At 44.8% G+C, this 72,089-nt stretch overlaps 4 non-coding genes across 4 annotated transcripts; 3 read left to right on the top strand and 1 right to left on the bottom strand.

Annotated features, from left to right (window-relative positions):
- Positions 1-55,225: 55,225 nt before the first annotated feature.
- TRNAT-UGU (transfer RNA threonine (anticodon UGU)) lies at positions 55,226-55,298 on the bottom strand. The gene has a single exon. It is a non-coding gene; the product is annotated as a tRNA-Thr (tRNA).
- A 5,510-nt stretch (positions 55,299-60,808) lies between these two features.
- On the top strand, positions 60,809-60,880 carry TRNAA-CGC (transfer RNA alanine (anticodon CGC)). Its single transcript has one exon. It is a non-coding gene; the product is annotated as a tRNA-Ala (tRNA).
- Positions 60,881-63,887: 3,007 nt separating this feature from the next.
- Positions 63,888-63,969, top strand: TRNAS-GCU (transfer RNA serine (anticodon GCU)). Its single transcript has one exon. It is a non-coding gene; the product is annotated as a tRNA-Ser (tRNA).
- A 1,354-nt stretch (positions 63,970-65,323) lies between these two features.
- On the top strand, positions 65,324-65,395 carry TRNAW-CCA (transfer RNA tryptophan (anticodon CCA)). Its single transcript has one exon. It is a non-coding gene; the product is annotated as a tRNA-Trp (tRNA).
- Positions 65,396-72,089: the final 6,694 nt, after the last annotated feature.

Raw genomic sequence — 72,089 nt, 5'->3', positions numbered from 1 at the left:
ATGATCTGCTAACAGCTAAATCAAATGGTCACTACTCCATGCTAATTCTCTTGGATCTCTCTGCAGCATTCGACACTGTGGATCATCAGCTCCTCCTCACTATGCTCCGTTCCATTGGCCTCAAGGATACCGTTCTCTCCTGGTTCTCCTCCTATCTCTCCGACCGCTCCTTTACTGTATCTTTTGCCAGTTCCTCCTCCTCTCATCTTCCCCTTACTGTTGGGGTCCCCCAAGGATCGGTTCTAGGCCCCCTCCTCTTCTCCTTGTACACTGCCCCTATTGGTCAAACAATCAGTAGATTTGGTTTCCAGTACCATCTCTATGCTGATGACACCCAATTATATGCTTCTTCTCCTGACATCACGCCAGCCTTTCTAGAAAACACCGGCGATTGTCTAAACGATGTGTCTAACATCATGTCCTCACTATATCTGAAACTGAACCTGTCAAAGACTGAACTCCTGGTGGTTCCTCCCTCTACTAATGTACCTATACCCGACATTGCCATTTCCGTGTGTGGTTCCACTATTACTCCCCAGCAACATGCCCGCTGTCTTGGGGTCATACTTGATTCCGAGCTTTCCTTTGCCCCCCACATTCGATCACTGGCTCGCTCTTGTCATCTGCACCTCAAAAACATTTCTAGAATTCGACCTTTTCTTACCTTTGACTCTGCAAAAACTCTTACTGTTTCTCTTATTCATTCTCGTCTCGACTATTGTAACTCTCTTCTAATCGGTCTCCCTCTTACCAAACTCTCCCCTCTCCAATCTGTCTTGAATGCTGCAGCCAGGATCATATTCCTCACCAATCGTTACACCGATGCCTCTACCTTGTGCCAGTCATTACACTGGCTACCCATCCACTCCAGAATTCAGTATAAACTTATTACCCTCACTCACAAAGCCCTCCATGGCTCAGCACCACCCTACATCTCCTCCCTTGTTTCAGTATACCACCCTACCCGCGCCCTCCGTTCTGCTGATGACCTGAGGTTAGCATCCTCAATAGTCAGAACCTCCCACTCCCGTCTCCAAGACTTTACACGTGCCGCGCCAATTCTTTGGAATGCACTTCCCAGGTCAATACGATTAGTCCCCAATCCCCACAATTTTAAGCGTGTCCTGAAAACGCATTTATTCAGACTGGCCTATCGCCTCAACACATTAACCTAATCTATCCCTGTGTGGCAGAGCCAAAAGTCTTACCATAACCAGGTTCCCCGCATCATTCTCCCACATGCTTTATGCATCCATTAGCCCTCTGTGTCCGTACTGTCACACACCTAACATTATGGCTGGTCCATACAATCAGGGCAACTGTTACCACCCACCTTTCGTGTCTCCCTCTTTCCTCATAGACTGTAAGCTTGCGAGCAGGGCCCTCATTCCTCTTGGTATCTGTTATAATCTACTGTATGCGATTATTGTTATGCTGTAATGTCTATTGTCTGTACAAATCCCCTCTGAAATGTAAAGTGCTGCGGAATATGTCGGCGCTATAAAAATAAAATTTATTATTATTATTATGTATATGGTAACGTGCGGGTGTCTGTGTACATGGTGATGTTTCTGCCTCTGTGGTGACGTGTGTATGTGTGGATCCATGTATATGGTAACGTGCGTGTCTGTGTACATGGTGATGTTTGTGCCTCTGTGGTGACCTGTGCATGTATGGATCCATGTATATGGTAAAGTGCGGGTGTCTGTGTGTGTGGTGATGTTTGTGCCTCTGTGGTGACCTGTGTATGTGTGGATCCATGTATATGGTAACGTGCGGGTGTCTGTGTATGTGGTGATGTTTGTTCCTCTGTGGTGACCTGTGCATGTATGGATCCATGTATATGGTAACGTGCGTGTGTCTGTGTACATGGTGATGTTTGTGCCTCTGTGGTGACCTGTGTATGTATGGATCCATGTATATGGTAACGTACGTGTGTCTGTGTACATGGTGATGTTTGTACCTCTGTGATGACCTGTGTATTTGGGGATCCATGTATATGGTAACGTGCGTGTGTCTGTGTACATGGTAATGTTTGTGCCTCTGTGGTGACCTGTGTATGTGTGGATCCATGTATATGGTAACGTGTGTGTGTCTGTGTATGTGGTGATGTTTGTGCCTCTGTGGTGACCTGTGTATGTGTGGATCCATGTATATGGTAACGTGCGGGTGTCTGTATACATGGTGATGTTTGTGCCTCTGTGGTGAAGTGTGTATGTGTGCATCCTTGTATATGGTAACGTGTGTGTGTCTGTGTATGTGGTGATGTTTGTGCCTCTGTGGTGACCTGTGTATGTGTGGATCCATGTATATGGTAACGTGTGTGTGTCTGTGTATGTGGTGATCTTTGTGCCTCTGTGGTGACCTGTGTATGTGTGGATCCATGTATATGGTAACGTGCGGGTGTCTGTATACATGGTGATGTTTGTGCCTCTATGGTGACCTGTGTATGTGTGGATCCATGTATATGGTAACGTGCGTGTGTCTGTGTATGTGGTGATGTTTGTGCCTCTGTGGTGACATGTGTATGTGTGGATCCATGTATATGGTAATGTGTGTGTGTCTGTGTATGTGGTGATCTTTGTGCCTCTGTGGTGACCTGTGTATGTGTGGATCCATGTATATGGTAATGTGCGGGTGTCTGAGTACATGGTGATGTTTCTGCCTCTGTGGTGACGTGTGTATGTGTGGATCCATGTATATGGTAACGTGCGTGTCTGTGTACATGGTGATGTTTGTGCCTCTGTGGTGACCTGTGTATGTGTGGATCCATGTATATGGTAACGTGCGTGTCTGTGTACATGGTGATCTTTGTGCCTTTGTGGTGACCTGTGTATGTGTGGATCCATGTATATGGTAACGTGTGTGTGTCTGTGTATGTGGTGATCTTTGTGCCTCTGTGGTGACCTGTGTATGTGTGGATCCATGTATATGGTAACGTGCGGGTGTCTGAGTACATGGTGATGTTTCTGCCTCTGTGGTGACGTGTGTATGTGTGGATCCATGTATATGGTAACGTGCGTGTCTGTGTACATGGTGATGTTTGTGCCTCTGTGGTGACCTGTGCATGTATGGATCCATGTATATGGTAAAGTGCGGGTGTCTGTGTGTGTGGTGATGTTTGTGCCTCTGTGGTGACCTGTGTATGTGTGGATCCATGTATATGGTAACGTGTGTGTGTCTGTGTATGTGGTGATCTTTGTGCCGCTGTGGTGACCTGTGTATGTGTGGATCCATGTATATGGTAACGTGCGGGTGTCTGTGTACATGGTGATGTTTCGGCCTCTGTGGTGACCTGTGCATGTATGGATCCATGTATATGGTAAAGTGCGGGTGTCTGTGTGTGTGGTGATGTTTGTGCCTCTGTGGTGACCTGTGTATGTGTGGATCCATGTATATGGTAACGTGTGGGTGTCTGTGTATGTGGTGATGTTTGTGCCTCTGTGGTGACCTGTGCATGTATGGATCCATGTATATGGTAACGTTCGGGTGTCTGTGTACATGGTGATGTTTGTGCCTCTGTGGTGACCTGTGTATGTGTGGATCCATGTATATGGTAACGTGCGTGTGTCTGTGTACATGGTGATGTTTGTGCCTCTGTGGTGACCTGTGTATGTGTGGATCCATGTATATGGTAACGTGCGTGTGTCTGTGTACATGGTGATGTTTGTGCCTCTGTGGTGACGTGTGTATGTGTGGATCCATGTATATGGTAACGTGCCTGTGTCTGTGTACGTGGTAATGTTTGTGCCTCTGTGGTGACCTGTGTATGTGTGGATCCGTGTATATGGTAACGTGCGGGTGTCTGTGTATGTGGTGATGTTTGTGCCTCTGTGGTGACGTGTGTATGTGTGGATCCATGTATATGGTAACGTGCCTGTGTCTGTGTACGTGGTAATGTTTGTGCCTCTGTGGTGACCTGTGTATGTGTGGATCCATGTATATGGTAACGTGTGTGTGTCTGTGTGTGTGGTGATGTTTGTGCCTCTGTGGTGACCTGTGTATGTGTGGATCCATGTATATGGTAACTGTAAAATAATGCATATCCTGTAAAATATTCAGGACTAGTTACCAGATAAAAATATAGTGGTTTATTTGGATTCTTCCATCAAAGAAAGGTTATTACAGAAAAACAGGTGAATAAAAATAAGTGAAAGAGATATTGTCCATTGTTCATAGCAAAGCAGCATGTATTCTTCTTTCTCTCCGGGATCTCACATGGCAAATGGCGTCTGTCTCTCAGTTCGGCTTCTTCGTAGTAAAGTAACATACCAGCTGTTATGTCATGTCATGGCCCAGAACAGATGACATCTTCGTGTCTGTCTCTCATGATGGTGAGGGAAGAAGAGCGACCTCTACAGTTAGCCATGAATTATATACGTCTCCTAAAGCACGTGGTCTCTACATATATGGAGCTGTCTTTCTACCATGAGCCAAGCTTAAAAATAGCCTATGTCGTGTAAACTAAAGCAATGTACAGAACTGAGTCTTATAAGAAATTAACGGATTATTAATATTTAACAATTCCCCCTTTTGAGGGAGACAGACATTAATTGGAACCCTCAAAATATAACAAGATCTTCTTTCTTCTTTTCTTCTTCTTTGACAAAATAATTTAATATCAATCATAATAATAATATCAGATTACCGTTATAAGTACTCAATGACACAATTGATGTGAATTCATGTTATGGTAAGCCGTGAACAATATTCATATAAAATATGTATAATTATACTTCCCTAAGTCTAAATTGAAGCATCTCAGGTCCAGTCATCATCATCTGATGTCATCTGGTCTTCATTTTGATGTCTTCTGTGTTCTTCTTGGTTCTTTTAAAAACACAGTTTTTCTCTAGCATATAGATGTTGTAGAAATCGTGTTGTGTATAAAATCAAAGTTCATAAATTCAAATGTTAATACGAAAACAAAGTCTATGCAGCTTTAATATCTGTGCAGTGTCACATTTTAAAAACCTGGGCTTACATTGGCTCGCCTTGGATATTCTGGAATCCTCCATCGGTACTGGTCTTTGAACAGGTGTGACGTCTTTGGTCAGCAAAGCAAGGGTTAAAATGACTCTTCCTTGCTAAACATAGCACCATAACCAGTCCTTGTCCTAATGCACAGGACATATGTCAGGGTTGTAGCTTCCTGACAATTACCTTATTGTTCACCAGCTTTACATGGAAGCTTTACAGGTGATTGAAAACTTCTGGAACTTGATAAGAACGAGATAACACAGTTCACATCAGCATCGTAAGATCATCGTCCTCTGGTTGTCAGGTTAGACACTTTAATTGTGACTGTCAGTGGTGGATACTGCACTTGTAATTAACACAGTCTTACTGAGAAGTCATAGCTTTGTTACCTTCTGGGACTTCTGGATCGTGGCATTCTTCTTCTTGCAACTGATAAGAATCAATTTTAATATGAAAAGTCTTTATTAACGTAATTTCAGTATCTTGCTTGAAGTCTTCATTCCCTAGTCTATACCAAATCCGGTAATTTTCCTATCCTATAATATCACAGCGTACCATAGCAATCAGTAATATCCATATAATTATTATCAGAATTTGTACCATATATAGATTTCAATGTTTGAAATATTAAACCAATAATAAGTGATAATACATTATTATCCATATTTTTTCATGTGATAGAACATTTTTATGTCATAGGTGTAATTACCTTTTTCAACCCATAGGTGTCACTGTGTTTTATGTAACCAGTGTTTTCATCTTTATTAATAAGGAATATATTTATTATACTAATAATATGTAGGAATGTAAAGCCATGAACCAAAATAAGAATATATGAGTGAGCGAATGAATGAATAAAAGAATTGTTGCATATAACTCAGAAGTGAAACATTTCCTTAGTAATAGAACCATATAATTGCTATATTTAATGAAGCAATATTCTCAGTAGATATTACTTTACTAAATATTGGTGAAAGAATTAAAAATAATGAAAAATAAGAATAAAAATAAAAATAAGAATAAGGCCTTTATGTTGATGCAGAGTAGTTATGTCTTCAGTAACATATACCCTTAATATTTCCATGATCTGGATTATTTCATAGTTGTCATAAACTTGTGTTACCAAAATATTCAAATTATGCAACTTTGCATATAATATTCCTCTTACTGTAAAGAAATGACTCTTTATAATACTTATTATTATACCCAATACTTATACCATTGTACCTTATTAATATTTTTTTCCTATTAAAATGTGTGAAGAAGAGGTATTAATCAAATGTGATGATGTAGTCAGGATCAAAAACATATTTTCCCCCTTTAATACCAAAAAATATTGTTCTATGAAATAATTCATTTATCAAAACCAAAATTAAAAATAATTAATGTATAAATTATGTGAATTTATACTTGCTTATACCATTATTTGTCTGAAGATGTGTAACCATCAAAATTAATTTGAATATCATAAAATTATCCTTTGGAAAAATTAATTTGCATAAACCATTTTGATGTGCGATTGCACTTTGCACTTATCCACTATTAACTAAATCAAGAAATAATAATTACTATAGAAATATAGGAATATATGTTGTATAGATAATATTTCATTATGTATCTTAATATTCTAATAATTTAACTGATCTGCATATTTCTCCTAAAGATAAAAGCTTTTGGGGTTTTTTTTTTTTCTTTTTCTTTCTCTCATGCATTCAGGATCCTGAGGCCTCACAAACATATCACATTACTCGCTCAGCAGCTGCTCATACACTCAGTCACTGTCACTCAGACTGTGTCACATATTTAAGTTTAAACCAAATACCTCACATACGAAGGTGTGATGAATACACGTGTTTTAACCCAAATTATCCTAATTATCAATGCATTGTAAACTATTTAAATTTAGTCTTAATATTTCTTTGAATATTCCCCAAATACACATGACATAAATATATGTATAGCTATACTTGACATTTAGGCCTGGAAAAAAATTCCATTGCTTTGCAAAAGCTGAGACCCCTTTAAAAATTCTTTCCCTAAGGAACAGGGACATAGTATACTGGTCTGGTATACTTATTAGAACAAGGTACAAATTCCACCTGCTGTGGTTGTCATTCGAACCATGCAGGAAAAGCACACACACACACATTTTAAAATGCAATCAGTTATTTCCTTTTAAGGGTTAGATATATAAAATCATGCAATTATTGCAACTTCCTGTGTAAATAAAGGCATAAATCCTTGTAAGAGAATTTTTCCCGATTAAGTCCTGCTTTGAAATGAAAATTCTAAGGAAACATAAAAGATAAGGTTAATATCATATTCATAATTCTAAGTATTATTACTGATGTAGATTTTAATTTTCATAAAAAAATACAGTTCTACTATTTCTACTTCTACAAACACTCTATATATACAGTATGAATATGTATATATCCACAAACCATAAAACTACAGGATTATAACCTATAAAATAATTACATATAACTCACTAATTGTATAACACTGTTACACAAAATATATATATATAATTACTTTTTCTAGCCAATTCCTACACCCATACTTATTTCTCTGCAAAAAATATCCTGAAAGGTTCTTGCCATTTTAAAGCTGATAGATTCTTGGAGCAGAGTATTCAGTTTACAGGCCATGATGTCACTCACCACCTGTTTCTGTCTGTCAAATTCGGCCATCTTTGTTACAGGAAGAAGATCAGAACTCATCATTTTTCTTAACTCAATTTGTGTCTTTTCGGTGATCTTTTGCATCATTCCATAGGACTTGTAACAAACATGTGATTTCCTTTGTTCTTCATATATTTGTTGATTTTGAGGAAAACTCATTTTAGAAGGTTTTGCTAATGCAGGCTTCTGATAAGATTTTACTCTGACTGTCTTCACAAAATTAGCACAATTTACTTTCCTTTCACGATTCTCGTGTTTTCTGGCAAAATCAAGGGATTGCGCACATTCAAACAAAAAATCTTTTTGTGACGCAATAACACGAGATGCAGGATTTAAAAACCAAAATTTGCTTACAAAACTCCTTATGAGGGACGGTGTTTTGACATTCTCCATGACCGTTCTATACAAGCGTTCATATATGGACATAAACGTAAAAATACATTCCTTCCGACCAATCCTTAATTTTTGAAGAATATCAATATCTGGATGATTTTCATTTGATGAACAAAAAATGAGAATTTTTAATCTGTCCTCATCAGTTAAATTCTCATGTGTTTCACCAGATAACTTTAAAGATAACCTCCTGGAAAAGGTTACAGGGATCCACATTTTGAACAACTGATTCTTCTCCTCGTTAGATAAATCAAATTTATCAACACAACTTTCAAAAACCTCAGAGTTTCTACAAACATCTATTTTGTTTTCATATGCAGGTATTATTTTGCATATCTTAAGCAAAATTTTTCTTACTTTCTTTTGGGTTTGGGCCTGTGAGTCGTCTATTTTTAGTGGTACGTCTTTCCCTTGTACGTCCTCTACGTCAGTTCTGAAGTCTCCTCCTACTTCTCCATCTTGTTCCACGTCTGCAAGGTCACCTTCAATGGCTGCTGCTACTTGTAACTGTTTCTCCACATTACAGTAAATCTCGGGAATATCACTATCCTCTACACAATCATTTTTAGATTTCTCTGACACAGATCTATGAAATATATCTACCATCTGTAGAATATTTTTTAATCTCTCTCTTTCTCTATTGAAAAACTTAGAATCTAACCTCTGATTCTCGAGTTCACACTCGGCATATAAACTTAACCATAAAACTTCTGAATTAGAATTGTCTACAGACTTAAATTTCAATTTACTCTGCTTAGCAAGACAATTAATGACATCCATTTTATCTTACCTTGAAATGTCTCATCTTGTTCCTTTGATGGACAACGCTGGGTTCCTGTTGTCTTCACACGTCTGGCTTACGTCTGGTACTTTTGGCACTTGTAGTACTTCTCAATCTATCTGGTAATTCTTACTTCTAGGTTCTGTGTGATTCTTGTAAGTAGTGGAATTCCCGATAACTTGCACATATGATTTGACGTTAGCAAAGTCCAATCCCCCTTTTGGGCAAGTGGAGGGAAATCCGCAAAAAAGTACAAAAATGCAGATCTGGCTGGCTCTCCAATGTAAAATAATGCATATCCTGTAAAATATTCAGGACTAGTTACCAGATAAAAATATAGTGGTTTATTTGGATTCTTCCATCAAAGAAAGGTTATTACAGAAAAACAGGTGAATAAAAATAAGTGAAAGAGATATTGTCCATTGTTCATAGCAAAGCAGCATGTATTCTTCTTTCTCTCCGGGATCTCACATGGCAAATGGCGTCTGTCTCTCAGTTCGGCTTCTTCGTAGTAAAGTAACATACCAGCTGTTATGTCATGTCATGGCCCAGAACAGATGACATCTTCGTGTCTGTCTCTCATGATGGTGAGGGAAGAAGAGCGACCTCTACAGTTAGCCATGAATTATATACGTCTCCTAAAGCACGTGGTCTCTACATATATGGAGCTGTCTTTCTACCATGAGCCAAGCTTAAAAATAGCCTATGTCGTGTAAACTAAAGCAATGTACAGAACTGAGTCTTATAAGAAATTAACGGATTATTAATATTTAACAGTAACGTGCGGGTGTCTGTATACATGGTGATGTTTGTGTCTCTGTGGTGACGTGTGTATGTGTGCATCCTTGTATATGGTAACGTGTGTGTGTCTGTGTATGTGGTGATGTTTGTGCCTCTGTGGTGACCTGTGTATGTGTGGATCCATGTATATGGTAACGTGTGTGTGTCTGTGTATGTGGTGATGTTTGTGCCTCTGTGGTGACCTGTGTATGTGTGGATCCATGTATATGGTAACGTGCATGTCTGTGTACATGGTGATGTTTGTGCCTCTGTGGTGACCTGTGTGTGGATCCATGTATATGGTAACGTGTGTGTGTCTGTGTATGTGGTGATGTTTGTGCCTCTGTGGTGACCTGTGTATGTGTGGATCCATGTATATGGTAACGTGCGGGTGTCTGTGTTCATGGTGATGTTTCTGCCTCTGTGGTGACCTGTGTATGTGTGGATCCATGTATATGGTAACGTGCGTGTCTGTGTACATGGTGATGTTTGTGCCTCTGTGGTGACCTGTGTATGTATGGATCCATGTATATGGTAACGTGCGGGTGTCTGTGTGTGTGGTGGTGTTTGTGCCTCTGTGGTGACCTGTGTATGTGTGGATCCATGTATATGGTAACGTGCGGGTGTCTGTGTATGTGGTGATGTTTGTGCCTCTGTGGTGACCTGTGCATGTATGGATCCATGTATATGGTAACGTGCGGGTGTCTGTGTACATGGTGATGTTTGTGCCTCTGTGGTGACCTGTGTATGTGTGGATCCATGTATATGGTAACGTGCGTGTGTCTGTGTACATGGTAATGTTTGTGCCTCTGTGGTGACCTGTGTATGTGTGGAACCATGTATATGGTAACGTGCGTGTCTGTGTATGTGGTGATGTTTGTGCCTCTTTGGTGACATGTGTATGTGTGGATCCATGTATATGGTAATGTGCGGGTGTCTGTGTATGTGGTGATGTTTGTGCCTCTGTGGTGACGTGTGTATGTGTGGATCCATGTATATGGTAACGTGCCTGTGTCTGTGTACGTGGTAATGTTTGTGCCTCTGTGGTGACCTGTGTATGTGTGGATCCATGTATATGGTAACATGTGTGTGTCTGTGTATGTGGTGATGTTTGTGCCTCTGTGGTGACCTGTGTATGTGTGGATCCATGTATATGGTAACGTGCGGGTGTCTGTATACATGGTGATGTTTGTGCCTCTGTGGTGACGTGTGTAAGTGTGGATCCATGTATTTGGTAACGTGTGTTTGTCTGTGTATGTGGTGATGTTTGTGCCTCTGTGGTGACCTGTGTAAGTGTGGATCCATGTATTTGGTAACGTGTGTGTGTCTGTGTATGTGGTGATCTTTGTGCCTCTGTGGTGACCTGTGTATGTGTGGATCCATGTATATGGTAACGTGCGGGTTTCTGTATACATGGTGATGTTTGTGCTTCTGTGGTGACCTGTGTATGTGTGGATCCATGTATATGGTAACGTGCGTGTGTCTGTGTACATGGTAATGTTTGTGCCTCTGTGGTGACCTGTGTATGTGTGGATCCATGTATATGGTAAAGTGCATGTCTGTGTACATGGTAATTTTTGTGCCTCTGTGGTGACCTGTGTATGTGTGTATCCATGTATATGGTAACGTGCATGTGTCTGTGTACATGGTGATGTTTGTGCCTCTGTGGTGACATGTGTATGTGTGGATCCATGTATATGGTAACGTGCGTGTGTCTGTGTACATGGTAATGTTTGTATGTTTGTACCTCTGTGGTGACCTGTGTATGTGTGGATCCATGTATATGGTAACGTGCCTGTGTCTGTATACATGGTAATGTTTGTGCCTCTGTGGTGACCTGTGTATGTGTGGATCCATGTATATGGTAACGTGCGGGTGTCTGTGTATGTGGTGATGTTTGTGCCTCTCTGGTGACATGTGTATGTGTGGATCCATGTATATGGTAACTTGCATGTGACTATGTACATGGTAATGTTTGTGCCTCTGTGGTGACCTGTGTATGTGTGGATCCATGTATATGGTAACGTGCGTGTGTCTGTGTATGTGGTGATGTTTGTGCCTCTCTGGTGACATGTGTATGTGTGGATCCATGTATATGGTAACTTGCATGTGACTATGTACATGGTAATGTTTGTGCCTCTGTGGTGACCTGTGTATGTGTGGATCCATGTATATGGTAACGTGCGTGTGTCTGTGTACATGGTAATGTTTGTGCCTCTGTGGTGACCTGTGTATGTATGGATCCATGTATATGGTAACGTGCGTGTCTGTGTACATGGTGATGTTTGTGCCTCTGTGGTGACCTGTGTATGTGGATCCATGTATATGGTAACGTGCGTGTCTGTGTACATGGTGATGTTTGTGCCTCTGTGGTGACCTGTGTATGTGTGAATCCATGTATATGGTAACGTGCGTGTGTCTGTGTACATGGTAATGTTTGTGCCTCTGTGGTGACCTGTGTATGTATGGATCCATGTATATGGTAACGTGCGGGTGTCTGTGTATGTGGTGATGTTTGTGCCTCTGTGGTGACCTGTGTATGTGTGGATCCATGTATATGGTAACGTGCGTGTGTCTGTGTACATGGTAATGTTTGTGCCTCTGTGGTGACCTGTGTATGTGTGGATCCATGTATATGGTAACGTGCATGTCTGTGTACATGGTAATTTTTGTGCCTCTGTGGTGACCTGTGTATGTGTGGATCCATGTATATGGTGACGTGTGTGTGACTATGTGCATGGTAATGTTTGTGCCTCTGTGGTGACCTGTGTATGTGTGGATCCATGTATATGGTAACGTGCGGGTGTCTGTGTATGTGGTGATGTTTGTGCCTCTGTGGTGACCTGTGTATGTGTGGATCCATGTATATGGTAACGTGCGTGTGTCTGTGTACATGGTAATGTTTGTGCCTCTGTGGTGACCTGTGTATGTGTGGATCCATGTATATGGTAACGTGCGTGTGTCTGTGTATGTGGTGATGTTAGTGCCTCTGTGTTGACCTGTGTATGTGTGGATCCATGTATATGGTAACGTGTGTGTGTCTGTGTATGTGGTGATCTTTGTGCCTCTGTGGTGACCTGTGTATGTGTGGATCCATGTATATGGTAACGTGAGGGTATCTGTAAAAATGGTGATGTTTGTGCTTCTGTGGTGACCTGTGTATGTGTGGATCCATGTATATGGTAACGTGTGTGTGTCTGTGTACATGGTAATGTTTGTGCCTCTGTGGTGACCTGTGTATGTGTGGATCCATGTATATGGTAGCGTGCATGTCTGTGTACATGGTAATTTTTGTGCCTCTGTGGTGACCTGTGTATGTGTGGATCCATGTATATGGTAACGTGCATGTGTCTGTGTACATGGTGATGTTTGTTCCTCTGTGGTGACCTGTGTATGTGTGGATCCATGTATATGGTAATGTGCGTGTGTCTGTGTACATGGTAATGTTTGTGCCTCTGTGGTGACCTGTGTATGTGTGGATCCATGTATATGGTAATGTGCGTGTGTCTGTGTACATGGTGATGTTTGTGCCTCTGTGGTGACCTGTGTATGTGTGGATCCATGTATATGGTAACGTGCGGGTGTCTGTATACATGGTGATGTTTGTGCCTCTGTGGTGACCTGTGTATGTGTGGATCCATGTATATGGTAACGTGCGGGTGTCTGTGTATGTGGTGATGTTTGTGCCTCTGTGGTGACCTGTGTATGTGTGGATCTATGTATATGGTAACGTGCCTGTGTCTGTGTACATGGTAATGTTTGTGCCTCTGTGGTGACCTGTGTATGTATGGATCCATGTATATGGTAACGTGCGGGTGTCTGTGTATGTGGTGATGTTTGTGCCTCTCTGGTGACATGTGTATGTGTGGATCCATGTATATGGTAACGTGTGTGTGACTATGTGCATGGTAATGTTTGTGCCTCTGTGGTGACCTGTGTATGTGTGGATCCATGTATATGGTAACGTGCGTGTGTCTGTGTACATGGTAATGTTTGTTCCTCTGTGGTAACCTGTGTATGTGTGGATCCATGTATATGGTAATGTGCGGGTGTCTGTGTACATGGTAATTTTTGTTCCTCTCTGGTGACATGTGTATGTGTGGATCCATGTATATGGTAACGTGCATGTGTCTGTGTACATGGTGATGTTTGTTCCTCTGTGGTAACCTGTGTATGTGTGGATCCATGTATATGGTAATGTGCGTGTGTCTGTGTACATGGTAATGTTTGTGCCTCTGTGGTGACCTGTGTATGTGTGGATCCATGTATATGGTAACGTGCGGGTGTCTGTGTACATGGTAATGTTTGTGCCTCTGTGGTGACCTGTGTATGTGTGGATCCATGTATATGGTAATGTGCATGTCTGTGTACATGGTAATTTTTGTGCCTCTGTGGTGACCTGTGTATGTGTGGATCCATGTATATGGTAACGTGCATGTGTCTGTGTACATGGTGATGTTTGTTCCTCTGTGGTGACCTGTGTATTTGGGGATCCATGTATATGGTAACGTGCGGGTGTCTGTGTACATGGTAATGTTTGTGCCTCTGTGGTGACCTGTGTATGTGTGGATCCATGTATATGGTAACGTGCATGTCTGTGTACATGGTGATGTTTGTGCCTCTGTGGTGACCTGTGTATGTGTGGATCCATGTATATGGTACCGTGCGTGTGTCTGTGTACATGGTAATGTTTGTGCCTCTGTGGTGACATGTGTATGTGTGGATCCATGTATATGGTAACGTGCGTGTGTCTGTGTACATGGTAATGTTTGTATGTTTGTACCTCTGTGGTGACCTGTGTATGTGTGGATCCATGTATTTGGTAACTTGCTGGTGTCTGTATACATGGTGATGTTTGTGCCTCTGTGGTGACCTGTGTATGTGTGGATCCATGTATATGGTAACGTGCGGGTGTCTGTGTATGTGGTGATGTTTGTGCCTCTGTGGTGACCTGTGTATGTGTGGATCTATGTATATGGTAACGTGCCTGTGTCTGTGTACATGGTAATGTTTGTGCCTCTGTGGTGACCTGTGTATGTGTGGATCCATGTATATGGTAACGTGCGGGTGTCTGTGTATGTGGTGATGTTTGTGCCTCTCTGGTGACATGTGTATGTGTGGATCCATGTATATGGTAACTTGCATGTGACTATGTACATGGTAATGTTTGTGCCCCTGTGGTGACCTGTGTATGTGTGGATCCATGTATATGGTAACGTGCGTGTGTCTGTGTATGTGGTGATGTTTGTGCCTCTCTGGTGACATGTGTATGTGTGGATCCATGTATATGGTAACTTGCATGTGACTATGTACATGGTAATGTTTGTGCCTCTGTGGTGACCTGTGTATGTGTGGATCCATGTATATGGTAACGTGCGTGTGTCTGTGTACATGGTAATGTTTGTGCCTCTGTGGTGACCTGTGTATGTATGGATCCATGTATATGGTAACGTGCGTGTCTGTGTACATGGTGATGTTTGTGCCTCTGTGGTGACCTGTGTATGTGGATCCATGTATATGGTAACGTGCGTGTCTGTGTACATGGTGATGTTTGTGCCTCTGTGGTGACCTGTGTATGTGTGAATCCATGTATATGGTAACGTGCGTGTGTCTGTGTACATGGTAATGTTTGTGCCTCTGTGGTGACCTGTGTATGTATGGATCCATGTATATGGTAACGTGCGGGTGTCTGTGTATGTGGTGATGTTTGTGCCTCTGTGGTGACCTGTGTATGTGTGGATCCATGTATATGGTAACGTGCGTGTGTCTGTGTACATGGTAATGTTTGTGCCTCTGTGGTGACCTGTGTATGTGTGGATCCATGTATATGGTAACGTGCATGTCTGTGTACATGGTAATTTTTGTGCCTCTGTGGTGACCTGTGTATGTGTGGATCCATGTATATGGTGACGTGTGTGTGACTATGTGCATGGTAATGTTTGTGCCTCTGTGGTGACCTGTGTATGTGTGGATCCATGTATATGGTAACGTGCGGGTGTCTGTGTATGTGGTGATGTTTGTGCCTCTGTGGTGACCTGTGTATGTGTGGATCCATGTATATGGTAACGTGCGTGTGTCTGTGTACATGGTAATGTTTGTGCCTCTGTGGTGACCTGTGTATGTGTGGATCCATGTATATGGTAACGTGCGTGTGTCTGTGTATGTGGTGATGTTAGTGCCTCTGTGTTGACCTGTGTATGTGTGGATCCATGTATATGGTAACGTGTGTGTGTCTGTGTATGTGGTGATCTTTGTGCCTCTGTGGTGACCTGTGTATGTGTGGATCCATGTATATGGTAACGTGCGGGTATCTGTAAAAATGGTGATGTTTGTGCTTCTGTGGTGACCTGTGTATGTGTGGATCCATGTATATGGTAACGTGTGTGTGTCTGTGTACATGGTAATGTTTGTGCCTCTGTGGTGACCTGTGTATGTGTGGATCCATGTATATGGTAGCGTGCATGTCTGTGTACATGGTAATTTTTGTGCCTCTGTGGTGACCTGTGTATGTGTGGATCCATGTATATGGTAACGTGCATGTGTCTGTGTACATGGTGATGTTTGTTCCTCTGTGGTGACCTGTGTATGTGTGGATCCATGTATATGGTAACGTGCGTGTGTCTGTGTACATGGTAATGTTTGTGCCTCTGTGGTGACCTGTGTATGTGTGGATCCATGTATATGGTAATGTGCGTGTGTCTGTGTACATGGTGATGTTTGTGCCTCTGTGGTGACCTGTGTATGTGTGGATCCATGTATATGGTAACGTGCGGGTGTCTGTATACATGGTGATGTTTGTGCCTCTGTGGTGACCTGTGTATGTGTGGATCCATGTATATGGTAACGTGCGGGTGTCTGTGTATGTGGTGATGTTTGTGCCTCTGTGGTGACCTGTGTATGTGTGGATCTATGTATATGGTAACGTGCCTGTGTCTGTGTACATGGTAATGTTTGTGCCTCTGTGGTGACCTGTGTATGTGTGGATCCATGTATATGGTAACGTGTGTGTGACTATGTGCATGGTAATGTTTGTGCCTCTGTGGTGACCTGTGTATGTGTGGATCCATGTATATGGTAACGTGCGTGTGTCTGTGTACATGGTAATGTTTGTGCCTCTGTGGTGACCTGTGTATGTGTGGATCCATGTATATGGTAACGTGCGTGTGTCTGTGTACATGGTAATTTTTGTGCCTCTGTGGTGACCTGTGTATGTGTGGATCCATGTATATGGTAACGTGCATGTGTCTGTGTACATGGTGATGTTTGTTCCTCTGTGGTAACCTGTGTATGTGTGGATCCATGTATATGGTAATGTGCGTGTGTCTGTGTACATGGTAATGTTTGTGCCTCTGTGGTGACCTGTGTATGTGTGGATCCATGTATATGGTAACGTGCGGGTGTCTGTGTACATGGTAATGTTTGTGCCTCTGTGGTGACCTGTGTATGTGTGGATCCATGTATATGGTAATGTGCATGTCTGTGTACATGGTAATTTTTGTGCCTCTGTGGTGACCTGTGTATGTGTGGATCCATGTATATGGTGACGTGTGTGTGACTATGTGCATGGTAATGTTTGTGCCTCTGTGGTGACCTGTGTATGTGTGGATCCATGTATATGGTAACGTGCATGTGTCTGTGTACATGGTGATGTTTGTTCCTCTGTGGTGACCTGTGTATGTGTGGATCCATGTATATGGTAACGTGCATGTCTGTGTACATGGTGATGTTTGTGCCTCTGTGGTGACCTGTGTATGTGTGGATCCATGTATATGGTACCGTGCGTGTGTCTGTGTACATGGTAATGTTTGTGCCTCTGTGGTGACATGTGTATGTGTGGATCCATGTATATGGTAACGTGCGTGTGTCTGTGTACATGGTAATGTTTGTATGTTTGTACCTCTGTGGTGACCTGTGTATGTGTGGATCCATGTATTTGGTAACGTGCTGGTGTCTGTATACATGGTGATGTTTGTGCCTCTGTGGTGACCTGTGTATGTGTGGATCCATGTATATGGTAACGTGCGGGTGTCTGTGTATGTGGTGATGTTTGTGCCTCTGTGGTGACCTGTGTATGTGTGGATCTATGTATATGGTAACGTGCCTGTGTCTGTGTACATGGTAATGTTTGTGCCTCTGTGGTGACCTGTGTATGTGTGGATCCATGTATATGGTAACGTGCGGGTGTCTGTGTATGTGGTGATGTTTGTGCCTCTCTGGTGACATGTGTATGTGTGGATCCATGTATATGGTAACTTGCATGTGACTATGTACATGGTAATGTTTGTGCCTCTGTGGTGACCTGTGTATGTGTGGATCCATGTATATGGTAACGTGCGTGTGTCTGTGTATGTGGTGATGTTTGTGCCTCTCTGGTGACATGTGTATGTGTGGATCCATGTATATGGTAACTTGCATGTGACAATGTACATGGTAATGTTTGTGCCTCTGTGGTGACCTGTGTATGTGTGGATCCATGTATATGGTAACGTGCGTGTGTCTGTGTACATGGTAATGTTTGTGCCTCTGTGGTGACCTGTGTATGTATGGATCCATGTATATGGTAACGTGCGTGTCCGTGTACATGGTGATGTTTGTGCCTCTGTGGTGACCTGTGTATGTGGATCCATGTATATGGTAACGTGCGTGTCTGTGTACATGGTGATGTTTGTGCCTCTGTGGTGACCTGTGTATGTGTGAATCCATGTATATGGTAACGTGCGTGTGTCTGTGTACATGGTAATGTTTGTGCCTCTGTGGTGACCTGTGTATGTATGGATCCATGTATATGGTAACGTGCGGGTGTCTGTGTATGTGGTGATGTTTGTGCCTCTGTGGTGACCTGTGTATGTGTGGATCCATGTATATGGTAACGTGCGTGTGTCTGTGTACATGGTAATGTTTGTGCCTCTGTGGTGACCTGTGTATGTGTGGATCCATGTATATGGTAACGTGCATGTCTGTGTACATGGTAATTTTTGTGCCTCTGTGGTGACCTGTGTATGTGTGGATCCATGTATATGGTGACGTGTGTGTGACTATGTGCATGGTAATGTTTGTGCCTCTGTGGTGACCTGTGTATGTGTGGATCCATGTATATGGTAACGTGCGGGTGTCTGTGTATGTGGTGATGTTTGTGCCTCTGTGGTGACCTGTGTATGTGTGGATCCATTTATATGGTAACGTGCGTGTGTCTGGGTACATGGTAATGTTTGTGCCTCTGTGGTGACCTGTGTATGTGTGGATCCATGTATATGGTAACGTGCGTGTGTCTGTGTATGTGGTGATGTTAGTGCCTCTGTGTTGACCTGTGTATGTGTGGATCCATGTATATGGTAACGTGTGTGTGTCTGTTTATGTGGTGATCTTTGTGCCTCTGTGGTGACCTGTGTATGTATGGATCCATGTATATGGTAACGTGCGGGTATCTGTAAAAATGGTGATGTTTGTGCTTCTGTGGTGACCTGTGTATGTGTGGATCCATGTATATGGTAACGTGTGTGTGTCTGTGTACATGGTAATGTTTGTGCCTCTGTGGTGACCTGTGTATGTGTGGATCCATGTATATGGTAGCGTGCATGTCTGTGTACATGGTAATTTTTGTGCCTCTGTGGTGACCTGTGTATGTGTGGATCCATGTATATGGTAACGTGCATGTGTCTGTGTACATGGTGATGTTTGTTCCTCTGTGGTGACCTGTGTATGTGTGGATCCATGTATATGGTAACGTGCGTGTGTCTGTGTACATGGTAATGTTTGTGCCTCTGTGGTGACCTGTGTATGTGTGGATCCATGTATATGGTAATGTGCGTGTGTCTGTGTACATGGTGATGTTTGTGCCTCTGTGGTGACCTGTGTATGTGTGGATCCATGTATATGGTAACGTGCGGGTGTCTGTATACATGGTGATGTTTGTGCCTCTGTGGTGACTTGTGTATGTGTGGATCCATGTATATGGTAACGTGCGGGTGTCTGTGTATGTGGTGATGTTTGTGCCTCTGTGGTGACCTGTGTATGTGTGGATCTATGTATATGGTAACGTGCCTGTGTCTGTGTACATGGTAATGTTTGTGCCTCTGTGGTGACCTGTGTATGTGTGGATCCATGTATATGGTAACGTGCGGGTGTCTGTGTATGTGGTGATGTTTGTGCCTCTCTGGTGACATGTGTATGTGTGGATCCATGTATATGGTAACGTGTGTGTGACTATGTGCATGGTAATGTTTGTGCCTCTGTGGTGACCTGTGTATGTGTGGATCCATGTATATGGTAACGTGCGTGTGTCTGTGTACATGGTAATGTTTGTTCCTCTGTGGTAACCTGTGTATGTGTGGATCCATGTATATGGTAACGTGCATGTGTCTGTGTACATGGTGATGTTTGTTCCTCTGTGGTAACCTGTGTATGTGTGGATCCATGTATATGGTAATGTGCGTGTGTCTGTGTACATGGTAATGTTTGTGCCTCTGTGGTGACCTGTGTATGTGTGGATCCATGTATATGGTAACGTGCGGGTGTCTGTGTACATGGTAATGTTTGTGCCTCTGTGGTGACCTGTGTATGTGTGGATCCATGTATATGGTAACGTGCATGTGTCTGTGTACATGGTGATGTTTGTTCCTCTGTGGTAACCTGTGTATGTGTGGATCCATGTATATGGTAATGTGCGTGTGTCTGTGTACATGGTAATGTTTGTGCCTCTGTGGTGACCTGTGTATGTGTGGATCCATGTATATGGTAACGTGCGGGTGTCTGTGTACATGGTAATGTTTGTGCCTCTGTGGTGACCTGTGTATGTGTGGATCCATGTATATGGTAATGTGCATGTCTGTGTACATGGTAATTTTTGTGCCTCTGTGGTGACCTGTGTATGTGTGGATCCATGTATATGGTAACGTGCATGTGTCTGTGTACATGGTGATGTTTGTTCCTCTGTGGTGACCTGTGTATTTGGGGATCCATGTATATGGTAACGTGCATGTCTGTGTACATGTTGATGTTTGTGCCTCTGTGGTGACCTGTGTATGTGTGGATCCATGTATATGGTAACGTGCGGGTGTCTGTGTACATGGTAATGTTTGTGCCTCTGTGGTGACCTGTGTATGTGTGGATCCATGTATATGGTAACGTGCATGTCTGTGTACATGGTGATGTTTGTGCCTCTGTGGTGACCTGTGTATGTGTGGATCCATGTATATGGTACCGTGCGTGTGTCTGTGTACATGGTAATGTTTGTGCCTCTGTGGTGACCTGTGTATGTGTGGATCCATGTATATGGTAACGTGCGGGTGTCTGTGTACATGGTAATGTTTGTGCCTCTGTGGTGACCTGTGTATGTGTGGATCCATGTATATGGTAACGTGCATGTGTCTGTGTACATGGTGATGTTTGTTCCTCTGTGGTAACCTGTGTATGTGTGGATCCATGTATATGGAAATGTGCGTGTGTCTGTGTACATGGTAATGTTTGTGCCTCTGTGGTGACCTGTGTATGTGTGGATCCATGTATATGGTAACGTGCGGGTGTCTGTGTACATGGTAATGTTTGTGCCTCTGTGGTGACCTGTGTATGTGTGGATCCATGTATATGGTAACGTGCATGTCTGTGTACATGGTGATGTTTGTGCCTCTGTGGTGACCTGTGTATGTGTGGATCCATGTATATGGTACCGTGCGTGTGTCTGTGTACATGGTAATGTTTGTGCCTCTGTGGTGACCTGTGTATGTGTGGATCCATGTATATGGTACCGTGCGTGTGTCTGTGTACATGGTGATGTTTGTGCCTCTGTGGTGACCTGTGTATGTGGATTCATGTATATGGTAACGTGTGTGTGTGTTTGCATGGTGATGTTTGTTCCTCTGTGGTGACCTGTGTATGTGGATTCATGTAAATGGTAACGTGTGTGTGTCTGTTTGCATGGTGATGTTTGTTCCTCTGTGGTGACCTGTGTATGTGTGGATCCATGTATATGGTAACGTGCGTGTGTCTGTGTATGTGGTGATGTTTGTGCCTCTCTGGTGACATGTGTATGTGTGGATCCATGTATATGGTAACTTGCATGTGACTATGTATATGGTAATGTTTGTGCCTCTGTGGTGACCTGTGTATGTGTGGATCTATGTATATGGTAATGTGCGGGTGTCTGTGTACATGGTGATGTTTGTGCCTCTGTGGTGACCTGTGTATGTATGGATCCATGTATATGGTAACGTGCGTGTCTGTGTACATGGTGATGTTTGTGCCTCTGTGGTGACCTGTGTATGTGTGGATCCATGTATATGGTAACGTGCGTGTGTCTGTGTACATGGTAATGTTTGTGCCTCTGTGGTGACCTGTGTATGTGTGGATCCATGTATATGGTAACGTGCGGGTGTCTGTGTATGTGGTGATGTTTGTGCCTCTGTGGTGACCTGTGTATGTGTGGATCCATGTATATGGTAACATGCGTGTGTCTGTGTACATGGTAATGTTTGTGCCTCTGTGGTGACCTGTGTATGTGTGGATCCATGTATATGGTAACGTGTGTGTGACTATGTGCATGGTAATGTTTGTGCCTCTGTGGTGACCTGTGTATGTGTGGATCCATGTATATGGTAACGTGCGGGTGTCTGTGTATGTGGTGATGTTTGTGCCTCTGTGGTGACCTGTGTATGTGTGGATCCATGTATATGGTAACGTGTGTGTGACTATGTGCATGGTAATGTTTGTGCCTCTGTGGTGACCTGTGTATGTGTGGATCCATGTATATGGTAACGTGCGGGTGTCTGTGTATGTGGTGATGTTTGTGCCTCTGTGGTGACCTGTGTATGTGTGGATCCATTTATATGGTAACGTGCGTGTGTCTGTGTACATGGTAATGTTTGTGCCTCTGTGGTGACCTGTGTATGTGTGGATCCATGTATATGGTAACGTGTGTGTGTCTGTGTACATGGTAATGTTTATGCCTCTGTGGTGACCTGTGTATGTGTGGATCCATGTATATGGTAACATGCGGGTGTCTGTGTATGTGGTGATGTTTGTGCCTCTGTGGTGACCTGTGTATGTGTGGATCCATGTATATGGTAACGTGTGTGTGACTATGTGCATGGTAATGTTTGTGCCTCTGTGGTGACCTGTGTATGTGTGGATCCATGTATATGGTAACCTGCGGGTGTCTGTGTATGTGGTGATGTTTGTGCCTCTGTGGTGACCTGTGTATGTGTGGATCCATGTATATGGTAACGTGCGGGTGTCTGTGTACATGGTAATGTTTGTGCCTCTGTGGTGACCTGTGTATGTGTGGATCCATGTATATGGTAATGTGCATGTCTGTGTACATGGTAATTTTTGTGCCTCTGTGGTGACCTGTGTATGTGTGGATCCATGTATATGGTAACGTGCATGTGTCTGTGTACATGGTGATGTTTGTTCCTCTGTGGTGACCTGTGTATTTGGGGATCCATGTATATGGTAACGTGCGGGTGTCTGTGTACATGGTAATGTTTGTGCCTCTGTGGTGACCTGTGTATGTGTGGATCCATGTATATGGTAACGTGCATGTCTGTGTACATGGTGATGTTTGTGAATCTGTGGTGACCTGTGTATGTGTGGATCCATGTATATGGTACCGTGCGTGTGTCTGTGTACATGGTAATGTTTGTGCCTCTGTGGTGACCTGTGTATGTGTGGATCCATGTATATGGTAACGTGCATGTTTGTGTACATGGTGATGTTTGTGCCTCTGTGGTGACCTGTGTATGTGGATTCATGTATATGGTAACGTGTGTGTGTCTGTTTGCATGGTGATGTTTGTTCCTCTGTGGTGACCTGTGTATGTGTGGATCCATGTATATGGTAACGTGCGTGTGTCTGTGTATGTGGTGATGTTTGTGCCTCTCTGGTGACATGTGTATGTGTGGATCCATGTATATGGTAACTTGCATGTGACTATGTATATGGTAATGTTTGTGCCTCTGTGGTGACCTGTGTATGTGTGGATCCATGTATATGGTAACGTGCGTGTCTGTGTACATGGTGATGTTTGTGCCTCTGTGGTGACCTGTGTATGTGGATCCATGTATATGGTAACGTGCGTGTCTGTGTACATGGTGATGTTTGTGCCTCTGTGGTGACCTGTGTATGTATGGATCCATGTATATGGTAACGTGCGTGTCTGTGTACATGGTGATGTTTGTGCCTCTGTGGTGACCTGTGTATGTATGGATCCATGTATATGGTAACATGCGTGTGTCTGTGTACATGGTAATGTTTGTGCCTCTGTGGTGACCTGTGTATGTGTGGATCCATGTATATGGTAACATGCGGGTGTCTGTGTATGTGGTGATGTTTGTGCCTCTGTGGTGACCTGTGTATGTGTGGATCCATGTATATGGTAACGTGCGTGTGTCTGTGTACATGGTGATGTTTGTGCCTCTGTGGTGACCTGTGTATGTGTGGATCCATGTATATGGTAACGTGCGTGTGTCTGTGTACATGGTGATGTTTGTGCCTCTGTAGTGACGTGTGTATGTGTGTATATGGTAACGTGCGTGTGTCTGTGTACGTGGGAATGTGTAGTTGCAGATTTCTGTATCCCTGTTATTGTGCAGTAAGCTGGGTGTATGTGTGGCGCCCCCAGGAGTATGGTCGCCACAATGGCATTGCCTTCCTCCAGGGAGGGTGATGTCAGGCTTGGAAGCGACGAAGGGTCTCTCTAACAGTTAACCATGTCATGCAACACAGTTCCCACTCCAGGCCAGCAGAGGGATCTCTGAACCAGGATTGGGGGTGTAGTGCGCTCTGAGGGCCAGGAGGGGAAATAGTCAGTTAGTGTGAAGAGGGCAACGTGTGTAGACGTGTGGAGAGAAGCTGGAGGTTGAGTGAGGAAAGAGAGCTCCCTCCCAGTGAGAGCGCATGATCTGGCGCCTGGTCTCCACGGTTGTATGGATACTGAAGGTCCTGCAACAGAAACCAGAGGAATAGGAAGCTGTAAATGCTCTATTCCCAATTAAGACTCGGAGGCACAACAGCGATGGGTGAGCCAAGAGAGATAGAGGGCTACAGCTGTCTGCCATGCGAGGTAGTTCTAAGAGACACTAAGGAGGAGGAACTTCAGTGTAACACTGTACTGCATGTACCTCAAGCCAGCGCTAGGAAGGAGACTTCACACCCCATCTGATAGAGATATTCCTGAGTTGCTTCCAGGCTAGCCTGCTCCTGTGCCATCTGTAATCTGGACCCTGGACTGCATTTGCCAAGTAAAGGTAAAGAAACTGCACCCTGTTGTGTCCTTTCCTCCTTCCTGCAACATCCTCAGAACTGCTACATCTCTGTGCCAAACACTGCACCTTCTTCCTAACCCTTTATCTACACTGCCCTGGGACAACAGCCCTGCCTGTGGAGGGCTACAACATCACTGCTGCACTACACCATCTGTCGCAGAGGATCTGCATGCAGCTTCGGCTTAACACCTCCCTTGCCGAACACCACAGGTGGCGTCACGAATCACTTATAAACTTTATTCCCAACTCAACCCCTTTTACATGGGCGCCCAGGGCCACGGACCGGGTCACCACTGCTGTGACAACCCCCTCTGAGAGACTGGCCCGGTACCGAGTTCCCCACAGCCCTGGGAGGGCGACCCATATGCACACCAAATTTATGAACGCACTTTGTGTTCACAGTGAAGCAGCGGTGACACAAGACTTTGTCAGCCATTAGCGCCAACTTTGAAAATCTGGTGTTTGGCAGCGTCCTACATCACTGCTGCCTCTCTGGGCATGTGCAGGGCGACAATGAAGCCAGGGTGCATGCATTCAGCTCCACTGCGTATTTGGAGGGTGGTGGTAAAAGCTGTGGGTGATAGGAACTGAAGGAGTTAAATTGAGTTCTGTCTATGTTGCATTCTCTTGTTTAAAACCTTATCTTTTCTTCGAGGAGATGTCTCAGACATCTCCCTTGTGAACTAAGGTCAAATACCTCTGCTTTTTCGCCTAAATGACTTTCTTTGTCTAAAACAAGTTGTAAAATCATTTGTACTGCGCATGTCTGTAAAATGTTTAAATTCTTTACTATAAAAGACGGAAGCCTAACTGATAAGCCAGAGGCGTCTTGGAGGCATCCTGAGTTGTACCATACAGCTGGTGTCTGTGTAGTTCTTCTCCACGGAGCTGATTTAATTAGAGACATATGATGCTTCACACCCAAGAACATCGGTCCTTCAGATGAAAGAGTAATCTGAGGGATCCCGACAGTTTCCTGGCGCCCGGAACAGGGACCTGATATAGGCACCTCTCCAAGACCACCCGGCTTACGGACCACTCCTGTTACTGATGAAATTGTGAACAGCAGACCTAAACACCTGGCCAGGTAAGAGATCAATTTTTCTCTTCTCTGCTCTTCATAATCTATCATTATAACTGAGGTCCGTATAAAGGGGAATCTAGTAGAGGAGGGGGCCGTAAAATCAGGTCCATATAAGAACTCTGAGGAAATCGGGTGTGACACACATATGTAATTCCTGTATCCCTGTCCGAATGAGAGGCTGTTGCAGATTCTGCCTGTGCACAGCTATTTTTAGAAGAAGAACTGATGCAAATCATAACGGGTATGGTGATTGGACATTTGCAGGGACAACCCCAGACACAAACATAAAAAAGTTTCACCACTTCAAGAAGGGAGAACAGTGGTGGGTATTGTTAGCATTGAATACACATGTCCCATTGAGTGACACGCTGAGAGGTCTGACATTACGGAAGATAAGGCTGGGTGAACAGTTCATACTGCGCAGCCCGGACGGACAAGTTTTTCACAATAGACGATTCCGCACTAGGAATAGAGGAGGTTGTTAAGTGACTGCCTTGATTTGAAGGACTGTGGAAAGTAGACAAATAAGCTGCACAGTAGGTATTCGTTCAAAGAGTGGTGATATTGCCTAACTGGGTCATGTGACTGCGTCCTTCCGGGGAGGTCACCGCCTAAGCTTAAATCAACACCCTTTACGGATAAACCTTGTGACAGATAAGAGTGTGATTGAATGAGCACAGGACTGTGAAATGAGCCTGTGACAAGATATGACTGAAGAACCCCGATAGATGGACACTTTATTTACAATCCTGTGTGTTGTGGGAGTATTTCTGTTCGGATGCTACATAGCATATAAGTACACGAAACACGTAGTACACCGAGGAACAGACACTCCTTTTAGCCTGTTAGCACCTTAGGAAGAAGGTAACGAGGTATAGTAGAGCCTAGTCTTGAGCTTACCCAATACACCACCTAAGGCAGGGGACTAACAGGAAGACAACAAGAGAGACAGGATAAGAATAAAAGATAAGATGGGGAACAGTCAGGGAAAGATACCTGAAGAAGGAGATTGGTTATGTGATATAATTGAGGATAGATATGGAAGACGTGCAGCAAGAGACCTAGAGAAGGTATTAAAAAAATTCAAGGTAAAAGGGAAAGAGGCTTTAAATGAGGATAAATGGAAAGAAATAAAAGACACAAAGTCAGGAAAAATTGCAGATGCGGGATGGGGGGAACAGGTTGAAGCATGTTTAAAATGTTCACAAGTTGCTCAGAGGGAAAAGTGGGCATATAATGAGAAGACAGGGAAATGGATACGTTCAAAGAAGGTCAGAAAGACAGATGACCCAGTGGAGGAAATGCGTGAGCCTCCACCCTATCCAACCCCTTTGTCAGTGCCACCACCAGTACCTATGGCTCCTGCCGCAATTCCCAGTTCACCCCCACCACCGTCCACTGGACTGTACCCTAATGTACAATCACCATCACCTGATAATGGCAATCCAGGATGGATTTGTAGTAATTGTGGTCAACAAAATCCAGACTGGAGAAATACTTGCCTAGCCTGTGGAGCACCCCGTTACCACCACCCTAGCAGGTTAGCCCCTGTTAGGACTCAAAATACCCCTTTTAGAGAAGTGGATGACCAAGGTGTTACCCGCACCAGACATATTCAGACCCTTCATTACACTCCATGGTCTGCCCCAGAATGTATGGCATTATTGTCCAATGCTCCAGATCCAACTACCTTTCCTATGGCGTTTGCCCGATATATAAGACAGGTACTGACTGTACACAGAGGGACTTGGTTGGATGGGGAAGACCTATGTAGACTGAAATTACCATTAACTACCCAAGGGGAGTTCTCACACATTATCGGACCAAACAGACCGCCTGACGATGACCAAGAGGGTAACCTTCGAACTCAGGCTTCAAGAGAGCCTTTCTTAACCGCCCTTGATAATTTTATGCAGACAAAACAGAGACAGAGAGGTAACATGACAGCCATACCACAGAAACCGGGACAATCTGTCACCGATTTCTTCCGGATATTGGAAACAGCTTTCCAAGATGAGGGTCTTGACACCAATAATGAGGGAGTATCGAGACTATTGGCAAAAGCCTTCATGGAAGGGTTACTCAAAGAAATACGAGATCCCCTGAAAATAAGCACCCCCGATTGGAGATCAGTACCTGATGCCCATGGATTAAGACAAAAAGCTATGGGAATTGAGCTAGATGTACAGGAAAGGAAGAATGCACCGCCAGCAAAAATAAGAGTAGCGGTGACTCAGTTTGATAATCAGGGAAATCCAATAAGTGGGGCTAGGAGGAGAACTTTTACATGTCACTATTGTAAGAAGCCAGGTCATTTCCAAAGAGATTGCCGTAAGAGGAAAGCGGATAGAGAAGCTCAGCCTAGAAGGGAAGAACCTACTGACTGACTAAATGCAATTAGAATGAAACTCGACTCTAGGGAACCAGTAGTTAAAATTCAGGTAAATGGTAAAAAGGTACCCTTTCTATTAGATACCGGAGCAACCTCTTCGGTGGTCAATGACAAAGTAATAACTCCAGACCTCCTTTCAGAGTATTCGACTTTTGTCTCAGGATTCAGTGGACAATCTAGCCTAATTCCTTTTAGCAAACCTTTACCAGTTAAGATAGGACCTAAAATGTTCCTGAATAAATTTTTGTTTGTCAAAAGAGCACCAATTTGCCTATTGGGAGTGGATGTACTAAAGAAATTACAGGCAGATATCAAATTTGCTGAAGATGGTACAGTACATCTTACTATCCCAGATGAGGATGAGGATGCTCTTGAGGCTTGCATGATAATTCAAGCTCTCGAGTCACAAAATCCTGATGACACCACATCACAACCATGGGACCCAGCCCTAGACAAATTACCTGATACCTTATGGGCAAAAGGGAATGCGGATATTGGTTTACTTCCCGTGTCCCCAGTTGTGGTGGAGGTGCCCGCAGACACAAGATTGCCACAGCTGCGGCAGTACCCTATCAGTGCCCAACAAGAGGCTGCTATTGAGGCACAAGTCACTGATCTTGTAAACAATGGAGCATTGGTGTCAATTAAATCACAAGCTAATACGCCATTGTTTCCTGTCAAAAAGAAAGGAGGACCAGGTGATGCCCCGAAATATCGCATGGTACATGATCTGAGAGAGATAAATAAGGTTCTTGTTCCTTTGACACCAGTAGTACCTAACCCACACACGCTATTGGCGAAAATCCCTAGTCAATCGAAATGTTTTTCAGTGATTGATTTGTCAAACGCATTTTTCTCAGTGCCCCTCCACAAAAGCTGTTGGCATCTGTTCGCTTTTACATTTAAGGGCAAACAATATGCCTGGACCAGACTGCCACAGGGCATGCAGCATTCACCCACACTGTACACGCAAGCATTGCAGTCTGTGTTGGCCGGCTGGCCACACCCACCTGATGTTGTGCTCTTACAATATGTGGATGACCTGTTGCTTTGTGCACCTGATGAGGCTAACTGTAGAATCCATACACTTTCACTACTGATGTTTTTATCAGACAATGGATGTAAGGTCAACAGAGAAAAATTACAGTTTTGCCAACCAAAAGTCATATTCTTAGGACATTGTCTATCACATGGTACCCGACACTTAACCAATGACAGAATCACAATTGTACAACAAATGAAGGAACCGACAACCCATAAGCAGTTGAGAGCATTTTTGGGTTTAGTTTCGTCTTGCCGCCAATGGGTCATACATGCTAGTGAACACATGCAGCCACTGTATGATTGCATCAACACAATACCTTTCCAACTGACTGACATTGCACGAGACTCATTTCAGTATCTGAAGAAGGCCATAGTGTCAGCCCCAGCATTAGGTATACCTAACTATGATATACCCTTTCAACTGATGGCCGCTGAAATCAGAGGGCATGCTACTGGCATTTTGACACAGAAACATGACAAAAAGAATAGACCCCTTGCATACTATTCTGCCAAATTAGACTCTGTGGCACAGGGAACACCATCCTGTGTTAGAGCAGTCTCTGCAATCGCATTGCTGCTTGACAAAGTTTCTGATATTGTACTGGATAACCCACTAACTGTCTGTACCACACATGATATATACGGTATCCTGAATCAGGTTTCTTCTAAACATATTTCTATGGCAAGACAACTCAGATTGCAATGTGCCTTGCTTATGCCTCCTAATGTTACGTTTACCAAAATTCAGAATCTGAATCTGGCTACATTGTTGCCAATTGCAGATTCTGAAGGGGGGGATGTAGATGAGAACACATTATCGCTTTCTTTTGAGCCCCCACACGAGGTTGAACATGATTGCATAGAACTGATGCAGCAAGAAGTTGTTGGCTTGCCCAATGTCACAGACACACCATTGTCAAATCCAGACTTTATATTTTTTGTGGATGGCAGCAGATATGCCGATGAAAGTGGAAAATTCCACACAGGATATGCGGTAGTGTCACCACATGAGACTATTGTAGCAAAGGCACTTCCACCCCACATGTCCGCACAAGAGGCTGAGCTGACAGCTCTGAATGAGGCATTAAAACTTTCCAAAGGAAAAACAGCAAATATCTACACTGACTCATGATATGTCTTTGGGATAGTACATGATTTTGGGGTTTTGTGGCGCACAAGGGGTTTCATGACAGCAGCAGGAACACCCATAAAACATGCCACACTGATCAGAGACATCCTCGAGAATGTGGCCCAGACACAGGGGGTGGCCGTTATGAGGGTGCCAGCACACACCAGAAAAGACAACATGGAAGCAAAAGGCAACGAGAAAGCAGACCAGGCGGCGAAGAAAGCTGCCTTGGGGACTCCAGAAAAAGTAAACATAGTGCACAAGGATGCATCAGAATTGTTTACAGACTTACAAAAGTTCCAAGAAGACTCCGCTCAGACGGACAAGGAAACTTGGGAAAAGATGGGAGCTAAGAAGACGAACGGAATGTGGAAGAAAGATCAGAAGTACTGCTTGCCTAGGGTTTTGTACCCAAGGATGGCAGAAGCAGTTCACCTTCCAACTCACATGTCCGCCAATGGAATGACGCGCCTAGTCACGAAGGTTTGGATTGCTCCTGGGTTTGGGAAGGTGGCGCAGCTACACTGTACTACCTGTCCCATATGCCTAGCACACAATCCCGGACAGGTGGTGAAAACTCCACTGAAACACAGTCCTAGGCCGTTATATCCCTTCCAGAGACTACAGATCGACTACATTCAACTCCCCAGAAGTGGACCATATGAATATGTTCTGGTGTGTGTTGACATATTCTCTGGATGGCCAGAGGCCTACCCGGTGAAAACGGCTACAGCTCGAGCTACTGCAAAGAAACTGGTGATGGAACTAGTACCACGATTCGGTGTCCCTGAGACAATTGAATCAGACAGAGGTACACATTTCACTGCTGAGGTAATGCAAAATGTAATGCAAATGATAGGTGTAGAACAAGCATTTCATACACCCTACCACCCACAGAGTTCAGGGAAGGTAGAAAGAATGAACGGGACACTGAAATTGAAAATACAGAAAACCATGGAACAGACCCATAGACCATGGCCAGAGTGTCTCCCATTAGCATTATTCTCAGTAAGGTACACACCCACGGGGAAAACTAAACTGTCACCCTTCGAGATACTGTTTGGAAGACCACCAAACACAGGGTTGTACTACCCACAGGTCTTAACACTCAATGTGGATAATTTGACAAGTTATGTAATCCAGTTGCAAAAGCATTTAACTCAAATGCATTCTCTAGTTTTCTCTTCCATTCCAGATCCAGATAGTGTGGAAGGAACTCATTGTCTACAACCTGGTGATTACGTATATGTCAAGAAACACTCCAGAAAGACCCTTGAACCCCGATATCAAGGACCTTACCAAGTACTCCTAACAACGCCTACTTCTGTTAAGTTGGAGGGACGACCAAACTGGATCCACGCATCACATTGCAAACTAGCCACAGGAATTAACAAAGCATAAGAGTGCATAATGTTTTGGTTTGGTTTTGTTGCATTTTCTGTAATAATGGTAGCTGCGTGGGATAGTTTAAATTCTCCTATGTCCTTGAATAATAAGTTTATACAACATCATGAAAAAATACTAAATGATTGGTCAAAAGACACTCAGTCTCCAGCAGATTGCTGGATCTGCACACATTCACCAGTATCAGCCACTAGTATTCCGTTCCTTGTTATTCCTGTGCCACCCGAGGAATTATTTGCCTGGACCAGTTGTTCTGATACACTTGCTAATAATGCCACAAATAATGTGAAGTTATGGAACACAACTGTCGGTATACCTATTGTGGGATGGGTAGGATACCCTTGGTGGCAGGGTAACCTTTCAGGAAGTAATACACACCTTCAATATCTGGCATATAAAGGGGGAGCTTGGGTACCCAGGAATAGAACTCGATTAACCTACCTGGGGCAAATTCCAATGTATGGCCTACAAGTTAGTTTTAGTGTAACTTCTCACTCTACTGACGCCTTTAAGCCAATACTGCTAGAAAGAAGGTTGCATAATACGTCCTGGGAGTATTCCAATTTATTTCCCCAGGGCACTAACGAAACTTGTATTAATATTTCAGGTAATATACCTTGTAACGAGTTATCTAGATATGAGAAAGGAACTCCCACCTGTGGAAATCCCGATGTAGGGTATTGTAGCCCTTTAGGACAACTTCCAAATTGGTGTATGCTTCAGAATGTATCTGCGTTCATAGATTTAGTCCATAGACTGGTACTACAACATTCAGCCCTATGGGACCTACCTAGTGACATGTACTGGATATGTGGAGACAATGCATATAAATGGTTGCCAGTAGGGGTAAAAGGTGCTTGTACTCTGGGACGTTTGACTCCGGCTACCTTTATCGTTCCAAACCAACAATTAGATATGAAGGCAATACCCAAACATACATTATACAAAAGAGCTGCTGACAATACACCTCGCCTCTCTGGGAGACCACATATAGTGCAGATGAGTGTGGCTAATAAAATTGTCAGCTCTATTTTTATTTATCCTATGATCACTCAAATGTGGGATAAATTAGTCAGGGCTACAGATTACTTAGATGACCAAATATGGGATATATTGGATATATTGAACACCACCGTTGCTGTCCAAAATCAGCTCATCATAGTCACTAATCAGCATACCATAGTATTAGATTATTTAACTGCAGCGCAAGGAGGTATGTGTCAAGTCATCGGACCCGCTTGCTGTCATTATATAGATCCCAACAGTAGTTTAAAGTTAAGATCAAAAATAGAGGATGTTCAAAGACTTAGAGATCAGTACGATAAAGACAATGATCGTACTAAGGATAGTTGGTGGTCAGACACCTTTTCTTTTCTTAATCCAGCTAATTGGTTTAAGGGTATTGGAGGCTGGATAGCTGGGATTATACTAAGTCTATTACGTATTGTTGTTTGTATCTTCGTAATATATGTATTTTTTAAACTTGTTTTTTGGTGTTTTTCTGTATGTAACAAAAAGTACAGGTATAGATGAAATAGATAAATTAATGACAGAACATATGCCAAAATTGATAACTGTTTTCTTTAGGTTTCAGGTTGACATCTCATTTCTGGCATGAAGGAGCGTACTCTTGTGATGACAGACGTGGCCTTAGTAACCAGGGGATGGAGAAGGTAAAAGAAGATGCCTGTCTCCCTCGGGCAACCCGTCGGCCTGGGATAGTACCTGGTGAATAGGGCACTATCAGCTGTCGTTGCAGGACCCAGTGTTCCAGATTGATGAAAAATGAAGATGTCAAAGGGGGGAATGATAGGAACTGAAGGAGTTAAATTGAGTTCTGTCTATGTTGCATTCTCTTGTTTAAAACCTTATCTTTTCTTCGAGGAGATGTCTCAGACATCTCCCTTGTGAACTAATGTCAAATACCTCTGCTTTTTCGCCTAAATGACTTTCTTTGTCTAAAACAAGTTGTAAAATCATTTGTACTGCGCATGTCTGTAAAATGTTTAAATTCTTTACTATAAAAGACGGAAGCCTAACTGATAAGCCAGAGGCGTCTTGGAGGCATCCTGAGTTGTACCATACAGCTGGTGTCTGTGTAGTTCTTCTCCACGGAGCTGATTTAATTAGAGACATATGATGCTTCACACCCAAGAACATCGGTCCTTCAGATGAAAGAGTAATCTGAGGGATCCCGACACTCACTGCTACTATCTCCGCCACCTTACCACCTGTTGTTTCCCAGTTAGAAGATGTGATGGGCAGAGATAGAAGCACATCTCCCACAGACTATGGTTACAAGGCATCTTAAGAGGCTCCTCTTAAAGGGAATCTGTCAACAGAAAAAATTCTATCAACCTGCAGATATGGGGTTAATCTAAAGGTTAATAGTGTTCCTAACATGCCAGGCGCCTGCACTTAGCCGAACACTGCAGGGAGAAAATTTACTTGATTCTCCATGTAGCCTTTGCGTTTTATTCACGGAGACGGTGCCGGCACAGGTTCAGTCACCGCTCTGCAACCGCACCCTCGCATTGACTGATTCCCTGCATTGGGGAGGGCTGTCAGTCAGGGCCGGGGGCGCAGTTACAGCTATCACTCTGTATACTCAGAGCGGTGACTGCACCTGCGTCGGCACTTCCCCCACCCCGTGACTCACAGTTTTCGGCTAAGTGAGGGCGCTGGGCAGGTTAGTAACACTATTAATCTGCAGATAATTCCCATATCTGCAGGTTAATAGCGTATTTCTGCAATCAGGTTCCCTTTAAACAAAACACCACCGGAAATGGAGTAAAAAAACCTACTTTTAGGCTATGTACCCACGTATGCAGAAATAAACAGATTTCTTCCCAGGAAAAATGCGCGTTGTTTGCATGTTTTTTTGCGCGATTTTTGCGTGTTTTTGTTTGCGTCTTTTAAAGGAGCATCCTTGCTAATAGAATATACTTGGAAATGCATTTTTTTCTGCAAAGTTAATGAACATGCTGTGTTTTTTTCCGCGATGCATTTTTTTCGCAAAAATTAACGCATCATGTGCACAAAAATTGCGGAATTCATTATAAAGAAAAATAATGGGATGCTTCTTGTATGTGATTTTGCAGCGTTTTTACTGGGAAAAACGCTTAAAAAACGCGATAAAAACGCTTATGTGCGTACACAGCCTTAGAGATTGGATAGGTAGGGAGAAGTGTAGGGTGTTGTGTAATAAAGCTCATTACAAAGTGGTTAGGGTGGAAGGATAGAAATTTACAGAGGACATTATAGGTACCGGACCATCCCGCTAATGTTGACAGTGCAGGTGTAAGATTCATTAAGAGGCGCACTGATCACGTAATAAATTAGGCATATCTTGCCTTGCCAAAAGTCTACATTTCTGGATTAAGTTAGGCCACTAAAGTATTGTAACTTTTGAAGAATTTGGTTGACGGGCTTTACCATACCACTTGCCGCCCATGTTCTTCCTACTTTGGTGTGTCTGACTAAGACTGGGTGAAAATGGCAAAAGCTACAACTTTAACAACATTGAGATGTGCAAAAATTTTCTGACTTTTCAAAGTGTATTATGCCAGAATTCTAGCAAAAATACTTTGATGATTTGTGGCCTAAGTGTATTAGTGGATTCAGTACACAAGTAAAACTAAAGTGTTTTAGGCATTTGTCATGTCTGTATATCAAGCTTACATTATGTGTAACTGTACACACTGGGGTGTTACTGCAAGAAGGCCTGTGATTATAAGCATAAACAGGTTAAGGCTGACATCTCAGGTAGCATTTCTTGTGTGTAACACTTTACGGTATGGCTGCTAAGTAGTGGAGTTGAGCAAATATGTTCGGAATCAATCACCGAATCTGAGTTTGCCATAATAGTACCAACATATTTGGTCATTTCTACTCACATTGACTCCAATGACGTTTGGCTGTGGTCAGCGAATATTGCAAATACAATATTTGCCGCTGAACATAATCGGAACCGAATTTTGAAATATTCAATCAACTCTACTAAGACAATTTCAGTTTAGTATGTATGAAATGGTTTCTTATCAGTTGCATCTCGGATGCGCACTACTCACGCTGAATGGTATGTGAGACCTTAGACTCTTTAACAAAAAGATGGGTCACCACTCCTGGGTCAGTGCTTTGTTTTTGCCCCCCAGGCTAAAATTTGCCAGCCAGCCCCTGCTGACAGGTTCACTTTAAGGCCATGTTCACATGTTCAGTATTTAGTCAGTATTTTACATCAGTATTTGTAAGCCAATACCAGAAGTGGGTGCTAAATGCAGAAGTGACGCGTTTCTATTAAACTTTTCCTCTGATGGTTCCACTCCTGTTTTGGATTACAAATACTGATATAAAATACTGACCAAACACCGAATATGTGTGAACGTGGCCTAATAAAGTTTAATTCAATGAAAACTATTTAAAAAATGCAGCAAAAGATGCTGTTATGAATCAATATCTGCAGCTTTTTTCACGTTTTCATTGCTTTCTATTGGTGATACTGTAAAATAGTGGAAGAATTGACATGCAGCAGATTTAAAAAATGCTGCAGTTTTTAAATGAAGTTGTATTTTACAGCACAAGCAAAAGCTATGACATTTCAGAAATCTCCTGCACTCACGTGTTTATTTTTTCCTGACTGAATTTTAGAACTGCAGCGTTTTTAAAATCTGCAGCATGTTAATTTTTATCTGCGTTTTTTCACCCATAGAAAACAATGAAATAGTGAAAAAAAGCTCCAAATACCAAAAATGCAGCAATAAACACAGTTGCGATGAATATAATCTGCACCCAAAAATGCGGTGGCTGGGAGACACTTATTATTTAAGGCACCTCCACCTGATGGGAGGTGCCTGTACAACGTTGTTGGTCTGTTTCTTAAACATACTTGCTAGTTCTCAGGTCCCAGTGCTCGTATCTCAGTATACTTGTCCTGTACATCAGCTGAGTCCATCTGCCTGCCTATCATCCGTGCCTTCCTGCCCACTTGACTGCCTGTATACCAGTCATGCCAGCCAGTACCTGCATACCTGTGTGCCTGTCATGCCAGTCACTACACCAGCTGTGCCAGCCAGTACTTGACAAGTCTCCTATTCTTGGTTGTTCCTGCCTCCTCTCCCTTGGAGTTCAGCTGCCATCCACCTGAGGTCTGTCCTGGTGTCGCACCTTGTCTCGCCTTCCTTCTCCCTCCTCTGATCGCAGTATTGCCAGCTGCTTTGCATTCGAGGTCAGACTTGATGAGACACCTATACCAAAAAACAAAAAGTTAAATCGTACCCTATAAGCGTCAAAGTCTTTAAGACAGATTTGTAAACGCGCATGTCAAAACCAGGGAGTCCATCCTGGAGCAAGTTCCATAGCAATAGATAAAAAAAAGACAGCACCTCAGACAGTGGTGAAAAAAGCCTTACATTTTATTCTGCCTCCTGTGGCGATGTTTTGGTCCAAAGACCTTTTCAAGCACTTCAAGTGCACGAAAAAGGTCTTCGGTCCGAAACGTCACCACAGGAGGCAGAATAAAATGTAAGGCTTTTTTTTACCACTGTCTGAGGCGCTGTCTTTTTTATCTATTGACAAGGCACCTAGTCATGCCCCTCCAGGCTTTACTCAGATCACGACAGAGTTGTTCCACCACCCAGTCCACTGCAGTTTGCACATGCCATGGAATCCGCTGGCTCTCAGGCTTCCTCCATGTCTGGCCTGTTCCAGGAGGTCTCCCGCCAGAAAGACCAACAAGGCAAGATCCTATCTTACTTGTGGGCAGTAAATACCCATCGAGACATACTGACAACTCCGGCTGCATCAGCATCTACCCATGCTGCAACAACGTAAGATGTGCCTCAACAGCCTGCCAGTTACGTAGCTGGCTTCGGACCCTGTCTGTCTTCTCCTCCGCGCTATAGCGGTGACCCTGTTCTATGTCAGGGGTTCATTAATCAGTGAATGCTACACTTTGAACTCTTGACTCATCAGTTTGCTTCAGATCGTGCCAAGGTGGCCTTTATTATGTTTCACCTCACTGGCGAGGATTTGACGTGGCTTAACCCCCTATGAGAAAGAGGGGATCTTCTAGTGTCAAACCTTCAGTCCTTTCTAGAGGCCTTCCATATGGTCTTCGATGCGCCGGGCCAATCTTCCATCCTCCGTCTACGCCAGGGAAACCTCACAGTGAGCCAGTATGTTCTACGTTTCTGCACCATGTTGTCTGAACTCTCATGCAATAATGAGGCCCTGGTAGCGACTTTCTGGGAATGCCTGTGTGGGCAAAGCAAGGATGAGATGGCTGGTCATGATATACCCACCTCACTTGATGACCTGGTGTCTTTAGCAACGCGGACAGACATCAGGTTTCAGGAGCATTTCAAGGAGGTGGACCTGTGGTGCCCCTGAAGCTCAGTCGCCACAGAGGTACTGCACCTCCTCCTGAGGTGTGGTGCCCCACCATCCAGGTAAGGTGGAAACACGTGACTACACTCCAACACCTGCACCCCACACCACAAAGTAGTGTAGCAAAGCACCTTCGGCGGCTTCCTGCTTGGAGTATAGCAAAGCACCCCTTGGTGGCTCCCTGCTTGAAACACAAAACATGCTGGTAGATGGGTGGAATTTAGTTCGCACCAAAAGAGCGGGAAGAGTTGAGTCAGTCAGTCAGTCTTCCACTCAGTCAGTGAGTGAGGATGTAGAAGTACAGAGTGTGAGACAGAGAAGATCCCAGGGAGAGGGATGGAAGAGGGAAGTGCAGCAGGCCACAGTGATCTGGGTCTGCTGGCACAGGAAAGAGACAGAGAAAGAAAGCTTGATTCTCCAGTGGGAAGAAGGATTAGCACGGAACGTGAGGAGAATAAGAGAACAAGGACCAGGGTTAGAAGAGAACCCTTTTCAAGTTCTAAGCGCAAGGCCGGGGTCCGGTCCCCGAGGTTGTACGGATACTAATGGTCCTGCAGCAGACACCGGAGGAATAGAAGTAGTGACCACTTTATTCCCACACAAGACTTGGGGGCACAACAGCAACATATTAGTGAGCCGGGACTTTATAGCAAGGAGTCCCTGAAGCAGGCTACAACTGTCTGCCGTACAAGTAGAGTTCATAGGAACATCTGACAGGAGGAACTCCAGTGTAACTCAGTACTAGGAGTACTTCACTCAAATGCGCTATAAGAGGAGACGTTCCGAAAAGGCACATATGTTGGCGGAGTGTTGGAAAGGAGTATTCCATCTGGTCTAGAAGTTGACTAAGCTCCTGACCTGGAGGACACGGCACGGATGCGGGCATCTGTACCTGCAACAGACTGAGTAAAGCTTTGGAACTACATGCCCTGGTGTCCTCCACTTATTCCTGCACCAACCTGCACAGCACTGCTATATCCCTCGCGTCTGACACTACCCCATCTAAGTGTCACTTCACCTACACTGCCCTGGGACTACAGCCCTGCCTGTGGAGGGCTATAACATCACTGCTGCACCACACCATCTGTCCCAGCAAATCTGTCCGCAGCGTTGGCTTACATCTCTATTGCCGAATACCACAGGTGGCATCACAAATCACTTATAAACTTTCACTACCATAAGCACACTGAACATTCTCCTTTTACTATGGGCGCCCAGGGCCACGGGCCGGGTCCTAGCTGCCTTGACATCTCCCATTGAAGCTTATCGGGCCCGGTACCGAGTACCCCACAGCCCTGGGTGTGAGGGCGTCCCAGACCGGTCATGCAGCAAGCAAGCCTCAGCTTCTGCACCCTTTCCTGAGTCAATGCATATAGACCAGGTGAAAATGACCACACATCGACAGGAAGCCCATCAGTCCAAGGGAATGTGCTTCTATTGTGGAAATCCTGAGCATGAGCCTAGAGTTTGTTGGAGAGGTTACCATGGTGAAAAAAAACACTCCTTTCCATCGCTGACTCTGTCAGTGTCCGTGTTTTGTGACAGCATACATTTTTTTGAGTTGACCTACCTCATCTCTGGTTTTGCAAGTAACCTCATTAAACAGACCGTTGTGGAACTATGTCAGATTCAGATCCAACATCTACCCAATCCGTTGGTGGTTTCTTCAGTGGATGGAAAACCCCTTTCGGAAACCATCCTATTCATGAATGAGCCTGTAGAATTTTGAGTATGAATGCTTCACTCAGAAAAGGTTAATTTTTGTGCTGTCGGGCTTGTCTCACCCTCTGCTTCCAGGTCTGCCATAGCTGCGGAAACATGAACCAGTGTTGGATTGGAGATCCGGAGAAGTACTCCATGGTGGTCAGGAGTGTCACAAGAGAGATGTTTAGTTCCTATTCATCCTGTTCAACCTTCAGCTTTTCCATCTGATTTACCTGGCTTGCCTGCTGCATACTGGACGTATGCTGGGATCTTTGATAAAAAGGAGGCTGAGACTCTACCACTTCATAGGCCTTATGACTGTCTCTTCTTAAAAGTTCCAGAGTTCTCACAAAGAGTGACCTTCAAGTGGCATACAACCTGATCTGAATACATCAAGGAGATGAATGGAAGACTGCCTTGAATACCCGAGATGGCCATTATAAGTATCAGGTTATGCCCTTTGAACTCTATTGCTCCTACCGTCTTTCAAGAACTGAATGACTTCTTCCGGGACCTTCTCTAGATATGTGTGGTAGTATACCTAGATGACATCTTGGTATTCTCTCCCAATCTGCATTCACACTGAAGGGATATTTGAAAGGTCCTGCAGAGATTAAGGAAGAACTATCTGTATGCCAAATATGAAAATTTCGCTTTCGAGCAGACCTCTTCAGTTTCTTGGGTGCATCATCTCTGAGACAAGCTTGAAAATGGTTCCTGAAAAGGTATTCACCATCTTAAAGCCATCAAGTGATTTCTTGGATTTGCGAACTATTACCACCAGTCTATTCCACATTTCTCCGTTCGGACTGCTCCTATTTCTGACCTGACCTTCAAAAGGGCCAATCCTAAGATTTGGACTCCAGAGTCAGAGAACGCCTTTGTGTCTTTAAAACAGGCTTTCTCCTCAGCTCCTGTGCTGCATTGTCCTGACAATAACATGCAGTTCTTTCTGGAAGTGGATGCTTTTTCTTTAGGGGCCAGAGCCATTCTTACTCAGAAGTCATCTTTTGGTCCCATGGTGACCTGCAGCTTCTTTTCCAAGATCTTCTCTCCTCGCAAATATCCTATAGGCAATGGAGAGCTGTTAGCAAAAAAACTGGCTCTCGAGGATTGGCGCTTATTGCTAGAAGGAGCTATGCATCCAGTGGTTGTATACACTGACCACAATAGTCTGGCATATCGGCAATCCATATGGTGACTTAACCCACGACAAGCCCGGTGGCCTCTGTTCTTCGCACGCTTCAACTTCATACTCCATTTTCGGCTGGCAGATGAGAACGTCATGGTGGAAGTGCTCTCGATCCTTCCAGTATTCCGACCAGTAGGAGGAGCCCAGACACATCATTGAACCCTCCAAAATTTTTACAGTCGCTCTGTTGAATTTGTCTTGGCTCCCTTCCGGAAAGACTTAGGAGGCTAAACCAGATTGAAAGCAAGTTCTTCTCTGGGGTCACTCATCATAGGTGGCTGGTCATGCCATTTAGAATAAAATGGCTCTCCTCATCTCCTGACATTATTGATGGCCATCCCTGCACAAGGATATTGTGGATTTCATCCCTGTCCTGTCCCTGTGTGTTATGAATGGGTCACCGAGGAGAAAAAACAAAACAAGCTAAGTCACAGAAAACCAGAGCGGTTGGTGACTACAGTATGCAGATTGCAGATCCCTGATCCTAACCACACAACTAGCAGCAGCTGTGGAGCGTACCTACGATGATCCTAGATGCTTCCTCACAGCCGGAGAACTACATAAGCCTGAAGCAAGAAAAGGGGAAAACTAACTGCCCCAGAGCAGACCCCAAAGGAAAGACAGCCCCCACACATGTATTGACGGTGAAACAAGATGAAAGCACAAACACAGGCAGGAAAATAGGCTCAGCAAACGATGGGGCCCAAACTAACTAGAAAGGATAGGAAAGGAAAGACACTGTCTGCAATCTGCAAAAAACCCTACAAAAATAATGTCCAACACTTCTGATAGCAAAATTAACCCTGAAGTCACTAGACTTCACCCACTATATCAGCACACTGAAATTTTCTGAGACAGAGCAAAAAGAGGCCAATCTAATAAGGGACAAAAAGCAAATTGGCAAATACAGGTAAATAAGAGTGGAAATTCAGCACAGCCCCAGCCGGAGCTGGCTGACCACACAAAAAACTGAATAGACCAACAAAATCAAGTGTGAACATTAGCAGAAAAACTTAGCTTTAGATGACTGGAACAGAGCTGAAAACCAAGACCTGACAAGCCAGACGGAATCACCAGCACCAGAATATGGAGTCGGCTGTCTTAAATCCAGTCTGAGATTACTGAGGTTCAATCGTCATCCTCATTATCAGGTGGCAGATCTCTACTGATTAAATCAGCCTCACTACCTCCTGGTACCACCAGAGGGAGCCTGGCAGGAGAACTCACAACTGGTGGACAAGAAAATGAACTCACAACACCTGTGCCTGTCCCTCTTGTGCCAAGAAAAATACCCCAAAACTGCTATCTACCGGTCAGCTACTTCTTTTGTCAGTTCCATCTGCTCCCTGGGAGCATATTGCAATGGATTTCGTCACCGATCTTCCACTGTCATGGTGTGACTCGACCCCAAAGGGTGGTCGGTCAACGGATGGCACAACTAACACACAACAGGATGGAAAAGGCAAAAGGAAGGCCCTAGCAATAGGGAATGAGGGATGGTTACCACCTGAGCTCAGCCTGAGCCTGTCCCTGCACTCCCCTAACACCCTATGCAGGTCCTTTCCCATGCCGCCATGAGGAACCTTATCTCTAGTGTCACCTGTCTCTGCCCTGGCTAATGCACTGGCCGGCAAGGAGCACTAGCCTTTGCCACTGCAGATAGCACACACAGGGGAAAGCGACAAACACCAAAAAGGGCTAGGAGAAAAAACACCACACTTAGCTTATATGCAACACTGCAAAGCTCCACACCGCAGATATCAACAGCAACAGGACTCTTAACACCAAATGTGGCAGGCACCTGAGAGCTGCTTCTGCTAGACTGGTCTCCAGAAAGGACCTGTATAAACAACAGTCAGCTGATGCACCTGTAGGGAAGGTGACCTGACGGACGGACTTGTCAGAATAGAGAAAGGAAGGTTTGCACAGTTTAGACAAGTGTCAGTTACTACAGTGGGGAAACAGCTGAGAAAGTGTAGTGGATGTGCAGTACCTTGGGTTGACCATTAGAGGGCAGGGAGGAGTGTGAGCAAAGGACTTGACATCAGCTTAGGGCTTAGGAAACCGTTGGGTCATGGGGGCGGAGTTACAGGGAACCGGGAAAGATATAAATTTGAAGGAGGGTTCCAGAAAGTTCCAGTCCCCAGAGGGAGCTCCAGTGACAGGAGGACTACGACAGTTTGTGCACTGTGAGGAAAACCGAACCAGGGGGACTGAGGAGAGAGAAAGTCAGCGGGGTGGTCCTGACACCAGAGTACCGCAGTATAGACGAGGCACTGAGGTAAAGCATATTGTATTGAGAGAGAGACGACTGATCAGTAAAAGTGCTGTTGGTTTACGGGCCTAAGGCGGCCACAGTGACGGATCTAACAGGAGTGTCGAAGAGTGAAGAGGGGACGGTGCGTAAATGTACGTCCCCGGTGTAAAGTACGGTGTGCGGGAAGCGGCCCTGGAAACGGGGGGCCGATAAGTGAAGTGAATTAAGCTGAATTGAAGTGCGGTGTACTCCGGAGGCCGTCAGGTGGACGGCAAGAGAATAAACTTGGACCTGTTGTACCCGAAATTTGCCTCATCGTGTGTCTGTACGTCACTGCGTGGTATATCGAGGGACCACGCCCATCTCGGCCCACCGACCCTACACTTGGCGTAGTCGGCAGGATCGCCACCGCTAATACGTCATCTTCTGCGGCAGGCCTGCCCTAAAGGATGGAGAAAGCCTGGGACTACGCTGCTTGGATTACAAATACCTGTGGATTACAAATTACCCACCTGTGGATTACAATTTGGGAGCGCTGTGGCGTATCTGTGTCACCAGCAGAAGATCCGGGGAGGTACCAGGACTGGTGCAAGATGGCGGTGATGCTTCAGTTCAGAGGAGAGATCCAGGTGTTTGCTGTAGTTCTCAATGGACTGGGGCTCCCTCCTACGTACCCCGGGGGCCAGCGCTATGTACCAGGAGGCCAATGCTCCCCCATACTGGACCCTGACAAGTGGGTGTAAAGGCCTGCCAATGCCCCACCCAGCAGAGGGAGTGGCACAGGGAAAAAGTTTGGCTGCGGCTGTCTGGCGCCATTCGAGTGCTGCTCATCGGACGAGATGAGACGCTGCGGATGTCGGGGAATTGGGCGCCTGGAGTGGCGGTGGCGCCGGGAGATCGAGGCACGCCAGGAAACGTTCCTTCCAGAGTCACGAGCAGGCAGCAGGAGGGTGAGCGGAAAAGCAGAGCCGATGCGGAACCAGTGGGAGCGGCTACAGAAGTTGCCAGCTGAGAGCCTCCTTGTGGAGCCCATGAGCCCGGAGGTTAGCCCCGCCGGACGATGGGATGAAGAGAATAAACTGTGGAAGGAGCCGCGTGATGATGTAACGGAGGCTGCGGCGCCGGGGAAGGTGAGAGATCCTCCAGCCCTGACAGTGGCTCCGCAAGTGGCCCCCACCATTCGGCTGCAGCACGCGGCAGCCTGTGTACCCAAGAGACCGGTCACAAAAGGCCCGCCCTCTATGCTGAATTGAGCTGGACCCCCACTCAGAGTCTTGCACCACCCTGCCCAAAGACACCACACATGGTGCCGCTGGAGTGGAGCCTGATCCCAGAGGGCGCTGTTGCGCTTCCCCTGCCGCTGGTGACCCCAGCTCTAAAATCGGTCACTACCCCGGCTGAAACGTCAAGTGCGGCCTACCCGGCGGCCACGGTTATGCCGGTACTGGAACCGGCTGCATCCTATTTGGCTGACCCTGTGACCCAGCCTACCAAGAACCCGGCTGTTCCCAACCGCCATTCGGCTCCAGCGGCTGCTGGGCCGCAGAAACCATCGGCTGCCTCTGCCCTGCTCTCTTCTTCGGCGGAGCCCCGCCCATCGGACTCTAGAGCCTGCGCTGTACCCTCCGTTTGGGTTGCGGAGGTTATTAAGGGGAAGAAGGCACGGGAGCAAGAGATATGGAAACTGCTTCATGAAAAGGGAGAGGCAGGTATGGCGGCTAAGAGATCGAGGGGACGGCTGGTGTACACCAGCGTTGCAAAAGGTTACGGCTTCATCTGGGATGAGACTGGTCAAAAAGTCTGTATAAATGTGACCTCCGTACGTCATGGCCGGGCTCTGCAAGAAGGAGACGTAGTATCTTATTACAAAGAATACTGCCCCCGCGGTTATTATGCGGTGGCTGTAATTGCAGAGCCCGAAGAATGCGAACCCTCATAGAAGAGGACTTGTGTGGACACCCTCAGCATTCCAGGAGCTCCACGGCTGTGGAGCCCCTCACTTATGACCATCAAAAGTGGATTAGACTGTCGGGAGTATCGTTGTGCAGTTCACAGGACAGTTCTACGTCCATGTTAATAGAAAATGTTTTTTTGAAAATGTTATATCCTGACAGAGCGGGGATACAATGAGCAGAGGGAGTGTCCATGTCCAAGGAAGGGGGGAGGAGAACATGTGATGTTTTATTGTTGTATGTTGATTTTTGACAGCAAAGGAAAATGAAAAAAATATAAAAAAAATGGGGTACTTGTGATATTGTAAAGTTGTTTTGTTGTACAATATGCACAAGTAAATGCAACAGGTCCGGGTAAGAGAAGGTCTGAGGGACCAAATGGAAGTGTGAGATCCAAAAGGGGTCTATGTGTAGAGAAGGTCTGGGAAACCGAGACGCCGACCATGACATGTAACTGAAAGAAAGGCAAAAGAGGTGGAAGATGTGAGAAAGACAGCCATCCTAGGTCAGGTCCCCGACACCACGGACACCCCTGAAGGAGGAAGGTGGACGCCGGCAATGATGATGGTGAGTAGCAGTAGGCTGCTCAGAGCATGGTGCTCCCAGTATGGTTCGGCCCCAGCAGGTAGTGGGTTTGGCCCAACAACTGGTCCGACAACAGAGTGTAGGTGAAGCTTCAGAACGATGAAGGCAGGGATTACGATTGTTGAGGATGACAATAGACAAAGGAAGGGGGAGTGTAGGGAAGGTGACCTGACGGACTGACGGACTTGTCAGAATAGAGAAAGGAAGGTTTGCACAGTTTAGACAGGTGTCAGTTACTACAGTGGGGAAACAGCTGAGAAAGTGTAGTGGATGTGCAGTACCTTTGGTTGACCATTAGAGGGCAGGGAGGAGTGTGAGCAAAGGACTTGACACCAGCTTAGGGCTTAGGAAATCGTTGGTCATGGGGGGCGGAGTTACAGGGAACCGGGAAAGATATAAATTTGAAGGAGGGTTCCAGAAAGTTCCAGTCCCCAGAGGGAGCTCCAGTGACAGGAGGACTACGACAGTTTGTGCACTGTGAGGAAAACCGAACCAGGGGGACTGAGGAGAGAGAAAGTCAGCGGGGTGGTCCTGACACCAGAGTACCGCAGTATAGACGAGGCACTGAGGTAAAGCATACCGTATTGAGAGAGAGATGACTGATCAGTAAAAGTGCTGTTGGTTTACGGGCCTAAGGCGGCCACAGTGACGTATCTGACAGGAGCGTCGAGGAGTGAAGAGGGGACGGTGCGTAAATGTACGTCCCCGGTGTAAAGTACGGTGTGCGGGAAGCGGCCTTGGAAACGGGGGGCCGATAAGTGAAGTGAAGCAAAGTGAATTGAAGTGCGGTGTACTTCAGAGGCCGTCAGGTGGACGGCAAGAGAATAAACTTGGACCTGTTGTACCTGAAACTTGCCTCATCGTGTGTCTGTACGTCACTGCGCGGTATATCGAGGGACCACCCCCCAGCTCAGTCCACCGACCCTACACACCAGGTGACCTTTTAAAAGATGTAAGGAGTTTTCACCACCTACATCAGCTGACCCAGCAGCACTGCAGTAACACCAGGTTGCCAGCGAGGAAAAAACTGACATTAACCCCCAATGGTCCAAAAGGAAAAAAATTAAACTGAATGGAACCAGAGCTGCCACAAATCCAAAATTGGATTGTGACATCCACCATCAGCTGAATGTACCGTTATCTGGGTAGTTGTGGATTGCTTCTCCCCGATGGCCCATTTTACTCCACTGTCCGGTCTTTCATCTACTCCAGTGCTTGCAGAGAAGTTCATTCTACATATTTTCCATGGCTTCCCACTCCATATCGTCTCAGAGGTGTCCAGTTTACTTCTTGCTTCTGGAGCTCCACCTGCAATGTCCCTCTGAATTTCTCTTCAGCCTACAACCCTCAATCCAATGGCCAGGCAGAGTGGGTCAATTAGATCCTGACCAGCTTCCTGTGGCACTTCGTCAATGCCCACCACAGTGACTGGCCCTTACTCCTGCTGTGGGACGAATTCTCATACAACATGTGAGCGAATCTTCTGCCATATCTCAGTTTTTTGTGTTCTACGGTCAACATCCTAATATTCCGTTCCCTGCTTCTACTACTTCCGATATTCTTGCTGCTGTATCCCTTGTCAAGGGAATTTCTTAGATCTAGGAGGACACCAAGACCACATTGTTGAAATCCTCTGAACGAATGAATCTACACGCATACAAGAGACATCTGGATCCGTCTCTGTTTCATCCCGGGGACAAGGTCTGGGCTATCGTTCAAGTATGTCCTTCTCAAGGTACCCTTGTATAAACTGGGCCCTCATTTCATTGGTCCCTTTGAGCTTTTAAAACAGATTAATCTGGTAGCCAGTCAGCACTGAAGACGTTTTTGTGTAAGAAGGAAAACCTTTTTTTCTTGTGGACTGGAAGGGGTTCAGTCCTGATGAAAGGTCCTGGGAGCCCAGGGAGAACATCCATATCCCTCTCTTTGCTGGGAGACATTTATTATTTAAGGCCATCCACCAAGGTCATTCCTTGTGTCGCAACTGGTCTCACCTTCCTCGTCCCTCCTTGGAATGCGGTATCTTCAGCTGCCGTTTATCCAAGGTCATATTTGGTGAGGCACCTATTCACACCCCTCTAGGCTCTGTTCTGATCATGGCACTGTGGTTCCACCACTCAATTCATTACAGTTCCCATTTTGTATCACCTTTGTATATTTTTTTTATATTTTTTTTCAACCATAACTCCCAAGCAGCATGCACGCTGTCTTGGGGTCATATTCGACACTGAACTTTCCTTTACTCCGTACATCCGATCACTCAGTCGCTCTTGTCACCTGCATCTTAAAAACATCTCCAGAATCCGACCTTTTCTCACCTTTGAAACTGCTAAGACTCTTACTGTCGCTCTTATTCATTCTCGCCTGGACTACTGCAACTCTCTTCTGATCGGTCTCCCTCTTACCAAACTTTCTCCTCTCCAATCCATCTTGAATGCGGCAGCCAGGGTCATATTTCTGTCCAGCCGCTTCACCGATGCCTCCATCTTGTGCCAGTCATTACACTGGCTACCTATTCGCTACAGGGTCCAGTATAAACTCATCTCTCTCACCCACAAAGCTCTCCACTGTTCTGCACCGCCTTATATCTCCTCTCTCATCTCTGTCTATCGCCCTACACGTGCCCTCTGTTCTACAAATGACCTAAGACTAACATCCCCCGTAATCCGAACCTCGCACCTCCGCCTCCAAGACTTCTCTCGTGCTGCTCCAGCTCTCTGGAATGCACTTCCCCAGGCGATCAGACTGATACCTAGCCCTGACCTATTCAAGCGCGCTTTGAAAACCCATCTCTTCAAACAAGCCTACCACATCAACTACCCAGCAAGCTAACTTTGCCCTGTTCCCTCCTTCCAAATATTATTCTGAATCTGCACCCTACTATTCATCTATCTCCACACCCTTCATGCACAGGATAACTGCACTTGATACTTGTCTATTGCACTTAAACACACGGGCTGATGACCGGATCATGCAGCTTTATATGAAAATCCCTATTATAATTGCCAGACCTGAATTAACAAGCATTTTTCACCTACTGTGTCCCCCCATTTCCTTGTAGATTGTAAGCTTGCGAGCAGGGACCTCACTCCTAATGTCACTGTTTGAATTGTCTTAACTTGTATTGAATTTATTGTCTGTACATGTCCCCGCTTAATTGTAAAGTGCTGCGGAATATGTTGGCGCTATATAAATAAAAATTATTATTATTATTATTATTATAAACCGTGCCTACCTTTGCATATTAAGTATATAAAATGTTATAGCCCTCTTCCTGTAAACTGCACCCTTGAAGCCAAATGCTTCCTGTAATGCATGTCCAATCAACCTGTATAAATAATTGGTGGTGGCAGCTAGTAATTCCTTTGTTAGGCCGTGGTCACACTTGCGAAAAACTCGCACGGGTATCGCGTCTCAATACCCGGCACTGCCGCCGGCACTTGGGACCAGAGTGTGCGGCTGCATGTATTTCTATGCAGTTGAGAGCTCTAGTCCCGAGCGCCGGCGACAGTGCCGGGTATTGAGATGCGATACTCGTGCGAGTTTCTCGCATTTGTGATTCCGGCCTTATTGTGGAGTTGGCAGTGACGGTACTGAGATACATACCAGTAGTGGACGCAGCCGACGCCTCATCCATCATTCGTCAGTCAATTGCCCTGATGATTGGAGGCAGTGGAGTTGCGTCCCCTGACAAACTGATGACAGCGGTGGGGTCTGTGTGATCTTTCTGGTGTAATCAGTGACAAATTGGGGGAATAAAAATTGCAAGTCAAAAGGTCTCAAAATCCCTTTAAAAGTGTGCATTTTTCCTGCAAACACGTGTAGAAGAAAACCCTGCTGCAAATTGTCAACTTGTGCACACACCCTTAGTACACTACACACTGATACTCCATTATCTTAAACTACCTGATTAACAATGGCATAACTTGTAGGTTGCACACCCCAAAGCTACATTTTGGATGGCGTCACCCAAATATTGAAGGTCTTAGGCTACTTTCACACATCAGGTTTTCGTCGTCAGGCGCGATCCGGCGTCGTGCCGGAGCGCCGGATCCGGCAAATATTTCATAAAACCGGATCCGTCTTGTTCTTGACAGACAAAACCGGATCCGTCTCATCCGGTTCATCCGGTTTTTGTTCCGTTTTTCGACGTATTACGCCGGATCTGGTTTTTAAAATCGCCCCTTGTGGGCTTCCGAACGGGATTGGCTACTGAAAAACTATATATAGCGTGTTCCTACAGCCCTTCTTTGACAAGTTGTAGAGGAGAAAGTGCAGGTTGGAGAGAAGAGCAAGTTACTGGCGAAGATGGATGTTGTGATTGGAAATATTTTGAAGAATTTGGCGGATTTTACAGCGGAGGCGAATCGTTTGAGGGTGATTGTTCTGGAGAAGGAGAGAGCGAGACAACAGCGCATCAGGCTTCGTAGACGACGTTTGTGAATCCACCCGATCACAGCCAAGAGAATGACGCGTGGGGTCTATTCTACACTCTGCATGGACCTTCGACGAAACCCGGAGAAATATTTTGGATATGTTCGGATGAAAATGGAGAATTTTGATTACTTGGTGGAGCGCATTGCACAACTCATAAGAAAAGCGGACACCTATTGCCGCTTCTCTGTTTCACCCGCAGAGCGTCTGATGGTGACTTTAAGGTAGGCCACATTTATTGGATATGATCGCATCAGAGCACACTTTCACTGCAATCTTGTTGGTGGTAGTTTGTATCTCCAAGTGTTATAGCTGAGTTTTGGTATGTAATGCTGTGATTTTAAACTAATTGATTGTTTTTTAATTCCCCACAGATTTCTTGCAACTGGAGAATCCCTTTCGTCACTGCATTTCCAGTACAGACTCGGGATTTCCACCATATCTGGAATAGTGAAGTACACATGCCGTGCACTGTTGGACTCCTTAGCTGAAGAGTTTTTACCAGAGCCCACAACAGAGAGGTGGATTGAAATTTCAGAAAAGTTTCAACAGATATGTCAGTTTCTGAACTGCTTGGGCGCTGTGGACGGGAAACATATCCGCATTGTAAAGCCAGCCGGATCGGGATCGGAATATTTCAATTACAAGAAATATTTTTCAATTGTCCTCATGGCCATCGCTGACGCGGAATACAAATTTATTGCTGTTGATATTGGGGCCTATGGCCGCTCCAATGACTCTCAAGTTTTCAAACTGTCTGCCATGGGGCGTAAACTGTATGGAAACACCTTCCAGTTCCCACCCCCTAGACCGCTGCCGCAAACATCTAGTCCACCTATGCCATTTGTCTGTGTAGGGGATGAAGCCTTCCAGCTGTCAGAACACCTTTTGAAACCGTACGGTAGCAGAGGATTGTCAAGAACAAAACGCATTTTTAATTACCGCCTCACAAGAGCAAGAAGAATGGTTGAATGTACCTTTGGTATTCTGACAGCCAAATGGCAGGTCCTATTGACTGCGATCAACCTCAAGACAGAAACTGTGGACGAGGTGATCAAAGCGTGCGTGGTACTCCACAATTTTGTTATCTGCAAGGAACCCATTTCCATTGAGGACACCTCTGAAGAAACCACCTTGCAAGATTACCATGACATTACCACTAGAAGTTCTGTGATGGTTTCAGTAATGAGGGACAATTTTGCACTATACTTTATGTCACCTCAAGGCAGAGTACACTGGCAGGATGACAGAGTGTGAGAGATTTGTGCCCTTAACCAAACTTGTGTACCTTCTGTACCAACAGTATATACCTTTGCCAACCAAAGTTGGCTATCTTGTCATGGTCTCTATTTTTAGCTTTAGGCCACAGGTGTGTACCTGGTTGTGTTTTATGCAAAGTATTTCACCTTTTAACAAAAGTTGTGTACATTGTTAGGAAATCACCAACAATAAACACAACTTTTTAGGTGAAATACTTTGCATCAAACACAACCAGGAACACAACTGTGGCAAAAAGCTAAAATTTACCCACAGTTATATACCTGGTTTTGAATACCTTTTTACCTTTGAAATACCCTGTATTTAACCTTTTTTTTAAACATAGTTCGCCGCAGAAAGAAATGACAGACAACCATTGTGAAACGATAATTTAACTTTTATTTAAAATATTTTTTTTTTTGTAAAATGTTTTTAATGTGCAAAAAACCTTTTTAATAAAGGTTTTAAACCCAATGGGCATTTTTTATTAAAAAACACATTATAAATCTGTGTAGTGTGGGGTGGAAATACTGCTGGAGGGGCTGCAGGACACTTCGACACTGGGAGTGTGGAGAGAGGACTGGGATCGTGGTGGGGAAGGAACAGTTAGAGGTGAAGGTGTGGAAAAAGCTACAGAATGGGTGGACATGTGGGAGGCAGAAGAGGTGGTGGGCGGTGGAGTGGAGGGTTGGGCAGGGACTGTAGGAGCAGATGATGTTGATGGCAAGTTGTATGGGGAAGGAGTTTGGTACGGGGAAGGAGTTTGGTACGGGGCAGGTTGCTGGAAGTGGGGAGATGTCTGGTACTGGGGAGGTTGCTGGTACTGGGGAGGTTGCTGGTACTGGGGAGGTGGCTGGTATGTAATAGGAGGGGGAGGATGGAAAGTGGCTGGAGGGGGTGCAGGTGGAGGAACTACTGGGGTGGGAGGAGGTTGGGAGGTAACGTGCTGGAGAGCACCGTGGCATGAATGCATTACATGCATCTGCTGGGCAGGAGAGAGCATTTCCATGCGCTCCACAACAGACCTGAAAAAGGTGTGGTTTGGCGAAGATCTTGCTTCTGAATGCATGGTTTGCAGAAGTGTCTTCACCTCCAGAATGCTGGAGTTGATCTGCTGAAAGCCTGCGGAGATTTGCTCTGACAAGACTTTTAGACAGTTCTGGAAAGATGCATTCAGATGCAAGAACTCTGGCGCATAAGTCTTTTCCTGACCCCTCTGCCGCTGCCGCCCAGTACCCGCAGGTGTACTAGAGGTGGCAGGGGCAGAAGGGTGGGGTAAAGGGAAAGCGATCTCCTCACCAGCAGCTTCATGTAATGTAGGCGGCCACGATGCCCCTGTGCTGGTGGATGGGACAGATGGGTCGAATGTGTGGGAAGGCTGGGAAGGTGCAGATGTACCGGGGCGGTCGAAGTGTCCCTTGGTGCCGGTCTCCTCAGGGATCGCCTCAGAAGGGTCCAATCGTGCAGGCTCCCGAGTGCTGCTCACCATGCTGTGGAATAAAGAGAAAAAAAAACAATTAAAATAGTGACATGGCATGGCCCTGGCTGAAAAAAAATTGTTACATCTAAACATTTTTTTTTCACATGTGGTGTGTAATATTTACCTTCTGGTGAGTATTGTTTCCCGGAGGCACGACAGGGCTTGTGCGTACTTGTACTTGCTCCTGCGTCCTCCAGATCCACTCGGGGCCCGCATCTCTTTATTGAACTCCTTCTTGAAACGATCCCTCACAGACCGCCACCGCTTCACAATTCTGTCCCCTGAAACGAGAAAGGACAAAGTGGTTAGTATACAACATCAGTGTTTCCCAAACTCCAGTCCTCATGGTCCCCAGGGGTCATGTTTTCAGGATTTCCATAGTAAATAGAAATCCTGAACACATGATCCGTGGGGACCACGAGGACTGGAGTTCGGGAAACACTGGTTTACATCAAGCAACCGGTACTGTATATACTTACGCTCTTTAATCTGGGCCCGAGTATCGAGGTCCTCCCAGCGGTCCACAAGGAGCGAACAGATTTCCTCCCAGAGTCGTCGGGTAATGATCAGGTCAGCATGGCGGCGGTCAGCCATATTCCATAGCGGCTCCCTTTCTCTGACAAGATCGATGAGGTGGTCCACATCGATTCCTCCATCCTCACCGTCTGAGTCGGGAGCACGCTGTGAAGGCTGTTAAAGTAAAAGAGAAAAATAGCAAAATTAGTCACCACACTTAAGACATGAAATAAAAAGTGTACCAAAATTTCACTTAAATATTATACTTACATGCTGGTGACCGCCGCGTTGCTGTCGCCGACGACCCTGGGAGGCACTGCGAGGACCTCTTGGCCGAGCACCAGATGGGGAAGACTAGAGAAGAAAAGAAAAAAATGTATGTGTTTGGATGTAGGCATTTGTTTGCTGTGTGTGGTCTGCAGAAGATTGTTTTCTATGTGTTGTGTGTAGTGTGATGTTGTGTTTCTGCGTTTGATGCAAAAATCTTACCAATTGTGAGCCCACTCCAGGTGTCTGTCCACCCCTTCCTTCTTCTTCTGGGAGCTCCTCTTCAGCTTGTGATTCCTGTTTTGAAATAAAAGGCAATGAATAGACATATATTACAGAGATGATGGATTTTGGAAATAAAAACTTACCGTCAAACGCTGACGATGCGAGGGAGGGCTCCCAGAAGAAGATGTGCTGTCTTCCTGCTGGCCAGACTCCATGCCTGTGGGTGGTGTTACTGCTGCTACCAGTGCTGCCACTGTTGCTGCATCTCTTGGGCGGCTGTTGAATAAAGAGAAACAAAGGGGCAATGAATATCTTGATATTCCATGGCCCTAGTTTGGAGGAATGGGGGATTTGATAATTACCGTCTCTCATCTGCTGCTGGACTCCCCTCCCGTTGTTCAGCATGCTGCTCCATTTGGGATGGTGCTGATGGTGCTGCTGCAGTGGTCTGCTGCCTTCTCCTGCGCCTGGTTGCTGTCTTGGGTGGCATGTTGGGTGTGGCTGAGGGTCCCACTGTCATGCTTTTATATATGTGTCTTGTGGGCAGAGCTACTGAGCATACTCAGACCAAAAAAAACGGATCCGGCGCATTGCGGCGCTCATAGGCTTTCATTGTGTGAAAAAGCCGGACACGCCGAATCCGGCGTGTCCGGCTTTTTCGCCGGAGACAAAAAACGTTACAGTAGCCGTTTTTTCCAGACGCCGGATCGCGACACATTGCCGGATCCGGCGAAAACCGGATGAAACGCATGGCCATCCGGCGCAAATCCAAGTCAATGGCGGGGAAACCGGATCCGGCATTGCATTACGCTTGATCCGGTGCCGGATCGCGCCTGACAGCGAAAACCTGATGTGTGAAAGAGGCCTTAAATGTTAACAGTCTTATATGGCCAAAGGAACCATTGTGGATTGAATGTGAATTAGTATCGTCCATCACCTGCTGATTTCCGTAGTCAGCACCTTGAACTCTATGTCCTGTTTAATCAAACCTTTAAAAGTTGAAAACCCCTTTATATTACATTAAATCGGCAATAGAGATACAACAGGCCCCAGCGAGATTTGAACTCGCGACCCCTGGTTTACAAGACCAGTGCTCTAACCCCTGAGCTATGGAGCCTCTGACAGTTCTGCTCTGTAAACCATCCTACTGGTGGTGCAGTGTAAAACCTGACCCTGTTCACATTAGCATCATGTCTTCCAGTTATAACAGCACTGACAGAATGGTAATTCTATGTGTATTTTGGGTTCTGTTCACATTCAGTATTTGGTCAGTTTTTTTACATTAGTATTTATAAGCCAAAACCAGGAGTGGGTGATAAATCCAGAGATGGTGACGTGTTTCTATTAGACTTTCCCTCTGATGGTTCCTCTCCTGGTTTTGGCTTCTGAAAGATAAAAATCCTGGTAGTGGAGTTTATTTTTTTTTCTTTACCACTTTTCCTGGCTATCATGGAGAAATTGTGACTTTCACATGAATTTAGATCTCTGACTACAGTTTTTTTTTTTAAATCCTGTAGACATGGAGAGATGTTTCCTTTTCCGTGTTAGGTTGGACTTCTTCACTTTTTGGGTTCCCTCACGGTCCTCTGTTCTTCTTGTGCAAGCGATGACTTGCTGACGCCGACATGTGATCACAATAGCGAATCACTGCCTCTAATAGTCAAGTGGCAAGTGATTGGCTCAGTGGTCACGTTTGTATCAAGAAGTCATCCATGAGGCTGGGGAGATGGCAGGGACTTGTAGGGTGATTATTACTTCACTTGATATTTGAAAGAAGTCTAAGCAATTGGAAAAAAACTAGGAAGAGAATGAAGAATCTTTCTGATCTAGAAGTAAAAGGTAAGGCACTGCTGAGATTCGAACTCAGGATCTCCTGTTTACTAGACAGCAACTAAGCCACAGCACCACATATGAGATTGTGACTAAGTATCATTACAAGCTACCGACAGTTAGTGCTGGCCGTACCTGTCCGACTCACCTAGGCTGCAGACCCCTAAGGGATGATCGGTCTGATGTCAGATCACACTGCATGGGATGGCCGCACATCTCCTGACCCAGGCATGATGGCTTCATAGACATACATGAAACTGTGACGCTCGGGTCGGAAGAAGTGTGGCCAGTCTGTGTGTTACGGTTCAATATAGGACTCCTCTTAGTAAACATCTCCTAAAACATAAAGCTCTATTGTGACATGCTCTTTGAGGGAGTATTCATATTATTAAAAAGTATAACAAAATATTTCTTTATTTTCTGATCTCTAGCCAGGCTCGGACTGGCCCATAGGGGAACAGGGGAATCCACCGGTGGGCCACCAACCCCATTTTGTGGGCACTTGATTCACTCGGTAAGGCCAGGATCACACATGTGAGAAACTCGGACGAGTCTTGCATCTTAATACCCGGGAGTGGAGTGTGAAGCTGCATAGAAATACATATGATCCTGACCTAAAGAAAAAAACAAACCAGCATTTCATCATTCATTAACCAGACTTCCCAGTTTATATTTATATAGAGATATAGGTACATTTGAGAAATAGAGGGTAGTGTAATATTTGCATGCAGGTGTCAATGTTACTGGGGGGGTCCTTGGCTCCCCAGTCCGATACTGTCTCTTGGGGTCTAATTTCCAAAAGCCCCACTGACAATGAAAAGGCCATAAAATTCCCATCCTCCCACTGCATACAACTTCAGGTAGAGTTATGGATCGGTCGCCCTCACCCAGGGCAGCGAGGTACTCGGAGCCGGGCCCGATGATTTCAATGGGAAGTGTCACGACAGCTGTGACCCGGTCCGTGGCCCTGGACGTCCATTGTAAAAAGGAAATGTTGAGCGTGTGGATGATGATGGTTAAAGTTTATGAGTGAATGATTCGTGACGCCACCTGTGGTGTTCGGCAATGAAGATGTTAAGCCGACGCTGCAGACAGATCCTCTGGGACAGATGGTGTGGTGCAGCAATTATGGTGTAGCCCTCCACAGGTAGGGCTGTAGTCCCAGGGCAGTGTAGATGGAGAGGTAGTGAAGAGACGTAGATGGTGCAGTGCCAGGCACAGAGATGTAGCAGTGCTGAGTGTGTTGGCGCAGGAATAAGTGGAGGACACCAGGGCATGTAGTTCCAAAGCTTTACTCACAGTCTGTTGTGCATACAGGTGCCCGCATCCGTGCCGTGTCCTCCGGGTCAGGGGCTCAGTCAACCTCCAAGCTAGATGAAGTACTCCGTTCCAACACTCTGCCAACATATGTGCCTTTTCTGAACGTCTCCCTTTTGTGCCTATAGTGAAGTACTCCTAGTACTGATTTACACTGGAGTTCCTCGTGTTAGATGTTCCTATGAACTCTACTTGTACGGCAGACAGCTGTAGCCTGCTTCGGGGACTCCTTGCTACCATGTCGCGGCTCACTAATATGTTGTTGTTGTGCCCCCAAGTCTGGTGTGGGAATAAAGTGGTGACTACTTCTATTCCTCCGGTGTCTGCTGCAGGACCATCAGTATCCATAAAACCTCGGGGACCAGACCCCGGCCTTGCGCTGTGAACTTGGGAAGGGTTCTGCTCTAACCCTAATCCTTAGTCCTCCTCTCCTTACGTTCTGTACTAATCCTTTCCTTCTTATGGAGAGAGTCAGGCTTTCTATCAATATCCCTTTCCCGAGCCAGCGGACCCAGGTCACTCAGGTTGGCTGCAGCACTTCCTTCGTCCATCCCACTCAGGGGATCTTCACTCTTCCACTGACTCTGTCAGACTGACTAAATCCTAAACTCTTCCCGCTCTTTTGGTGCAGACTAAACTCCACCTGCCTCCCAGCACGCTTCGTGTTCCAAGCAGGGAGCTGTTATGATTGAGTCACCGTAGGAGGCAAAAACAGAAATGCTAGCTAAGTCCAGAAAGCCAGAGAGGTTGGCAGCTATCGGATTGCAGACACCTGAACCTATCAACACAACTAACAGTAGCCGTGGGGGGTTCCTACGATGCCCTAGACCCCTCGATCACAGCCGGAGAATTAAATAGGCCTAAAGAAAGAAAGGGGAAATCTAAACTGCCCCAGAGCAGACCGCAAAGCAATAGGCAGCCCCCAACATATAATGACGGTGAAGCAAGATGAAAACACTAACACAGACAGAAAGATAGACTGAGCAAAGAGGGGCCCAAGCTAACTAAATAGAAAAGGACAGGAAGGCTGCTGTCTGCAATCTGTGAAAAACCCTATGAAAATAAGAGCCAACAGACTGACAGTGAAAAAGGCCCTGAAGACGCTAGGCTTCAAAAAAGCTATGTCAGTACTCAGGAATATACTGAAGACAGAGCTACAGGCAAAAGGAGATTCAGCTCACCCCAGCAGGGAATGGCAGAATACTAAAAAGCAAGGAAAACAAAAAACAAAACAAAAAGCTAACAGGCAAAACAGAAACGTAGCTTTAGAGGAGCAGGAATCAGACTGGTGTCCTAGAAGTCCACAGAGAAATCACCCGTAGGGCAGAAGGGCGTCGGCAGCCTTATATTCAGTCCGTGACTCCACTCAGCCAGTCATCCTCATTAGACTCAGGTGCCTGATAATCAGGCTCATTACCTTCCTTTACCAGAATAGGGAGTTCACCAGACCCCAGTGACGAAGGGGAAAATGAACTCACAACAGGGAGCCACCAAAGGGTGCTCTGCTACACTACTGTGTTGTGTGGGATGCAGGTGTTGGAGCGTGGTCAGGAGTCTCCACATTACCTGGATGGTAGGGCACCACACCTCAGGAGGAGGTGCAGTACCTCTGGGGTGACTGAACCCTCAGAGGCGCCACAGTTACACTTTAAGGCTGTGTGCCCACGATGCGATTTTTATGCGTTTTTGCCGTGATTTTAAAAAACTCGTACAGAACGCCCCCCATGCATTCCTATGGCATTCCGCACATGCTGTGCTAATGCTGCGCTTTTTTCCGTGGCGGAATCGCATCGCGGAAAAAAACGCAGCATGCTCATTCTTTTTGCGGAATCGCAAAGAATTGCCGCGATTCCGCACCCATAGGAATGCATGAGAATCGCTTACTTCCCGCATGTGGCTATGCCCACCATGCGGGAAGTTAAGCATCTCATGTGCGGTTGGTACCCACGGTGTGGAGGAGAGGAGACTGTCCCCCAGGCCCTGGGTACCATACCCCTGTAAAAAAAAGAATAAAAAATCGGGGTATATTTACCTTCCGATGTCCCGCGCTGCCTTCCCGGCCTCAGCGTTCCCAGTAATGCCTTGCGGCAAGGTCCTGTGATGACGTAGTCTCGCGTGACTCTAGCGGTCTCGTAAGATCGCTATAGCAACGCGAGACTAACGTCATGACAGGTCTCGCAAGGCATCGCTGGGAACGGGAGCATCGCTGAGACAGCGCAGGACGTCGGAAGGTAAATATACTCCGATTTTTTATTTCTTTATCATTTTTAACATTCTATCTTTTACTATTGATGCCGCATAGGCGGCCTCAATAGTAAAAAGCTGGTCACACTTGTCAAACACTATGTTTGATGAGTGTGACCAACCTGTCAATCACTTTCCAAGTGATGCTTCAAATCGCTTGGAAAGTGCTTGAATTTCGCACGCGAAAATCGCGCGCAAAAAAACCCACGCGTTTTCTGGGAAGGAGTCCGGTTTTGAGTGTCCGGTTTAAAACGCTACGTGGGCACATAGCCTAAAAAAGCAGTTTAAAAAAACAAAAACAAAAAAAAACTTGTCCTACAGTGCTACATTTTTACACTAGGTATAATGAATAGGGAATAAAAAAACACACAGCACGTTGTAAAGGAACTTGTAATTTTGAAACAAAAAATGTGAAGGATTTTGAAAATATTGGACACCGTTATATAATATCTGCAAAGGAGTTTGTATGTTCTCCCCGTGTTTGTGTGGGTTTCCTCCAGGTTCTCCGGTTTCCTCCCACATTCCAAAGACATACTGATAGGGAATCTAGATTGTGAGCCCCATTGGGGACAGTGATGATAATGTGTGCAAACTGTAAAGCGCTGTGGAATATGTTAGCGCTATATAAAAATAAAGATTATTATTATTCTGTGATTTACACAGTGAGGAGAAATAGTCTGAAAGATGTAGCGAAAACAAAACACCGAACATGAAACATTTTAGTTTTTTTTTTTAAATTCCACTTGACCTTGTGTGGTTCCTACACTATATGGAGTAAAGTAATAGGACATGCTTCCTAATTAAATGAATTAAAATGATGACCATTCTTGCTGGTATGTTGCTCCGTGGCCCCAACTCAGGGGCCCTTGTGTAAGTCCAAATGCCTGTAAATGGGTGAAAGAGTGAAGTAGGTGGAGAGAACATGTTCAGAAAAATCTCTACGGAAATTGCTAGTTCGATAGTTTACTGCTCCAGACCTCATGTAATATGATTGATCGTGCTGCTGTAAAGGTTTGACGCTGACATGAATCTGGTTTTACAAGGCTGCCACCTTGTGCACAACTTGTGCAGTTTCAGGCTGGACCTGGATCCTTGTTGGCCTGTGTTACTGCACTCTGCATGCTTCCTTTTTTCCGTTGCAGAAAGTGCAGTCTGTTGTTTGCTGCATCTCTGTCATATGGACTCTTTGGATCTGTCCTGAGCAGTTTTTCAGAATGAGGACATGAAAACCAACAAGGGGATGTAGCTCAGTGGTAGAGCGCACGCTTCGCATGTGTGAGGCCCCGGGTTCAATCCCCGGCATCTCCAGGTGGTTTTTTTTATTTTTAATTAACTCTTGAAAGACCGCTTATACAGCTTCTTACTGCAGTAACTAAGTCTCTTTCTTTTACAACTCAATAAAAATAAGTCGTGCTCCTCCTGCTCCACCTTCTCATGATGTAATGGGTAAGAGACTGCGATCCCTTTACTTTTTACAGTCAGTGGCAGGATGAGAGGGTGAAAGGGTGAAAGGGTGAAAGGGTGACCATTCATGCACTGGTCTAAACCATTAGAATGTGACAGCTGCACCATACCTGTCCATGGTGCATCACCCATCTACTGCTGCTATGGTCATCAACTGTACAGTGATAGGAACAGGAACTGGGGAACCTAGAAGTCTGCGGTTAATGGATGCTGTCTATCTATCTATTATCTATCTGTCTATCTATTATCTATCTATCTATTATCTATCTGTCTATCTATTATCTATCTATCTATAATCTATCTATCAATCTATCTATTATCTATCTGTCTATCTATTATCTATCTATCTATAATCTATCTATCAATCTATCTATTATCTATCTGTCTATCTATTATCTATCTATTTCTATCTATTATCTATCTTTCTATCTATCTATTATCTATCTATCTATCTATCTATTATCTATCTATCTATCTATCTATCCATCTATCTATCTATAATCTATCTATCTATAATCTATCTATAATCTATCTGTCTATCTATTATCTATCTATCTATCTATCTATAATCTATCTATCTATTATCTATCTATCTATAATCTATCTATCAATCTATCTATTATCTATCTATTATCTATCTATAATCTATCTATAATCTATCTATCTATCTATTATCTATCTATCTATAATCTATCTATCAATCTATCTATTATCTATCTGTCTATCTATTATCTATCTATTATCTATCTATTATCTATCTATCTATTATCTATATTTCTATCTATCCATCTATCTATCTATAATCTATCTATTATCTATCTGTCTATCTATTATCTATCTATCTATCTATTATCTATCTTTCTATCTATCTATTATCTATCTATTATCTATCTATCTATCTATTATCTATCTATCTATCTATTATCTATCTATCTATCTATCTATTATCTATCTTTCTATCTATTATCTATCTATCTATCTATTATCTATCTGTCTATCTATTATCTATCTTTCTTTCTATCTATCTATCTATCTATTATCTATCTATCTATCTATCTATCTATCTATTATCTATCTATCTATCTATCTATCTATTATCTATCTATCTATTATCTATCTATCTATCTATCTATTATCTATCTTTCTTTCTATCTATCTATCTATCTATTATCTATCTATTATTTATCTATCTATCTATCTATCTATCTATTATCTATCTATCTATCTGTCTATCTATTATCTATCTATCTATCTATCCATCTATCTATCTATTATCTATCTTTCTATCTATCCATCTATCTATCTATAATCTATCTATCTATTATCTATCTATCTATCTATTATCTATCTTTCTATGTATCTATCTATTATCTATCTATTATCTATCTATCTATTATCTATCTTTCTATCTATCTATCTATCTATTATCTATCTATCTATCTATCTATCTATTATCTATCTTTCTATCTATTATCTATCTATCTATTATCTATCTTTCTATCTATTATCTATCTATCTATTATCTATCTTTCTATCTATTATCTATCTTTCTATCTATTATCTATCTATCTATCTATTATCTATCTTTCTATCTATCTATTATCTATCTATTATCTATCTTTCTATCTATCTATCTATCTATTATCTATCTATCTATCTATCTATCTATCTATTATCTATCTTTCTATCTATTATCTATCTATCTATTATCTATCTTTCTATCTATTATCTATCTATCTCTTATCTATCTTTCTATCTATTATCTATCTATCTATTATCTATCTTTCTATCTATTATCTATCTATCTATTATCTATCTTTCTATCTATTATCTATCTATCTATTATCTATCTTTCTATCTATCTATCTATTATCTATCTATTATCTATTTTTCTATCTATCTATCTATCTATTATCTATCTATCTATCTATCTATTATCTATCTTTCTATCTATTATCTATCTATCTATTATCTATCTTTCTATCTATTATCTATCTATCCATCTATCTATCTATAATCTATCTATCTATTATCTATCTATCTATCTATTATCTATCTTTCTATCTATCTATCTATCTATCTATCTATTATCTATCTATCTATCTATCTATCTATCTATTATCTATCTATCTCTTATCTATCTACCTATCTATTAATATTGATATCTTACTGAGATTATAAAATGTTTTTGTTAATGTAAAGTGACATTAGTTTAAAAATTCACATTCTTCCTAATTATAGAACAACAAAAATTACAAATTCGTCTCCGGCATTATTATAAAAAGCTGCATGATTTGTTAGGCTTATTAATCAACAAAAAGAAAACAAAACAAACAAAATAGCCGCCACAAATGTCTACATTTTACACATCTGTATCCCCAGACAGTGCCACAGAGAATAGAAAACCTCCATCATGTAGGAGGGCCTGACACAGCAACGGACTAAGACAAACTAGACCCCCGACGGCTGATACAACGGAGGTGGGCGAGACCCGAATGTGGAACATTAGCAAGATCCGAACACGTCTGGTCACGAAGAGGCGAATCGATGAACGCACAATTAGACCTATACACATATCTCCTACCACGGTGTACATTGTGATAAATGGACGGGCGCTTTCATGTCAAACCAGTCGTCCAGGCTGTAGTACATTGCTTCAACCCGTTGTAGATTTCATTTTGACCACTTTGGGTACAGATTGGCTTTGCGAAAAGAAAAAAATTATGTAAATGTGTTTTTGTTTTATGTTTTCATCTTCCCTGCCATAGAAATTACACTAATATCCACTTGCCTGCAACCACTTTACCTTTAGGCACAGAAGAATTTGGATTCGGGATAAAGTTATAAGTAGGACGAGGTGGCCGAGTGGTTAAGGCGATGGACTGCTAATCCATTGTGCTCTGCACGCGTGGGTTCGAATCCCATCCTCGTCGGTGGTCTCTTTTTGTAAAGTTGAAAGCATTTTGCGTTCGATAAATGAAATGATGGAATCATCCTCTAATGCTCTTCCTAATCCTGCAGATTGTGTCTTCAGAGAGGAAGAGGACTTGAACTCTATAGCGCCATCTGTTGAAAGCAGCGATCCTTCAAGTCACAATCAACCCTTTAACGAGTCTTGCAGACACTGTGTTTCGGGCTATTGACTCTCGTTAGTGCAAAGTATGAGAAGTGATTTGGCTAGGTGAGAGGCTCTGGACTGAGGTCTAAGAGGTAAGGTTTCTCCTTGTGGAGAGTGACATGCCAGCTCTGGCTTGTCAAGGTAAGGAGGCTTCCTAGGTTCTTCCTAATCCTCAAACATACATGGAGCACAATAGTGTGGTTTCATGTAATGGTAATGGTACTTTTATAATATAAAATTGGCTAAAGTGCCAAATTTGGACACGCCTGATCGACCTCTCACTTGGCAATCAGTTGATTGGCACGCCCATAGACTTCAGAGTGTCAACTCAATCTCTGAGTATCAGCTACTGGGTTCTCTCGAATGGAAGCCAACATGGACAATATCTATCATATCAATCATTGAACTCACAATTTGGTCCATGAACTCTGGCCGGCGCCAATGGTCATCAAAGGCCTACATCAAAGAAATAGACCATGTGCTGTGGGGCGGTCATAAAACCTGTGAGGCGGGAAGGCCGTTGAGTGTCCCATGGTGTGGTGCCCTCTGTTCTGTTGGTAAAGACAGCGCCTACACGTCAGATGGACATTGTGTCTCCAGCTTCTTAGAAAGTACTTAACCCCTGTGGTGTTTGGAATATAAGCCATAGTTCTTGAGGTGGACATCTTGTCTCCAGCAGAAATGGAGTTTAAACCTGTCCTCAGGCCTTTTGATACAAGGACTTCATCCAAATCCAAGGATACCTTATTCCAAGGGTAGCAGGTAACTTATTTTGGTGATAACTAGAGTTGAGCGACTTTGGTCGGATCGGGTTTCGTGAAACCCGAATGAAACAAAATAAGTTTCAGATGAAACTCGTCCGACTAGAGCAAAAAAAGTCGGAGTTTCGTCCGACTTTTATTTCCCATTGACTTGCATTGGGGTCGGGTTTCGGACGAAACTCCGACTTTGTTTTGCTCTAGTCGGACGAGTTTCATCTGAAACTTATTTTGTTTCATTCGGGTTTCACGAAACCCGATCCGACCAAAGTCGCTCAACTCTAGTGATAACCATTTCATTTTTTTCTTTTGCCATTTCTGTCTTTTGTCTTGCCATAAAGAGGAATAGATTAGAGAGCACGTGTGCACAAGGTTACATGGGAAAGTGAGAGTGTGTCCAAACCAACAGCTGACCTCGTGGCGCAACGGTAGCGCGTCTGACTCCAGATCAGAAGGTTGCGTGTTCAAATCACGTCGGGGTCAAGTGACTGGCACTCATTTTTTTTTTTTTTAATCACACATTTGCTTTCCAGCCAAACCATTTAAAATATGCTAAGTAAAATTGCCAACCTAAGATGTTAGAAAGAGTTTGTGTTTACAGCAAATGTACATCCAATATGGTGGTGCCTTTCCACAAATGGGCTATCAGATGCATCAAGCGGATGTAAATATATATATGCAACATTTATGTATGTACACACGTTTACAGTATTGCTGCAAATGTGATCTGTCTAAGGGTACAAGCCGACTCTGACCGAAGTTCGCTACTTGCCGCTACTACATCACAGCACTATAGAAATAAATGGGATTGCATTGTGACTCCTACACTACAGCGACACGCAAGTCCCGAAAAATCGAACTGAGTTTGATATTTTGTGACTTGTAGTAGTGTAATGCAACCCCGCTTATTTCTACAGTGCTGTGATGTGCAGCGGCATCAAGCTAACTTTCATCATGAAATGTCTGTGACAGCCAAACATAGATACAAGTGAGCCTTTAGCATATTGTTTTTTGACCTCAAGTATTCAGAGCAGCTTGTTAGAGACATGTTCTAACCAAATGCTTACCAGTGATGACCAAACGTGCTGGGATAAGGTGTTATCTGAGCATGTGTGGCGCCCCCAGGAGTATGGCCACCACAGTGGCTTTGCCTTCCTCCAGGGGAGGGTAATGCCAGGTTTGGAGGCAATGATGGGTCTCTCTCGCAGTCAATCTATGCATGCAACACAGTTCCACTCCAAGCCAGCAGGGGGGACTCTGAACCGGAATTAAGGGGAGGAGTGCTCTCTGAGGGCAAAGAGGGAGGAGTGGTCAGTTAGTCTGCGGAGGGTGAAGTGTGCAGACATGTGGAAGGAGTGCTGAGATAGAGCTGAGAGGAAGAGCTCATCTCCCGTAAGAGCGCATGAACTGGACCCTGGTCTCCACGGCTGTATGGACACTGATGGTCCTACAGCAGACACCAGAGGAGTAGAAGGCTGTAAATGCAATACTCCCATCTAAGACTTGAGGGCACAACAGCAACACTGATAGTGAGCCGGGACTTAGAAGTGAGGAGTCCCTGGAACAGGCTACAGCTGTTTGTCGTACGAGTAGAGTTCTTGGGAACATCTGACAGGAGGAACTTCAGTGTAACTCGGTACTGGAGATCTGTTATGAGTTCATTTTCTCCTTCACCTCTGATGTCTGATGAACTCCCTCTGCTGGTGAAAGGAGGTAGTGAAATTGATCTGGATGGGAAGAACCTGTCATCTGAACAGGTGGAGTGTGATTGGACATCCGGAATTTCTGAGTGGATATAAGGCAGCCGACGCCCTGCAGGGGTGCTGGTGATCCTTTCTGCTCTGGGCTCTGGCAACCAGTTTAGTTCCTGTCTACTAAAAGCTAAGTTTTTGCTCTGCTATTATTCCATGAGATTTTGTCTGTTTACTTAGTGTTTGTGTTCAGCCTGCCCTGGTTGGGACGGGCTGAACTCCATTTTTGTCTCTGATCAGTTGATCTCTTTGCTCTGTCTTCAGAATATACCTGAGTGCTGATATAGTGATTTTGAAGTCTAGTGACTTCAGGGCCTTTTCTATCAGACGTGTTGGACATTATTTTTGGCATGGTTTTTTGCGTGATTGCAGCCAGCATCTTTTCTGTCCTTTCCTATCTAGTTAGTTGGGCCCCATCATTTGCTAAGCCTGTCTTTCTGTCTGTGTTTTCATCTGTTTTTCACCGACAATACATGTTGGGGGCTGTCTATTGCTTTGGGGGTCTGCTCTGGGGCAGTTTAGATTTCCCCTTTCTTTCTTTAGGCTTATTTAGCTCTCCGGCTGTGACGAGGGGTCTAGGGCTCCGTAGGAACCCCCCACGGCTACTGTTAGTTGTGGTGAATAGGATCAGGGGTCTGCAATCCGCTAGCTACCAACCTCTCCGGTTTTCTGGACTTAGCTTGTGTTTTTGTTTTTTCCTCCTCCGGTGAATCATTCATAACAGAGATCCCTCAAACAAGCGCTAGTAAGGAGACTGCACAGCCCGTCTGCTGAGAGAGCATCCCTGAGCTGCTTCCAGGCTAGCCTGCTCCAATACCATCTGTAATCAGGACCCTGGACTGCATTTACCAAGTAAAGGTACAGAAATTGCACCCCGCTGTGTCTTGTCTGCTTCCTACCTTTCCGGCACCACTACATCCCCGTGCCAACCACATCTACACTGCCCTGGGACTACAGCTTCACCTGTGGGGAGCTTTTACATCTTTGCTGCACCATACCATCAGTCCCAGTGGATCTGCATGCAGCGTCGGCTTAACACCTCCCTGTCCGAGCACCACAGGTGGCGTCACAAACTATTCATCTAACTACATTCCACCATTCATATCTTCCTATTACTTGGGCGCCCAGGGCCACGGTCCGGGTCACCGCTGCTGTGACACATCCCACCGACACCGGCCCGGCACCGAGTATCCCACAGCCCTGGGAGGGTGACCCACATGCTCGGGTGCTAATCAAGTGTCTTCGGAGTGCTCAAATAATATGTTCGATTCCTCGCGGCTGCATGTCTCGTGGCTGTGTGGCGCCCCTAAGGCTCAGTCGCCACAGAGGTACTGCACCTTCTCCTAAGGTGTAGTTCCCCACCATCCGGGTAAGGTGGGAACTCCTTTCCACACTCCAACACTCGCACCTTACACAACAGGGTAGTTCTGCACAACCACATTGCGGCTCAGTGCTTAGAGAGTAGCAGAGCACCTCTGGTGATTCCCTGCTTGGAACACTGGATGTGCTGGGAGGTGGGTGGAGTTGAGATCCATATAAAAGAGTGGGAAGGTTTAGAATGACAGGTCAGTCTGACGGGAGGTCAGGCGGGAAAAGGACAGTCAGTCAGGAGAGTCTGAGGATGGGTCTGAGGAGAAGGAGTGCTGCAGCTGCCTCAGTGATCTGAGCCAGCTGGCACGGGAAAGGAACAGAAGGAGAAAGACGTAGAACTGCAACCTAAGCTTCCATAAGAGAGAGAAAGAACAGTGCGGAACCAAGGAGTAGGAGAACAGAGAGGAGACATGGGTTGGAAGAGGAACCCTGCCTATAGGTTCTCAGCGCAAGGCCGGGGCCCAGTCCCTGAGGTTGTATGGACACTTATGGTTCTGCAGCAGACACCAGTGGAGTAGTTGGCTGCAAATGCACTACTCCCATCTAAGACTTGGGCACAACAGCAACTGAATAGAGAGTCAGGACTCCGGAGAAGGGAGTCCCCGAGAGAGGCTACAGCTGTCTGCCATACGAGTAGAGTTGTTAGGAACATCTGACAGGAGGAACTCCAGAGTACCACGGTACTGGAGCTCTTCACACCTTAAGGCGCAATAGAGGAGTCGTTTAGGAAAGGTACATGTTGGCGGAGTGTTGGAGAGGAGAATCCTGACTTACCCGGGAGGTTGATTGAGTCTCTGCCCCGGAGGACACGGCACGGAGGCAGGCACCAGTGTGTACCATGGACTGTGAGTAAAGCTTTGGAACTGCAAGCCCTGGTGTCTTCCATTCATTTGTGCGCTAACACCGTCAGCACCGCTACATCTGGGTACCATCCTTTACACTGCCTGCGCCTTTCCACAACCATTACAACTACACTGCCCTGAGACATCAGCCCTGCCTGTGGAGGGCTATACCATCACTGCTGCACCACACGATCTGTCCCAGAGGATCGGTCTGCAGCGTCGGCTTAACACCTACCTTGCCAAACACCACAGGTGGCATCACAAACTATTCCATTCCACTTAAACTACATCACATTCAGCCATTGACTTGGGTGCCCAGGGCCACGGACCGGGTCACCGCTGCTGTGACACATCCCCCTGACACCGGCCTGGTACCGAGTACCCCGCAGCCCTGGGAGTGTGACCCAGCTGTTTGACAGCAGCAACACATGCACTTGTTTGTTAGGGAATCCTTACATGTGTTATTGCAGTCAAACAGCCGCAAGACTCAAACATAGTAATAGAGCACACCGAAGACACTCGGTTAGCACCCGAGCATGATCAGATAACACCTTATCCCAGCACATTTGCTCATCAGTACTTACCTCATATGATCACCTCCTTGTTTAGAGGAGAGGCAGAGGCGTATGTTATGAATGAGTCACCGTAGGAGGCAAAAACAGAAATACTAGCTAAGTCCAAAAAACCAGAGAAGTTGGCAGCTATCGGATTGCATACCCCTGAACCTATCAACAACAACTAGCAGTAGCCGTGGGGGGTTCCTAAGGTGCCCTAGACCCCTCGATCACAGCCGGAGAACTAAATAGCCTAAAGACAGAAAGGGAAATCTAAACTGCCCCAGAGCAGACCCCAAAGCAATAGGCAGCCCCCAACATATAATGACAGTGAAGCAAGATGAAAAAACACTCACACAAAGATAGGCTGAGCAAATGATGGGGCCCAAGCTAACTAAATAGGACAGGATAGAAAAGCTGCTGTCTGCAATCCGCCAAAACCCTGTCAAAACAAGAGCCAGCAGACTGATAGGGAAAAAAGCCCTGAAGACGCTAGGCTTCAAAAAGACTATATCAGTACTCAGGTATTTTCTGAAGACAGAGCAAAAAGGAATTCAGCTCACCCCAGCAGGGAATGGCAGAAATCCAGAAAAACAAGGCAAAAAAAACCAAAACACAAATGCAAAAAGCAGAGCAGAAAACTTAGCATTTGAGGAGCAGGAATCAGACTGGTCTCCTTGAATCCCTCTGAGAAATCACCAACAAGGCAGAAGGGCGTTGGCTGCCTTATATCCAGTCAGCAATTCCAGTCACCCAGTCATCATCATCCTGCTCAGGTGCTTGGTAATCAGCCTCACTACCTTCCTTCACCAGAAGAGGGAGTTCATCAGACCTCAATGGTGAAGGGGAAAATTAACTCACAACAGTACCTCCCCCTTGAGAAGGGGTCACCGAACCCTCATCCACGCCACCAGGGCGATCAGGGTGAGCCCGATGAAAGGCACGCACCAATCTTTTGGCATGAATATCAGAGGCAGAGACCCAGGAATTATCCTCCTGACCATAACCCTTCCACTTAACCAAATACTGGAGTCTCCGTCTAGCCAGACGGGAATCCAGTATCTTCTCTACCTCATATTCCATGTTACCTTCAACCAATACAGGGTCCGGAGGTGCCACCCCAAGAACAACTGGTTCAACAAACCTCTTCAACAAGGACTTATGAAGCACATTATGGATTTTAAATGTGACAGGAAGAGCCAAACGAAAAGAAACCGGATTAATAATCTCCAAAATCTTGTAAGCTCCAATAAATCTAGGCTTAAACTTAGGAGAAGCCACCTTCATAGCGATATTTTATGATGATAACCAAACCATATCACCAACCTTAAACTGGGGACCAATGGTCCTATGTCGTTTGGAAAACCGCTGGGCCTTTTCCTGGGAGAGAGATAATTTATCCACCACTTGGTCCCAGATCTGGTGCATTCTCTCCACCACAGTGTCAACACCTGGGCAGGCAGAAGGCTCCACCTGCCCTGAAGAAAATCGAGGATGAAACCCAAAGTTACAAAAAAAGGGTGACATCAAAGTGGCAGAACTAGCTCTATTATTTAAAGCAAATTCGGCCAAGGGCAAAAATGAAACCCAATCATCCTGATCAGCGGAAATAAAACATCTCAAATACGACTCCAAGGTCTGGTTTGTTCTCTCCGTCTGCCCATTGGTCTGAGGGTGAAAAGCAGAGGAGAAGGACAACTGAATTCCCAGCTTGGAACAGAAAGTCCTCCAAAATCTAGACACAAACTGAACTCCTCTGTCAGATACAATGTTCTCAGGAATCCCGTGCAAGCGAACCACCTGTTGCAAAAACAGGGGCACCAACTCAGAGGAAGATGGCAACTTAGGGAGTAGTACAAGATGAACCATATTAGAGAACCTATCACAAATCACCCAAATAACAGTCATTCTCTGAGAGACAGGCATATCAGAGATGACATCCATTGAAATATGGGTCCATGGCCTCCTGGGGACCGGCAAAGGCATCAACAACCCACTAGAGCGAGAACAAGGTTTAGACCAGGAGCAAGTCCCACAGGACTGCACAAAATTCCTGACATCACGAGACAAGGCGGGCCACCAAAAAGACCGACTCACCAGATCTCTAGTACCAAAATTACCTGGATGACCAGCCAATGCAGAGCAATGAACTTCAGACATCACTCTCTTCTTCCACTGGTCAGGAACATACAACTTTCCACTGGGACAACGCTCAGGTTTGTCCTCCTGGAACTCTTCCAGAGCACGTCTCAAATCGGGCGAGATGGCAGAAAGAACTACCCCTTCGCCTAAGATGGTAGCAGGCTTGGCCACCACAGGAGAATCAGCAAAGAAGCTCCTAGAGAGAGCGTCAGCCTTGACATTCTTAGTGCCAGGAAGAAAAGAGACCACAAAATCAAAACATGTAAAAAACAAGGCCCACCTAGCTTGTCTAAGGTTCAAGCGTTTGGCCGATTCATAGAATCATAGAATCGTAGAGTTGGAAGGGACCTCCTGGGCCATCTGGTCCAACCCCCTGCTCAAAGCAGGATTCGCTAAATCATCCCAGTCAGATGTCTGTCCAGCCTCTGTTTGAAGACTTCCATTGAAAGAGAACTCACCACTTCTCGTGGCAGCTTGTTCCACTCATTGATCACTCTAACTGTCAAAAAGTTTTTTC

The sequence above is a fragment of the Dendrobates tinctorius genome, unplaced genomic scaffold (genome assembly GCF_039654945.1).
Source record: "Dendrobates tinctorius isolate UK_male_01 unplaced genomic scaffold, ASM3965494v1 ptg000211l, whole genome shotgun sequence".
NCBI classification, from domain to species: Eukaryota; Metazoa; Chordata; class Amphibia; order Anura; family Dendrobatidae; genus Dendrobates; species Dendrobates tinctorius.
Note: the sequence above shows the minus strand (reverse complement) of the source record. Positions and strands in the feature narration are given on the sequence as shown.